The sequence below is a fragment of the Staurois parvus genome, unplaced genomic scaffold (assembly GCF_062004578.1).
Source record: "Staurois parvus isolate SC_StPar_1 unplaced genomic scaffold, SC_StPar_1.0 ptg000325l, whole genome shotgun sequence".
In the NCBI taxonomy this organism is placed as follows: domain Eukaryota; kingdom Metazoa; phylum Chordata; class Amphibia; order Anura; family Ranidae; genus Staurois; species Staurois parvus.
In genome coordinates, this window is record NW_028318121.1 from 129,870 (window position 1) to 197,214 (window position 67,345).

The 67,345-nt window shown below is 43.1% G+C and overlaps 1 protein-coding gene and 1 long non-coding RNA gene across 2 annotated transcripts; both read right to left on the reverse strand.

The window, feature by feature from the left end:
• Positions 1-11,090: 11,090 nt before the first annotated feature.
• Positions 11,091-12,932, reverse strand: LOC149457327 (E3 ubiquitin/ISG15 ligase TRIM25-like). Its single transcript, XM_089683858.1, has one exon. It carries the CDS (start codon positions 12,915-12,917, stop codon positions 11,340-11,342), a length of 1,578 nt encoding a protein of 525 aa, XP_089539984.1. The 5' UTR covers positions 12,918-12,932; the 3' UTR covers positions 11,091-11,339.
• Positions 12,933-25,216: 12,284 nt separating this feature from the next.
• Positions 25,217-29,365, reverse strand: LOC149457328 (uncharacterized). The gene is made up of 2 exons (XR_016313642.1): positions 29,139-29,365; positions 25,217-25,391 (listed from the first exon to the last, which is right to left on the reverse strand). It is a non-coding gene; the product is annotated as an uncharacterized LOC149457328 (long non-coding RNA).
• Between the last annotated feature and the right edge of the window lie 37,980 nt (positions 29,366-67,345).

Consider the following 67,345-nt stretch of genomic DNA (forward strand, 5'->3'; position numbering starts at 1 on the left):
GAGTCATAGAGGAAGGAGCGGAGTCCTCCAGCAGGGCAGAGTATTTCAGGAGAGGAGAGTTATAGAGGAAGGAGCCGAGTCCTCCAGCAGTGCAGAGTATTTCAGGAGAGGAGAGTTATAGAGGAAGGAGCGGAGTCCTCCAGCAGCGCAGAGTATTTCAGGAGAGGAGAGTTATAGAGGAAGGAGAGGAGTCCTACAGCAGAGCAGCGCAGAGTATTTCAGGAGAGGAGTTATAGAGGAAGGAGCGGAGTCCTCCAGCAGAGCAGAGTATTTCAGGAGAGGAGAGTCACAGAGGAAGGAGCGGAGTCCTCCAGCAGAGCAGAGTATTTCAGGAGAGGAGAGTTATAGAGGAAGGAGCGGAGTCCTCCAGCAGTGCAGAGTATTTCAGGAGAGGAGAGTTATAGAGGAAGGAGCCGAGTCCTCCAGCAGTGCAGAGTATTTCAGGAGAGGAGAGTTATAGAGGAAGGAGCGGAGTCCTCCAGCAGCGCAGAGTATTTCAGGAGAGGAGAGTTATAGAGGAAGGAGCGGAGTCCTCCAGCAGTGCAGAGTATTTCAGGAGAGGAGTTATAGAGGAAGGAGCAGAGTCCTCCAGCAGTGCAGAGGATGAGAGGAGAGTTATAGAGGAAGGAGCGGAGTCCTCCAGCAGCGCAGAGTATTTCAGGAGAGGAGAGTGAAATAGGAAGAAGCGGAGTCCTCCAGCAGCGCAGAGTATTTCAGGAGAGGAGAGTTATAGAGGAAGGAGCCGAGTCCTCCAGCAGTGCAGAGTATTTCAGGAGAGGAGAGTTATAGAGGAAGGAGCGGAGTCCTCCAGCAGCGCAGAGTATTTCAGGAGAGGAGAGTTATAGAGGAAGGAGCGGAGTCCTCCAGCAGTGCAGAGTATTTCAGGAGAGGAGTTATAGAGGAAGGAGCAGAGTCCTCCAGCAGTGCAGAGGATGAGAGGAGAGTTATAGAGGAAGGAGCGGAGTCCTCCAGCAGCGCAGAGTATTTCAGGAGAGGAGAGTGAAATAGGAAGAAGCGGAGTCCTCCAGCAGCGCAGAGTATTTCAGGAGAGGAGAGTTATAGAGGAACCAGCAGTTGACCTCTTCTCTTGAATGCTGTATGGCAGCTCTGAAACAGTCACATTTATAATGTGAGTGGTGAGTGGTGTCTCCATAGCTCAGGCCGGGTCGGTGAGAATCTGGTTTAACAAGTTGTAGTTCAAACAAAAGATTGTTTAGTTTTCAGATATCTCAGGAACGTCTTGCAATCTTTCTAACACAGCGGCCATTCACTAAAGCAGATCGCATGCTCTGTTTAGGTGATCTGACACATTTTTCACAATTGTCGCATGCGATGTTGAACGTGTCAATTCACGATCCCTTTATGAGGGATTTACCTCAAAAAACAAAAACACTCGGCAAATACTGCAAAAACAGCGCTAAAATCAATTCACTAAAGGAAATACATGCATGTGGTAAATAAGTAGGGGTCCAGGCGTGAGATAGTTAAGGAATGTATTTGATTTTAGCTGGTTGTTAAGGAGCCAGTAAATATGGTTTCTAAGGAGCTGGCGGCCGCCACTTCCTTGACAACCATGACTCATCTCCACACCTCCCCCATGAGAGCAGAATCTAAACAAAAGAATTGCTGACATTAATTTTTTTTTCTTTTTATAACAGTGTGGGGTCCCCCCCAATCTATACTAGGCCCTTCGGTTCTGGTATGGAGTTTGAGGGAAAGCCTACTCCAAAATGGAAAAAAAAATGGTGTGGGGTCCCCCAAAATCCATACCAGACCCTTAATCGAGCATCATTTTAAACACTCCACAGCGCAAATTAATTATATATAAAAAATTAAAATACTATAAATAAAAAGTCCCAAAAAAATATATATAAAGTCCACAATAAAATAAATTGTGCTCAATCCCCCCAAAAAAGTGCTACAAAATTCTTCAAACAAATGTGCTCCCCCCATCCGTGATAAATGCTCCTCCCCCCTCCCCGGATGGAATGGACTCTTTGCTGGCAAAAGAGTCAAACAAACGTAATGTGACCGGGCGTGTCCTCCCAGATCACTCTGTACTCAATATCCTCCAGAAACGACTCCCATGATTGGACGACAATGGAAAATAAAACAAAACACAACAAATAGTGCAATACTGTAAAAATCTTTAATTATTTAAAAAGTCTGCCTTCTGTGCACTCACATGTATAATATAGTATTCAGGCTTTCATAATAGGCACAAAGGATCATATTATCAGGCTAATTCATTTGTAGAATAGGACTGGCAAAGATAAATCGAAATCCCTTTCCAAAAAAAAAAATACAAAAAAAATGCAAAATAAAAAAAGTATTTTTTTGTATCAGTGGGAAATTTCATTCATAATTGGAATATTGAACCCCTTTATGCAGCCTCAGTGACGTGGACCATGTAATTGGTCGCTGTACAACCCACCCTTCTACTCTTTCTCCGCTTACACCGATTCCTTTTCTCCTTGCTAGAAGAGAAGATTGTAAACAAAAAAGGTATACAATAAATATATAGATGAATACAATAAAGATGAAATAGTTAGATCGGGGTTTGATCGAGGTTCATATCAGGGTCAGGATCAGAGTTCAGGATCAGGGTCAGTTTATTTTAGGTAGGATTAAACAACAAAATGTTCCCTATTGTTTCTGGGCCCTACTATGGGTGCAAACAACAAATCATATACACATACTGTATGTGGTATTACTACAATCATCGGGGGAGGGGAATGTGTTTTGGGTTGTTCTTTGGGGGTGGGCCATGGTAATTGCAAGTAATATACGGCTACATTTCAAAAACCCTATTTACCATTTTGGGCCAGTTTTCCTTTGCTAAAAAAAATCAGGAGAGGATGAATTTGTCCTTAAAAACAGGTTATAGTTCACTTGGATACACAAGTAGATGTGATGATATGTACAGTTTTACAAACAAATGCCAAAGCTGCAACACTGCATTGATGCGTAAAGATATGTTTTACCTCCCCCCATGAAGGGGTTACATAGAAACATGGTTTGTAAGGTTCCATAAAGATACCGGCCCTTCCAGTCCAACCTGTGTGTGTTTATGTCATGACCCCTTTCCATATTCCTGTATATTGCATTCACCAAGAAACACACCTAAAAATGTTCACAATTTATCTACACTCCCGGCTTACACCACCGACTCTGGCAGGGAGTTCCATATCCTTACCACTTCAACTGTAAAGAAACAGGGGCCACTGTTAGATATCATGGGGCCCCCTACAGACTACCTGATAGGGCCCCCAACCCTGCAACTAACCCCACCCCCTGAGGTAGGGGAGGGAGAAGGAAATGAGAAAGGGGGGAGATAAGAGAGGGGGGAGTGAGAGATGGGGGGAAGAGGGAAGAGAGAGGGGGGTGAGAGAGAGGGGGATTAGAGAGAGAGATGGCATGAGAGAGGGAGCTTGAGGGTTGGAGAGAGGAGGGGTGGGGAAAGAGAGGGGGTAAGAGAGAGTGGTGAGTGGAGGAGGTGAGAAAGAGGGGGTAAGAGAAAGAAGGGGGTGTGTGGGGTGAGAGAAAAGGGTGATAGGGGAGTGGGGGCAGGAGGTGAGAGAGAGGGGGTGAAAGAGAAAGAGGAGGGTGGTGGGAGAGTTGGGTTAGAGAGCAGAGTGAGAGAGAGAGGGTGTAGGGACATGAAAGAGAGAGAGGAGTAAAGGGGGTGGGATGAGATTAAAGAGAGAGGGGGTGAGACAAGTGGTGAAAGAGAGAGGAGGGTGAGAGAGGGAAGAGAGAGAGGAGGGGTGAGAGGGGCAGTGAGAGAAAGAGGGGGTGATAGAGGGGGCAGGTCAGGGAGAGAGAGGAGTGAGGTACCGGGGGTGAGAGGTGGTTTAGAAAAAGAGGGAGGTTCAGGTGAGAGAGAGGGGGTGAGAGAGAGGGTTGGAGAGGGGGGAGCTGAGAGAGAGGAGGAGGTGAGGGGGTGAGTGTGGAGGTCAGTATGTCTGCTACTCACAATTCTGGCCCTAGGCTGCTATATTGTAGGCTCAGGCAGCCAGGATCTAGAGCTGCTGCTGTGTGCTGCATATTAAAATGTGCCGCCTTCATAGCCCCTTTCACAAGAGTGTGTGAAGATCATCCTCCATCCACACACAGGATCATCTCTGGATCTTCCCAGCCGGGGACACAGCAGAATGAATGGGAGATCAGGGCTGCAGAGCCGGGCAGTGATCCTGGCAGCCGGTGAGTGGCCGGGCTGCAGAGTAAGGGCGGGGCTTGTCATGTATGGCTCTCCCGGAGGGGGTGTTCTGTGGCCGGACACCGGGCTCTCCGCTGGCTCTGTCCTGTCCTCATGTAAGGGGATGTGTGTCTGCGGGGAGGATGGGGGGACCGATCACATGTCACCGATCTAGGAAACGGGACTAATAGGAAATTGGACTGCTAAGGAGAACACCGCAAACAGAGACCGCTCTGCAGGCAAGTTTGATGGAGTATGATCGGTGCGCCACAACAAGTAGAGGTGCAGTGATGGAGCCTCTCATGGGACCCTCTACTGGCCCTGGGCCCTCAGGCAATCTGGAATGGTCAGTCCACCCCTGTATGGAACATGTCATTGAAACCTGAATCTGCCGGCTGGCCAGGCCCCCCTGTTAAGTGATGGCCCGGTGGTACCCCCTTATCAGCGCCCCTGAAAGAAACCCTCACACAGTTTAAGACTGAACCGCTTCTTATCCAACTTCATTGCTGGGCCATGTGAGTCCTATAGAGACCTGAGATTAAATAGGTTCCTCTCAATGCTGGAGTCCCCATGTAAAGATTTGTACATTGTTATCAGATCTCCTCGTAATTGTCTCTTCTCCAGGGTTTAATGCTTGTAGTTGTTCCTCATAACGGAGGTCCTCCAGCCCCCTTATTATCATTGTTGTCCTTCTCTGGACTCCCTCCAGTTCTAGCACATCCTACCTGAGGACTGGTGACCAGGACTGGACAGCATACTCCAGATGTGGATGAACCAGAGATTTATAAAGTGGTAGAAATTATATATTTTTGCAATTTCTTCATTTAATGATTTTTTTTTTCTCATTTTTTTTACAGATCCAGTCACACAAGAAGCAGAGAAGAACACGGGGCGATGGGGTTATAGAACAACATTTTACAATGGAGAAACAACAAAGTGGTGTCATAGCTGTAGTGATGCACATTAGGCGTGATGGTACTGTACATGAGAACATTCAAAGAATGGGGGATGTGGGTGTGGCCTGCAGCTGAATGGGAGGGTACACATGAAACTGGCTCTGCAGAGCAGGGAGAGAACCATGCACATAGCGGGGGTACAGACCACCCTCTACAGCAAGTCTACCCCACACATACTGTAGTGCAGCAGGTCTGGAACATGTCCAGGAAATGCAAGGAGTGGGAGAGACTGAGGAGGAGGACAGACTTCTTCCTCCCTCTGCTACGTCCCTTCAGCCAGGATGGTGCTGGCTCCTCCCACTGGGCCCCCTCCCAGACTCCTGCATCTCAGCCTTCCTCACATCTTCCACCAAAACTCTCTTGTTCCTGAGCAGACTCAGTCACACTTCAAGGCTTCCCTGGCCCCATGCTAAGCCTCCTGCTCAGGGATTGGTCAAAGTTCTTTAAGTGTGCAGGCCAGCCACTCCTCATTCTGCCCACTTCTTCTAGAATCTTCTCCAAGATTCTAGAGCAGGGGGAGGTATAAGAAAACTGACCTGCAGAGCCCTCATCCTGACCTAAACATGACCCCGTAACTCATGCCCAGACTGCTACTCAGCCCTCCTATCCTCCTAAACCTAGTCTAGCTCCCCCTAGCTAAACTTGAGAGATGCTACATCAATAGAACTTTCTGCTTCATTAGCCAACATTACCCAACCTTGGTTGGAGTCCAACAGGCTCAAGTCTACTGCCAATGGATGGATCCCTCCTTGGTATTAGGGATCAGTGGGTGAAACATACTCACTGTGATTATCATCCTCCTCCTGACCCTTGTGACAATGTCCACCATTGGGCTCTCCCAGATGGACATCGGAGGATGGACATGACAGCACCTGGACTGCTGACTGGGCCAGTGAGGTCACACGTCATATCTACATGAAAGAGGCTGAGCTGAGTGGAATAACACCTCAATGGGGCCACATTACATCTACTGAGGGCCACACCGACCTCATTCCAGAAGATAAGAGCACGTTGGCACCCTCATCTCTGTCCCCAGACCAGCTAGTGCTGGGCTGTCTTATCGGAAAGCCCAGAATTCTCTGTAACACGGTGTCATGGAGGAGCCGGGATTAAATGCTGATTTATAAAATGAATATTTCATACAATAAGTAATAAGAAAAGTGACAGAAAAGATCAATTTATTCATTTGTAAATCTTCCAGAAAATGAATAAAACCAACAAAAGACATTGTAGATTATCATTCAGCATTTTGTATTCGGGGAAAATGAAAACAAACGATGCGAGAAGAATGTCCCCGGCTGTGACATAAATGACACCTGTACTGAGGGGAATATGGAGGGGCCATTGCTGGATGTCTTCTGAAAATGCTCTTCTCCTGGCTGTCTGTGGACTCAGTATTCGGGGACACTGACCTGGAACAATCATGCCGATCAGGAAATCAGAGTTAAGTCAGAACTCCGAGTCTGAATACTTCTTCCAGGTGGTCTGACATAGAAAGTACAGAAGGCGTTGGATCAGAATGACAGCCAGGGAACTAGTATTCTAAGGTGGGAGCTCTATGCTGCTCTGTACAGACACACACCGGGTTATGCCGGTCCTCTTCCTCTGCCCCAAACCTGCTCTATGCTCACCCTTCCCCCCTCTGCAGAAAAGGCCGCTGACCCTCTCCCCTCCCCCTCTTGTTGTGTGATGGAGCCGATCTCCATGAGTCCTCCCAGTACAGACGGAGCTCATCACCCACCACCATCTACCAGACCTCACTTCTGTCCTTTCCTAGTCCCGTCCCCCCACATGGTGTCATGTGACCTCTCCTAGATGTAGGGGTGACCCCATCCTATCCCATCACAATGACGGCACTGCATCCTCTGTACTGATGGATCATCTCCATCCTCTGTGTGTGATCATGGATGCACATAGCGCCACCATGAGGAGGGGCAGAACATAGGGGGAGGGGCGGGGGAAGGGAAATTGCTGGTATTAGATGGTCACTTCCTGTTTAGAAAATTAAAGTAGAACTAAAGGCAAAACTTTTTTGTATTTTGGATGAAGCAAAAAAGGGTTCTACCCCCTGCCAGGCTTGTATTGCCATCTGTGTTCCATTGGGGAGATTTCTCCTCACTTCCTGTCCCATCGCCACAACAGGAAATGACAGACAATTGCTGCAAAGTGAGGGAATCCCCGCTGATCACCAGAACTAGTCTCCCCACTGGAAGATTTCCCCTCTATTCCTGTTCTGGTGACAACCCAACATTTGTTTCATTGTTACTTCTGGTGATAATGGTTACAAGGACAAATAGAGAGGCCGAATCTCCCCAATGGGGGCCCAGACAGCAATAAAAACCTGGCCGGGGTTCTAATCCCTCTCCACCCATCCAATACTAAAATACGTTTTGTCTTTAGTTATACTTTATAGAGATAGATAGACAGCAGGGGCGGACTGACAACTCATGGGGCCCCCGGGCAATAGGAGATCATGGGCCCCCTGTGTGCCCGCCCACACTCAAGCCACACCCACACAAAGCCCCACCTACATATTGCACTGCCCACATTCCATGCGTCTGTCACAGAATTTCTCTGTACTATGTTCAAGATATCAGTGTTATATACAGGGAATAGTCAGTGTACGGATATCAGTGTTATATATACAGGGAATAGTCGGTGTACGGATATCAGTGTTATATACAGGGAATAGTCAGTGTACGGATATCAGTGTTATATACAGGGAATAGTCAGTGTACGGATATCAGTGTTATATACAGGGAATAGTCAGTGTATGGATATCAGTGTTATATACAGGGAATAGTCAGTGTACGGATATCAGTGTTATATACAGGGAATAGTCAGTGTACGGATATCAGTGTTATATACAGGGAATAGTCAGTGTACGGATATCAGTGTTATATACAGGGAATAGTCAGTGTACAGATATCAGTGTTATATACAGGGAATAGTCAGTGTACGGATATCAGTGTTATATATACAGGGAATAGTCGGTGTACGGATATCAGTGTTATATACAGGGAATAGTCGGTGTACGGATATCAGTGTTATATACAGGGAATAGTCAGTGTACGGATATCAGTGTTATATACAGGGAATAGTCAGTGTACGGATATCAGTGTTATATACAGGGAATAGTCAGTGTACGGATATCAGTGTTATATATACAGGGAATAGTCAGTGTACAGATATCAGTGTTATATACAGGGAATAGTCAGTGTACGGATATCAGTGTTATATACAGGGAATAGTCAGTGTACGGATATCAGTGTTATATACAGGGAATAGTCAGTGTACGGATATCAGTGTTATATATACAGGGAATAGTCAGTGTACGGATATCAGTGTTATATACAGGGAATAGTCAGTGTACGGATATCAGTGTTATATACAGGGAATAGTCAGTGTACGGATATCAGTGTTATATACAGGGAATAGTCAGTGTACGGATATCAGTGTTATATACAGGGAATAGTCAGTGTACGGATATCAGTGTTATATACAGGGAATAGTCAGTGTACGGATATCAGTGTTATATACAGGGAATAGTCAGTGTACGGATATCAGTGTTATATATACAGGGAATAGTCAGTGTACGGATATCAGTGTTATATACAGGGAATAGTCAGTGTACGGATATCAGTGTTATATACAGGGGATAGTCAGTGTACGGAGATCAGTGTTATATATAGGGAATAGTCAGTGTACAGATATCAGTGTTATATACAGGGAATAGTCAGTGTACAGATATCAGTGTTATATACAGGGAATAGTCAGTGTACGGATATCAGTGTTATACAGGGGTGGACTGACAACTCATGGGGCCCCCGGGCAATAGGGTTCATGGGGCGCCTGTGTCCTGTGTCCCAAACTCAAAAAAAGCCTATAAAAAGGTACCAGGGGCATTTCATGGGGCCCCCTACTGACCCCGGGCCCTCGAGCAGTGCCCGAGTTATCAAATGGTCAGTCCGCCCCTGGTGTTATATATAGGGGACAGTCAGTGTACAGATATAACACTGATATCTGTACACTGACTATTCCCTGTATATAACACTGATATCTGTACACTGACTATTCCCTGTATATATATAACACTGATATCCGTACACTGACTATTCCCTGTATATAACACTGATATCTGTACACTGACTATTCCCTGTATATAACACTGATATCTGTACACTGACTATTCCCTGTATATAACACTGATATCCGTACACTGACTATTCCCCGTATATAACACTGATATCCATACACTGACTATTCCCTGTATATATAACACTGATATCTGTACACTGACTATTCCCTGTATATAACACTGATATCCGTACACTGACTATTCCCTGTATATAACACTGATATCCGTACACTGACTATTCCCTGTATATAACACTGATATCTGTACACTGACTATTCCCTGTATATATAACACTGATATCCGTACACTGACTATTCCCTGTATATAACACTGATATCCGTACACTGACTATTCCCTGTATATATAACACTGATATCCGTACACTGACTATTCCCTGTATATAACACTGATATCCATACACTGACTATTCCCTGTATATAACACTGATATCCGTACACTGACTATTCCCTGTATATATAACACTGATATCCGTACACTGACTATTCCCTATATATAACACTGATATCCATACACTGACTATTCCCTGTATATAACACTGATATCCGTACACTGACTATTCCCTGTATATAACACTGATATCCGTACACTGACTATTCCCTGTATATATAACACTGATATCCATACACTGACTATTCCCTGTATATAACACTGATATCCGTACACTGACTATTCCCTGTATATAACACTGATATCCGTACACTGACTATTCCCTGTATATAACACTGATATCTGTACACTGACTATTCCCTGTATATATAACACTGATATCCGTACACTGACTATTCCCTATATATAACACTGATATCTGTACACTGACTATTCCCTGTATATAACACTGATATCTGTACACTGACTATTCCCTGTATATAACACTGATATCTGTACACTGACTATTCCCTGTATATATAACACTGATATCCGTACACTGACTATTCCCTGTATATATAACACTGATATCCGTACACTGACTATTCCCTGTATATAACACTGATATCTGTACACTGACTATTCCCTGTATATAACACTGATATCCGTACACTGACTATTCCCTGTATATAACACTGATATCTGTACACTGACTATTCCCTGTATATAACACTGATATCTGTACACTGACTATTCCCTGTATATAACACTGATATCTGTACACTGACTATTCCCTGTATATAACACTGATATCCGTACACTGACTATTCCCTGTATATAACACTGATATCTGTACACTGACTATTCCCTATATATAACACTGATATCCGTACACTGACTATTCCCTGTATATAACACTGATATCTGTACACTGACTATTCCCTGTATATAACACTGATATCCGTACACTGACTATTCCCTGTATATAACACTGATATCCGTACACTGACTATTCCCTGTATATAACACTGATATCCGTACACTGACTATTCCCTATATATATATAACACTGATATCTGTACACTGACTATTCCCTGTATATAACACTGATATCTGTACACTGACTATTCCCTGTATATATAACACTGATATCTGTACACTGACTATTCCCTGTATATAACACTGATATCTGTACACTGACTATTCCCTGTATATAACACTGATATCTGTACACTGACTATTCCCTGTATATAACACTGATATCTGTACACTGACTATTCCCTGTATATAACACTGATATCCGTACACTGACTATTCCCTGTATATATAACACTGATATCCGTACACTGACTATTGCCTGTATATATAACACTGATATCTGTACACTGACTATTCTCTATATATAACACTGATATCTGTACACTGACTATTCCCTGTATATAACACTGATATCTGTACACAGACTATTCCCTGACCAATAGAGAAAAGCCTTCACTATAATTGGACAGTTCTTCCAGCCAATCATAGACATCTGTGAGGGAGAAATAGAGACGTCTCACAGTAATATATGGATCATAGAAAACACTGCAGGACTATTGGCTGAATGTTCCACCAATCCCGTCCCCCCTTCCCTGTGATGTCACCACTCTGGGCGGAGTTCTCACTTTCCCCGATTCCCCCCACAGATCTTTATACAACCTCCCCCTACCCATATCCCGGCATGGAGGGGCTCAGTGAAAGTGGTGGTGAAGGTGTGGAGGTGTTGGATCGGGTCACACAGATCATAAAAGGAGATCCGCCCGGCCTCATAATCCAGATCTATGCTGACTCTGGTACTGGGGGGATTGGGGGGTAAGGGGATCTCTTTCCTGTCATGTATCACCCCATACTGATCACCATCCCTGTACAAACCCCAGGACTTGTTATTCCTTCCAATCCCTGACTGCCCTCCTCCCCTGTCTATACTGGGGTAACACATCCCGACTCTCCATTCATCTGACCCCCCGACATCCACTTCCCAGTAATGTCTCCCTGAGGAGAAACTCCGACTGCTCAACACCTGAGGATAACCCTGAAATCTCTCTGGTGTTTCTGGACGATTCTGGTTTCTATCTGACCTGGATACAGTTTTCCTGTCATCTGATATATGGAGCTTATTATGAGCTGTGTTTCCATCCAGTAATATGTCCTCAGCTCCCTGTATATAGAAGGATACATTTCCCTCTGTTATTATATCAGATAATGTGTGTAATGTGTGTGATATCCCAGCCACATCCAGCCCCCCTCCATCATGGAGGAGTCCCTCATGTCTCTCTCTGTCCTCATTATCTCCATCCTCAGTATCACACAAGTCACCTGTGTCTGATTCCTGTAGGACAGTCAGTGGATCCGTCATGTTACACAGCTCCTCAATGTCACGCATCTTCCTGGACAGCTCCTCCTTCTTTATTTCCAGATCCCGGATGAAGATGGAGACCCGCTCTGCCCTCCCGGAGATTTCCCTCAGGACTCTCTTCTCCAGGTCTTCCAGACGTCTCCTGAGATCTCTAAACAGGGCAGTGAATCTCTTGGTGTCACCAGCTGCTCCTTCTTCTACTTTCCTCCTGTGTTCCTGCAGACTCTGGACTCTTTCCTCCATCTCCTCTCTCTTTGTCAGAAGTTTCTGCAGAACATTCCTCAGTGTCTCCTTCTTCTTCTCAGAAGCCTCATCCAGTGACTCCATCTCATGTCCTTTATGTCCTCCAATCATACAACAAGACACACAGATACAGGTGTCATCCTCAGTGCAGTAATACTCCAGGATCTTCTTATGGACGGAGCATTTCCTGCTCTCCATGGACAAGGTGGGGTCACATAAGATGTGTTCTGGGGACTTTTTGTGGACTTTCAGGTGTTTATCACACAGAGAAACCTCACAGAGCAGACAGGATCTAACAGCAGGTACAGGATAGTCCACACAGTAAGTACAGAAGACCCTGGACTCCTCCTGATCAGGCTGAGCAGACAGGAAATTCTCCACTATGTTACGCAGTGTTATGTTCCTGTGCACTGCAGGACGATCCGGAAACTTCTGTCTGCATTCAGGACAGGAATATCCTCCAGACCCCTCCTGTGTATCCAGAACACAATCAATACAGACCCGGCAGAAGTTGTGTCCACATCTCAGCATTACAGGATCTGTATAAATGTTCAGACAGACGGAACATTCCAGTTCGGCTCTCAGATTAGCAGACGCCATCGCTGACTGTAGGGGAAATGAAAGTCTCTGACACCGGGGAAGAATGCAGCTGGGAGGTGTCACTTCCTCCTACACAGGGCGAGGCTGGGCTGTGACTTGTACTTTGTTCATAGGATTCATTATATGGAGGGACACCAATATTGAAAGAATCTCCTGCAGAACAATGTGCCTGTCTCAGGAAAATATCGGACACTTAGGTGAAAATTAGGGCCGGGGTCAACAAACGTTCGTTCAGAACTGATTCTCTTTCCATACAAGTGAACAGGCATGCAAAAACAGATTGAAACTGTCACAGATTAAAGCAATAAAACTTCTACTAAGCTGCCCCTTGTAGTCCTACAGACCAGCAGACAAGCCGATACGTCCTCACTGGTAGTTGTACAACTCTAAGGCTGCATTCACACTGGAGGGTTTTGTAGCTTGAAGATCCAAGATCCAAAAACACTCAAACTTACAAAATCAATTGTTCTCTATGGCGCCTGTTCCAGTGATCAGGTGTGAAGAAGCCCCATAGAGAACAAGTCATTTTTAAGTTTGAGTGTTTTTGGATCTTCAATCTTCAAGCTACTAAACCCTCAAGTGTGAATGCAGCCTAGGGGGGCCACCTCACCCCTTTACACCCAACACATATTAGTTACACAGGTTCTGGGGCTGATGAAGGTGGGAATTCCACTCACTTGATGCCTTATCTGCATTCAATTAGCCCCAGAACCTGTGTCCTTCATATGTGTTCGGGTTTAACCCCTCGCCTACCGGGCACTTCTACCCCCTTCCTGCCCACCGGGCACTTCTACCCCCTTCCTGTCTACAGGACACTTCTACCCCCTTCCTGCCTACCGGGCACTTCTACCCCCTTCCTGCCCATTACAATTATCAGCTTTTGGTGGTATTTAATCACTGCTGGGTGTTTTATTTTTTGCACTATAAACAAAAAAAAGAGCAAATTTTTTTTTAAAAAATACGATGTCTTTGTTTCTATTATAACATTTTGCAAACAGGTAATTTTTCTCTTTCACTGATGTGCGTTGATGAGGCTTCACTGATAGGCAGCACTGATGGGCACTGATAAGCAGCACTGATGGACAGTGATAGGCAGCACTGATGGGCACTGATAGGCAGCACTAATAGGTGGCACTGATGGGCACTGAGAGGCAGCACTGATAGGCACTGATGATGCTGTACTGATATGCAAGATTGATGGGCACTGATAGGTGGCACTGATGGATGGCAGTGACTGACAGTACTGACTGGTAGCACTGCTGGGCACTGATGGGTGGCAATGTTGGGCAGCACTGATGGGGGGGGCACTGCTGGGCAGTGGAGGATGGCACCTCTGGGCACAGGTGGGAGGCACTACTAGACACTGATGGGCACAGGTGGGTGGCACTACTGGGCACTTGTGGGTGGCACTTCTGGGCACAGGTGGGTGGCACTGCTGGGCACCGATCATCAGGGCACCGGTCACCAGTGCCTTGATGATTGGTGCTGATCCGTCCTCTGACAATTGCAGGTTCTCGGCAGTACTTTCCTCATGCTGTAACATACTGCAACTGCATTTTACGGTGATCTGATGTGTCATTGGACACGGCTGATCACGTGGTAAAAGGTCGCTGTGATTAGCCTTTTACCACATCACGTGATCACTGTGTCCGTAGGGGGAGCCCTGGAGGGGGCGTTCTGGGAGAATATGACACCCTCCCTGGACTGGACAACCGCTCTGTACCCATCATTCGGCTATAGCATGGTTGGCAAGTGGTTAGAGGGATGAGGTGGCCACCCTAATGCAGCCTAACATGCAAAGCTGTTCTGTATCTTGTAGTCCCACCAGCAGGCGCCCTGTTCTGTCCTTGTTCCTGCACAGGACTATAGAGGACTATAGACGTCGGCCATCCTCACCTGATGAATGATATAATCAGCTGACGGCTAGTCCCTGCTAAGCTTGGCTACCTGTCCTGCCACAGCCAATCAGAGTGGCTGCATCCTCTCAGAGAGGCTCAGATCAGCAGATATCATGGCTGACAGCAGAAAGCAAAGTGACAGTGAAAGTCTCTGACACCGGGGATAGAATGCAGCCAAATGTTTAACCCTTTCACTGCCAGGTCCGTACCCTGGAAGCAGTCAGATGGCTCCTCTGCCGCTGATTGCATCCACAGCCCCCGGTTCCCGTGACCCCCCCGTGGGGTCGCTCCCGCCATGTAACCGGGAGAGACATGGTGGGGGCTAACGGGTGGAGAGGGGAGAGGAGTGTGGACGAACATTCGCTCCTCCCCCCTTCTCTGTGTGACCTAAAAGGTGACGTCCATGAAGTTACATCCGTATCACGGCTGTCCATTTCTTGGCTAGAATATCCGGGGAAAGATGTATTGCAATGTGGTTTGCATTGTAATACCTCTAATGAAGCCCAGAGGAGACATTGGGGGTCTTTTAGACCCTGCATGTCTCAATAAAGAGAACCTGTCACCAAAAAAATCATCACATAAGGGACTTTGTGTCCCCTATGACAAGTAAAAAAAAAGTTAAGCACATTTTTTTTGTTGTAAAAAAATTGTTACACCCAAGGATATAACACCCCCCCTGAAAAAATGTTGAGGCCCCCCCCACCCCCACATATACACATGTATGACCGTAAACACACATCAGGGTGCCTTTGTGTAAAAACATCGATTGTGATACACGTTACATATCACCGCACACGCCGGAGTGAGAGCAATAATTCTAGCACAAGACCTCCTCCATAACATGAAACTGATGACCTGTAGGGGCTTATGAAGTGTTGCCTATAGAATATATAGGGGACTGAAGTTTGTCACCATTTCATAGGTGCACAGAAATTTAAGGTTTGGCATGTTGGGTATCTATGTACTCGGCACAACCTCCTCTTTTATATTTTGATTTGAGTAATTGATTGCATTTGTTTGCTCTAAAATTCACTTTAGTGTGATTTTTACTGAAATTTTGTATTTCCAATATTATTGTGCGACATATAAAATTGGAACTACCCATATTTTATTCTCTAGGGTGTTTGCTTTCACAAAATATATAATATTTGGGGTTTTGTGTAATCTTTAGGCCTAAAATGATTTTTTAAACGTGTGAAAATAGGCAAAAATAGCTCTGGCAGCGAAAGGGTTCATATTTACCAATACAGGGCAAGGCTGACCTTTGACTCATGCTTGTAAAAGGGTGTAAGTGCAATTCAAAATTTGGCTACTGGGTGGTGTCCTCCTCATAGACTAATAGGGAGGGAGAAGGAGGAGTTTGTGTAGAGAGTCTGAGAGAAGAGGAGTGAGACTCTGGAGCTGGCCCCTATGGGACTTAGTGGGGCCCATTCTACAGAAATGTAGTGTTCCAGTGATTGGTATTCCCCAACTGGTAAAGTTATAGGTAAAGTTGATCCAGGGAATATCTGATTGCCTCTCTGGGGATCAGGAAGGAATTGTTTCTCCTGTAGGAGAAAATTGGATCGTGCTTTGCTGGGTTTTATGCCTTCCTCTGGATCAACAGTGGGTATAGAATTATAACTTTTCTTTATGGTTGAACTGGATGGACTGGATGTTTTTTTGGCCAGACTAACTATGTAACTATGTAACTGGGGTATACCCGGAGATGTCCTGGTGGCCTGGATAGGAGGGAGATAGGAACAGGACATACTGTAGATTGCTTAGGAAAGTACCAATGGAAGTTGAATGCCTTGAATTTGTAAAAGGAAAGCTTTGAAAAGTTATTGGCCTTACCACTTCTTACTACCATTGACCCTTCCATTGATCTGGTACCTGGCTCTGCCAGGGTGAAGTGTCGGGCATAGTATTGTACATGTGTTGGTGAATGTATGTCTTGTTTGCTCCCTCTGGGAGTGGGGACTCCCATTAATGTGGAATTAGGGGATGAGGCCTGTTAGGGGTACCCGGGAATGATACTTTATGCCCACGTTCTTAATGCCCGGCCTACATACTGTATTCATATTGTAGCCCTGTTTTGGGGGGGTTATGTGAAATGGCCCACACCAAACAAGCTATGACGCTAACCTGTATATGAGTAGGCAATCCTGAGCCTTCGCTATATGGAAGAGGGGGTTGTGATAATACAAATGGCAGTGCCTCCACCTAGAATAGGGATCCTGCAATTGAGGAGACTCACCCCTTTCTAGGAATGTAACAGGTAGACAACTTAAAGTAACTATACATAGCAGTATTAATGCACCCAGCTTATATTTCTAACATGAAACATGTCACCCACCTGTATGAGATTAATGCAAAGTTTATATAAAGCAGCCACATAAAACAGGATGCATAAGAATAACATTCAGGAATTACAATTTACCATAAATTGGGAGGTTGCAATTATACCCGGGTATATGTGCATGTGGTATACAGAATACCTCCAACCATGGGTTATAGCGCAATCCGGTTGCAGGGGCCCCTGGAGAGGTGAGAGTCAATAAGATGCACGCTTCCACTTCAGATGCTGCGATGGCGTCCAAGTAACACGTTCCATGCGGATGATTGCACTGCTTGTCTGAAGATCAGCGATGCATCACCTAAAAGGATAAAATGTCCTATCTCTCCTTACTCTTAGTCCCTATCCCTAAACTGGGCTGTCACTGCAACCGGGCCTCTATCTGTCTAAGTGGCCGTCGGATGCCTAACCTACCTCTAGCCTAATCTATCCAACGCTCCCTATGCTAATCCTAGCTAAAGGGAGATCCAGACCAATAAGGATGTTATGGCTTTAAGCAAAGAGGCTGCAAAGATACACTGCAATTAACAGAAAGTTCACCTGACAGTCTTATGCAGGTGAAAACACGGATCTCTATATATATATATATATATAGACAACTATAAGGATTCTGCAGTGTAAATAGAATAATGAACCACAAATCTCTCTCTTACAGAGATATTAGGGTTCCTATACAGAAGTTGAAATCTAACAGAGGCAGACCTAATCTGCTTCAGTAACAACTAGATAGATAGCAGCCTTGTTAATCTGGATCAATACTCACAGAATCACCATACAGTTCTCCCCAGATACACAGCACATGGCAGGCTGGCACCCTCTGCCTGATACTTCCTGGAAAAACAAACTATATAACATCCTGGGGTTTCTTGACCTCCTTGTAGGGGCAGGAAGCACACCTAGGGACTTGTCTGTAATGGGACCTCTATGGTAGTGGCTGTATATGAATGTAAACAAACCACAACTAGTGTATAAAATAACAGTTCCCTACAATATGATTAGTTATATGGAGGAACCCAGATCATAAAAAGGAGCTCATACAGAACAATATCTCTGCCTGGGGAAATAAAGGTCATTGTGGGAAATATATTCCCTGGATATGGAAGTGTGCTTTCTTCCCGTGAAATACTATTCACTAAAACACAAAAATGTCTCACCAAGTGGAGAGCCATCTGCTCATCATGCACCCTATTGTATTCCCTACAGGAAATGGTTAGGTGGCGCTGGATCGCGACAGTCGAACAGTGATTGGTGCTGTTGCGATCCAGTGCCACCTAACCATTTCCTTAATTTTCCTGGCCTTCTACCTAATCGACAAATATGGTTTTTATATGTCGGTGTGACCCACAGAGTGCCCCATAAGAGGGAAGTATTTTCATCTCTCTGCAACTAATATTTTAGCTTTTATGAGAGATTAAACATTTCCTTTGATGTATGTATTTCTTTTAAAGCTCCCCAGACAGATTGGAGACCCCCTGCTGTCATGAAGCAGAAATGTCTGCGTTTCTCTTTTCAGCTTCAGGAAGGCGGCCAAGTCTGGGTAAGTATAGGTGACAAAAACTTATTAGCACCCAGGCATCACTTCCAGCCTGAGGAAGCTGCTCTGTCTCTTTTCAGATGTTAATTGATGACCATCTGTCTGAGTACTTATGACTGAATATTTCTTTAATGACAAGGCATGCAACTACATCTACGATTACATTGTCATATTTTCTACAGGTCACATCTTATCTACTCAAATCTGTACAGTCATGTCACATTTCTGTCACAACAGCAATGACACTACCATGTCCTACAGTGTTCCTGATTACCCCCACACCAGTTGCAATGTCACCACAGCCAGTGCAGGCAGCAACAGTGTCCCTGATTGCCACTGCACCAATCCCAGTTTGATCCAACAACAGTGTTCCTGATCACCACCATGATAGTCCCAGTTTCCCAGTAGTCCCATGTAAGCAAGCAACTTTGTTTGTGATTGCCGCTGCACCAGTTCCAGTGCCACTAGACCAATGCAGCCCAGCAACAGTGTTCCTGATCACCACATAGGACCCAGTGCCATCAGACCAGTACAAGCCAACAGTGTTCCTGGTCACCACCATACCAGCAACAGTGTTCTGATCACCAGCACACCAGTGCCAGTGACCCAAACTAGTGCAACCAGCAACAGTGCTCTTGATCACTGCCACACCAGTCCCACTGTCACCAGACCAGGGCAGACAGCAACAATGTTCCTGATCACTGCCACACCAGTCACATTTAGTGATGGGCTGGATGTTCGAGTTGAAAGTATGTTCGACTTGAACATCGGCCATTTGTGTGTTTGGCGAACACACAAATGGTAAGGGCATTTGACGGGCTCTGCTCCCACCACACCGCACAATGCACTGCGCTCTCATAGTGCATTGTGATTGGCAAAGCAATGCTTTGGCCAATCACACCACAACTAAGCAAAGCTAGCAGTAGCATCACCACTAACTCCCCCCAATTGTTTACATTTGTCAGATTACGGCGAGTGTTCGGCCGATGCGGACAGGTTGGAGGGCATCGGGTTTTTTTTTTTATTTCGGCGAGTCAGCGTCGTCATGACAACATAGAAAAAAAGGACTTGTCAAAAACTGTTGTTTTGTTTTTTCAAAAGACTGGTCACTAAATTTAACCCTTTAGAGAATGGGTAAAGGTACACGTGCCCCTTACTCATTCACAAGGGGGGGGGGGGCGCAGCATCAGGGTGCCACTTATTTAAAGGGGTACCCTAATGCTAATATGCTCCCCTGCCCGAAGAGACCCACAACCACCGGGCATGGGTTGTGGGGAAGAGGCCCTTGTCTCCATCGGCATGTGGACACTGTCCCAATGTCGAGGGCACGTGGCCTGGTAAGCCGCATGGAGGGGGGGCACTCGTTCGTCCCTCCCCTTTTTTGCCCTGTCAGGGCTGTGCTCAAATCAAGGGTCTGGTAGGAATTTAGGGGGGACACCAAACTTTTTCTCAACCTTTTTTGGGGATGGGGTTTCCCTTAAAAGTTCTACCAGGCCTATAGAGCCTTGTATGGCTTTTAGAGGAAACCCTACTAACCTTTTCCTCCCACTTTTGGGCGGTGGGGTTCTTCCTAAAAGTCCGATAAGACAGCCCAGCACTAGCTGGTCTGGGGACAGAGATGAGAGTGCCAACCTGCTCTTATCTTCTGGAATGAGGTTGGTGGGGCCCTCAGTAGATGTAATGTGGCCCCAGTGAGGTCTTATTCCACTCAGCTCAGCCTCTTTCATGTAGATATGACATGTCTGACTTCACTGGCCCAGTCAGCAGTCCAGGTGCTGTCATGTCCATCCTCCGATGTCCATCTGGGAGAGCCCAATGGTGGACATTGTCACAAGGGTCAGGAGGATGATGATAATCACAGTGAGGATGTTTCACCCACTGATCCCTAATACCAAGGAGGGATCCATCCATTGGCAGTAGACTTGAGCCTGTTGGACTCCAACCAAGGTTGGGTAATGTTGGCTAATGAAGCAGAAAGTTCTATTGACATTTTCCTTCCATTACAAGATGAGAATTGATATAATAACAAGGAGCACACACTATTTATCTCCCACATTGTGGTCTCTAAGGGACAATTCACAAGTGATACATTGGATCCCTTATTGATATGAGCTTCCATTAGAGATGGATCCATGTATACCAACATAAAGAGTATCTGCTGTATATGGGGACTTTACTATACATCTACAGATCTCAGTATGACCTACAACTTGGTCTATGGGATGTTCATTGTTCATGGGAAAGATACAAAGTTATCGGAGTCGTTCTAAGGGAAGGATGTGGATGAGGACGGTGGAATATAGTGATTGGGATTATTACAGATGACATCCTTAAACCAAGAGAGATGATCTGGAGGTAAGTGTCCAAATAGAAGCTTTCTATTACAGCAAGAAAAAGATTTTTACAATTCTGATCTGTATGTGGACTTTTCATCGAACATTTCTCTTTTATGTACACACTCTCCAGCCACTTTACTAGGTGTGTTCAATTGCTTGGCAACACAAATTGCTAATCAGCCAATCACATGGCAGCAATTCAATGCATTTTGGCATCTAGTCATGAAGATGAATTGCTGAATCTCAAATGGAGCATCAGAATGAGGAAGAAAGGGGATTTAAGTGACTTTGAATGTGACATGGGTTGTCTGGTTTAAGGATCGCAACAGCATATCCTGCCAATAGCACATTTCCAGAAGCATAAAACAAAAATACTTGGAAACAATACTATACATTAACTTGTTGAAGAACATGTAATCGGCCATTGTATGCCAGAGGGGGAAAAGAAAAAATGAACAAGACATCCCATCTACTACATACTGGTCGTGACACCATCTTGTGTTCACAAAAGATATGGCAATTGCCAATTTAATAGACATAAAAACATCAAAATATTTTTAACATAAATAAAAAATAAATACAGAAGCACCATAAATAAACATCTCCAGTCGACCTCAAAAGATGTACCGTATTTTTCTCTCCAAAAGACACACCTAGGTTTTAGAGGAGAAAAACAAGAAAAAAAATATTCTGAACCAATGGACTGCAGACCTAGTGCAGGAGATGACCAGAGACTGCGGAAATAGTACAGGAGATGACCAGAGACTGCGGACATACTACAGGAGATGACCAGAGACTGCGGACACAGTACAGGGGATGACCAGAGACTGCGGACACAGTACATGGGATGACCAGAGACTGCGGACACAGTACAGGGGATGACCAGAGACTGCGGACACAGTACAGGGGATGACCAGAGACTGCGGACACAGTACAGGGGATGACCAGAGACTGCGGACACAGTACAGGGGATAACCAGAGACTGCGGACACAGTACAGGAGATGACCAGAGACTGCGGACACAGTACAGGGGATGACCAGAGACTGCGGACACAGTACAGGGGATGACCAGAGACTGCGGACATACTACAGGAGATGACCAGAGACTGCGGACATACTACAGGAGATGACCAGAGACTGCGGACACAGTACAGGGGATGACCAGAGACTGCGGACACAGTACAGGAGATGACCAGAGACTGCGGACACAGTACAGGAAATGACCAGAGACTGCAGACACAGTACAGGAAATGACCAGAGACTGCGGACACAGTACAGGAAATGACCAGAGACTGCGGACACAGTACAGGAGATGACCGGAGACTGCGGACACGGTGCAGGAGATGACCGGAGACTGCGGACACGGTACAGGGGATGACCGGAGACTGCGGACACAGTACAGGAGATGACCAGAGACTGCGGACACAGTACAGGAGATGACCAGAGACTGCGGACACAGTAAAGGAAATGACCAGAGACTGCGGACACAGTACAGGAGATGACCAGAGACTGCGGACACAGTACAGGGGATGACCAGAGACTGCGGACACAGTACAGGGGATGACCAGAGACTGCGGACACAGTACAGGAGATGACCAGAGACTGCGGACACAGTACAGAAAATGACCAGAGACTGCGGAGACAGTACAGGGGATGACCAGAGACTGCGGACAGCGCAGGGGATGACCAGAGACTGCAGACAGGTCCCAGAAGACGCCGGGCCATTCACAAAGTGCAGCACTTCTTGTGCATGCGCAATGGGCACCCGGATGTCACAGCCGGGTGCCCACACTAAAGATGCCGGCGCGGGAAGACTGTACAATGCTGGACCGGGGAACAGGTAAGGTCTTGCTGCAGAGAAGAGCTGAGCGGCCGGCCCGGTATTCTGACACGGTGTTAGCGAAGGAAATACCGGACCGGCTGCTCCATATTCGATCCATAAGATACACTGACATTTTCCCCCCTCTTTTGGGGGGAAAAAAGTGCGTCTTATGGAACAAAAAATACGGTAAATGGTCAAAAAGTAACCAGAAAAAGCTAACTATTATTGATGAATGATTGACGTCCCATTCAATATTGAGACCATATGGCGTATATGATTGTAAAGTGTAAGTCCACCATACTTCCAATGTAGAAACCTCCCGCTTGGTGTAACTGCCCCTCCAATTCTTGGAGAATTTGTCAATACCAATAAACAGAGTTCCCTCGGGGTTTTTCTCATGGTGAAGAGCATAATGCTTAGAAACACTATGGTTGGGAAAACCTCTCTTTATATTGGCAATATGCTCTTTTAGCCTAGTCTGTAGTGTCCTAACGGTGCGTCCTATATATTGACACCCACATGGACATTGGATTAAATAAACCACGTTTTTTGTGGTACAGGTGATACAATTATTAACCTTAAATGATTTATTAGTAATCATGGAATGAAAGGTCTCAATGTTTCTATTATTACATGTATTATGCTTACAGACTGTACACCTTCTACAGGGGAAATAACCCTTAATCTCATGAAACATAGAAGGTTTCTTAGGAGGAGCTATAACATTAGGGGCTACAAATAATCTCAATGGAGGTGCCCCTCTAAAGATAACAGGAGGGGCCTCCGGAAGGATGGGACCCAAAATGTTATCATTCCTCAATACTCCCCAAAGTTTCTTAAAGATATTTTTAATGTCATAATATTGAGTGGAGTATGTGGTGACTGTAAAATATCGTATTGTCTCGATATTTTATTAACTTGTATTGATGAGAAATGTTCAGATAGAAAGTCCTTCCACTTCTTGTATAAACTCAAAAAAAATGATTTAATAATAACGTTGCATAAAATTAGAAATAAAATATTGGCATACAGAATGTTTAAATAATGTCCAAAAAATATAGTTAAGTTCTTGATAATAAGATTGTATATATGTATATGTTTGTATGTGTGTGTGTGTCTCTCAAGGCTTCAAGCAATGTGTGCGCGAAACTCAAACCTTTGTTCTACTCTTAAAAGAGCAATCCAGCCCCCACCAACCTAAAAGTGGGTTGGTATTCTCTTGTAGTCCCACTAAGATAATTGACACCAACAGGAGGTATTAAAACAAAACCTCCAATCTACTTCTCTCAAAGTCTGAGTGTAACTTTATCTCTTACATAGATGGGGGAGGATGGGGGAAGGTATAGCTAATTTCTCTCATATGTGGCTTGAATGTAAAGGAAAAACCCAAGAAATATGTTCATATGTATATTCACAGACTCTGAAGTCTAATTCCTTACTTTTCCCAATCTAGAACAAATATAAATATAATAACTCAATTATTCTATTAAGATCCAACTCATTCATACTTGTTAGTACTGTTAATAAGAAGATATTAGATATTAGATTATGGAAAGCTTCTAACATTTCCCTCTCAAAATGATCGATTTTATCGAATCTTAATCATTTTCCTTATCTTAATCCATTTATACACATTCTCGTCACTTTCGTATCCATTCATGCGTTTTTGGATCTTAAGATAATTGATCTGCACATATCTTTAATTTGATTCTATAATGGGAAAACAAATTCTTTGATAAACCGTTTGTTATGTATCACATAAAAATATTTTTACCCTTATTATTTTCCTTTTACCAAATAATTCATCCCCTTAAAAAATGTATAACTGTAACATTATAGTACAATACTTTAAAATATGTCACTTAAAAAATAGATGTTTCATATTTTCCCTCCAAAATGTGTGTAGCACACAGTTCTATAATCCATACATTTTTCAAAATACCTTATCAACATTTAACCATAATATATGTTCTCTAACTTCAATCTATACATGTATATCAAATGATTTTTTTTTTTTAAAACATACATATAACAATGTAAAGCTTGCCTAAGTTTTTCTATATGTACCTTAGAAAAACTTATCTCTAGCTTAATTAACAACAGATGTTCTAACTAAGTAGAGTGACTCTGTTGTAACAAAAGTTTAACCCTTTCACTTCTGAAAATACATAGTGTGTGATTGCAAATGTTCATGTGAAAACTGATCTCATCTTGATATGGTAAACATATTATGTCAAAATAAAATGTACACACAAAAAAAACCAATATATCTGATGAATGAATTATTTCATCAGTAGTCAAAAGTCAATTGTTTTATAAGTTCTTCCTCTATGAGATGCCTTGAGATGTCTTGTCTTCTTCTAGCACTCTGTAAAGTTAAAATAACTTTATTGAACATAAAAAGAACAACAAAAACAATGATGAATGAAATTCTTGTTGCAAAGCTTCTTCCAGAATAAATTTCCTTCTTGGAAAATGTATTATCATCTGAAAGGTTTAGAAATATTTGAGTTTTCTTCCTTTAACAGTTACTCTTGGGTCATTTCCTGTAACAGAAATGCAGTATCATTATTTTGGCATTGATAACTTTACATTGATTAATCCTCTTACATTTATCTGTTAATATTACATATCATAATCACAAACATTTCTAGTCATGACATGGAAGACATATTTTGATTATAACACTTCTTATTGACTTGTAGTGTTCTATTTTAGAATGCGGGCACTTCCGCCTAACAATACTAGGGTTGCTGATGCAAATCCCAACCATGGCATCACCTGCCTGGAGTTTACATGTTCTCCCTGTGCTTGTGTGAGTTTCCTCCGGGTACTCCGGTTTCCTTCCACACTCCAAAGTCATGTTGGTAGGAGAATTGGCTCCTATCTAATTTGGCCCTAGTATGTATATGTATGACTGTGAATTAGGGACCTTAGATTGTACACCTCTTGAGGGTTAGGGACTTATGTGAATGTACTATATATGTAAAAAGCACTACATAAATTGACAACGCTATATAAGTACCTGAAATAAACAAAAATAAATATAACAGGACGCTACATCTCCATTATTGGTCATGAATCAAAACCTTGGTTTCAAAACCAAAGAAAGGTTTTGTATCAACCCAGAGATGACAAAGGATTATGCCTTTGATCTTATCTCTATAAAATTGGAAATATGCGTAACTGTTTTTTGTGTTGGCTCACTTCTTGTAGTGTAAGACTGATCTGCAGTAATACATACTGGTTTCAAACTTTTCTCAGTTCTTATGTTGAAAACATGAGGTACAAACTTCTCACCTACAGCTGTACAAACATGTGTTGGTATGTTTTCCTGAAAATGTCTTTTTGTTACATCTATCTGAATGTGTTTGGAAGACAGTGTTTTATACCATATAGGATAATTTTCACGATACTTTTCTGTTGAACCATCTTCCTTTAGGAGTTTCAGTGATGAATCAGGTGTCTGTAATATGATCTTACTTGACCTCACAATGTGTTCAGTTATTTTGACTGCAAAGAAAACACTTAACAATTTTTTCATATGTGCATCAAAGTTTTTCTCCATATTTGTCAAAGTTCTTGAGAAGAAACCTATTATTTTCTGATTACCTTCTTTTAATTGTGACAAAGTTGCTGAGATTGCATTATTGGAAACATTGGTTTCTAAAACAAAAGGAATTTTACTACAAAACTCAACAGTATTTAATGTAGTAGCATTCTGCAAATCCCATTTCAATAGTTCAAAAGCTTCTTTCTCAGTTTGATCCCATTGTTCCAATACACCATCTTTTTGTCTCAAACGATCAAATAATGATCTAGACTTCTCTGCAAAATTGGGTATAAAATCTTTACAATGATTTACTTCGCTCAAAAACTGATGCAAAGCCTTGCGATTTGTTGGAATTGGATAAGCAGAAATAGTTCTAACTTTTTCTTGCAACATCTGTCTCTGTCCATGACTAATTTGCATATGAAGGAATTCCACCTGTCTTTTCATCAACTGAACTTTCTCTGTATTCAATTTCAATCCTGCTGTTTGTAACAACGTAAATATTTCAGACAAAAGAGTGATATGTTCAGTTATATTTTGTGTAGACAAGAGAAGCTTGTCTACATGCTGGACAATACATTCTGGCCTAGAGAATTTAGATAATATTTTTCCCAAATACTCATGAACAATGCCATCACTTATATCCATGCCTGGGGCTAATCTTGTGAATGTATATGTTTCTTTGTTGAAGCTAAAAGCAAGTTTATATTGACAACTCTTAGCTAATGGTACTGACAAATGGCTATTGGCAATTTCAAGTACAGAGAATATTTTGGCCTTGGCATCCAGATGTGACATTATGTTACAATCAGGAACAATAGATTTGTTATTTGTGATGCATTTGTTCAATGTCCTGAAATCAACTGATAAAGAATATGAATTATCAGCTTTGATAGGCCAAATACAATTATTCACCACTGATTGTACTTTCTTTAAAATTCCTTGCTGTAAAAACTCATCTACAATGGAAGAAATTGGATTAATTGATTCTAATGGCAATTTGTATTGAGGTTGAGGCTTAGGGTCTCTACCTTCAATGTCAACTTCAAAATTTGTAAACAAACCTACATCATTTTTGCTTTGACTCCAAAGATCTGTATGTGATCTAACCAATTGTTCCAATTCAAGATTGGTTCCTGTATGTGGCCATTTATGATCTGAAGACATGTCAGCAGTTGCTGTACAAATACTTCCAACATTACAGTACATGGAAGAATCAATAAATGTTGATTTGGGCCTTCCACTTTCATCCAATAAAATTGGAGCAACATATTCCAACGGTAAGGAAGAAGAATCTCGATTTGATCCTGATTTAAATTTCGGCAATGGCAGTAAACCATTCCTATTAATGACAACAGCACTGTTTACCATATTGTTTAAGCTGTTGTTAACTCTCAGTGAACTGATCTTTTTAACTTCTGAGGCATAAGTCAACTCAGACAGACTATTGTTGGAACATGGAGGAGCAGATTGTTCAGAAATTATATTTTGGTCTTCTAATTCCAAAGCTTTTCTTTGTAAATCTAATTTATAATGAATACAATCTCTTTTCAAATGACCAAATCGTTTACAATAGAAACAAATAGTATTTCCTGTCTGCTCTGAGACTCTCGTCTTGCCTGTGACGTGTTCATCGTCATAACTGGGTGTGGCTAAGCACATGGTCTCTCTCTGTTCTCCATTTTGAACAATTAAACTTTCCTTCTTCTGATTGTTTAATTTAAGTTGCATTCTAACTGTATTTATAACTTTGGCTGCTTGATCTAAATCATTTTTTCCAGTAGCAATAATAAAAGATGCTGGATCAAGATACTTGAATTTTTTAACAAAAGCATTTACCATAGAAGGAGTCTCATTGTCTAAATTAAATATCATTTTGTATACTTTAGAAAATCTATTTTTCAAATCAAAAGGATCATCATTAATCGTAGCTCTTAAGGAGTCTAAGATTTCCAAAGAAGGAGTTTCCTCTCCAGTAGTAAATTTCAATAATTGACGTAGTCGGTCTGATGCATTGCTATGCATTTCCTCATCATCCTCAATATATGGTGTTTTGATTAATCTACATGCCATAACACTGGGGAGCCATAAACAGAATAGAAAATTTCTTTGCTCCTGATTTAAACAAAAATTATTACAAAAATTTTCATAAACCTCCATGTTATAGAAAGCATCGGCGTCCATATCATAGGCTGGCATATCCTTCAAAATTTTCATGAGCTGATCAAGGATTTTAAGATTAAGTTTTGCAGCTTTATCCCTTAATTTTCTCTTACACATTTCTTCCTGATCTATAGGGTCTCCTTCTATAGACTGGATCTCTGGTACAAAAGATTTTTGTTTCTCTACCTTAGTATTCACACAAATTCTTTTTACATCATTCTGCAGGTCAGATAACTGAATGTCTTTTGTTTGAATTGCGCTTTGCATATCATCTATTTGCTCAGTCAAAATCTGGCAATTAGCACATACACTGCTCTGATCTTGCTTCATTACACATGTAGCAGTCTTAGGAACATCAAAAATCATGGCGTTAAAAACATGAACTAACTTCATTACATTTCTAACTTGTTTGCTCAGTTTCTTAAAGGAAAACTTAGATTTTTCTATCTTAATATTAGCCTGTAAGCACTCATTATACATGTACCGCCAAAGTTCATCATCTTTAACAAATGTAGACAGATTCTTGAATTCTAACTTACTCTCTCTAGATAATTCATCAATAAAATCCATTACTTACCGATTAAGAAGGTCTTTCTTTACATAACGCGTCTTTTCTCTCTTGGCGGGAAATGACATCACCAAGGAACAGCGTTTCTTGCAATTGCGCAAAATTCTCACCAATTCTGCTTTTAGGTTCTCGATTATGCCGACGATTCATCTGTTGCAGACTTTTACTTCTCCTGAAAGCTTGATTTCATATTTTGCTGAGTTTGCAAATAACTTCCCTCTCATCAAGGTGAAAGAGAAAAAAGTCAAAAATAAGCGAGCATCGGAAACGAATCGAACTGGAGGCTCGCCACTGTAAAATATCGTATTGTCTCGATATTTTATTAACTTGTATTGATGAGAAATGTTCAGATAGAAAGTCCTTCCACTTCTTGCATAAACTCAAAAAGATGATTTAATTATAACGTTGCATAAAATTAGAAATAAAATATTGGCATACAGAATGTTTAAATAAAGTCCAAAAAAATATAGTTAAGTTCTTGATAATAAGATTGTATATATGTATATGTGTGTGTATGTGTGTGTGTATGTCTGTCGCATCAAGGCTGCTATAGAGTGAGTCAAACTCAAACCTTTGTTCTGCTCTTAAAAGAGCAATCCAGCCCCCGCCATCCTAAAAATGGGCTGGTATACTTGTAGTCCCACAAAGATAATTGGAAACAGATGTGTATATATTACAAACCTCCAGTCTACTTCTCCTAAAGTCTGAGCGTAACCTAAGAAGGCCTAGACATTCCATCAATCAGAGTAAATTAGATGTATTACACACACACATATATATATATATATATATATATATATATATATATATTATACTCCCAAAAATGATCTTAACAAGAGTTATCTCATATATAAATATCGTAATCAAGAAATATTACAGTATAAACCTAACATGTATGAAATAGATTTTTACAATACTCTAGTTAGTGAAACATAATCCCTTACATAGATGGGGGAGGATGGGGGAAGGTATAGCTAATTGCTCTCATATGTGGCTTGAATGTAAAGGAAAAACCCAAGATATATGTTCATATGTATATTCACAGACTATGAAGTCTAATTCCTTACTTTTCCCAATCTAGAACAAATATAAATATAATAACTCAATTATTCTATTAAGATCCAACTCATTCATACTTATGTTAGTACTGTTAATAAGAAGATATTAGATATTAGGTTATGGAAAGCTTCTAACAGTCTCTGATTGCTGGGAGCACCCGCTGGCCAGCCCTGGTACTGCAGCCCACAAGGGAGGTGAGTCCCACCACCTGTGGTGAATCCATTCCTGAGCTTGTTGTGGAAGGTGGTGTGCAGGCTGTGCTCTGAGCTTCCAGAGGCCTTTGTTGGAACCGGGGACTGGATTCCTCTCCCTGCCCAGGAAGGATGAGTGTTCCTGGGCAGGATCCTGGTGGCGGGGGCCCCCCCAAGGGCCCTAGTACCGGCCCCACAAAAACACCAGTGGAGGACCTGGGAATGGGCCCTAGGCCAGGGGAGAAATACAGTGCATACAGAGAGCGCACTGTGGCCCATATCAACCGCTTGAACAAGGAGGAGGAAAAGCTAAGTGGGTTGAGACTGGAGTTGAAGAAATTCAGAGCTTCGTATGACCGGGTCTGGTCCACCAAGCGCCATACCATGAAGCCTCAGTTGGAGATCTTGGAACAGCATGTCAGCGAGCAGGTCAAGATGGTTGCTGCACTAAAAGCGGCCAGTGGAATCCTGCGGGAAAGACATACTAATGATGACAGGTTTAGATCTGCAAGGAGCAAGCTTGTGGCAGAGGCCCGTGGTCATGCTGAGGAGGAGTCATCTCTGGAGGAGTTTTCTGATGCACCAGCAGGTGAGGGAGCCTGCCGGGTGGAGGCTGATCCGGCCAGCCCCCCCATGCATGCTGAGGAAGTATTACCTGCAGTAAAGGTTGTGGGGTCCGGCTCCATCCCCCCCAGCAGCAGCAGCAGCCCCTGGACTGGGGGTCTCAAGTGGAGGTGGCTGAGAGAGCTGGAACTATGCATTTTATTAAAGAAATGGAGTCCCCTTTACATGTAAAGCAGTTTGCTTTTACATCTGAGGAATCAGAGGATGAGGATGACAGGTGTAAGAAGCCAGCTAAGCCCAGAGAGAAAGAAAGAGCGGTGTTTGTCAGCTTGGAAAGGATCCCCAGCACGTTGGTGACGTCTGCAGCAGCAGGAGTGAAAGTGTCAGAGGTGTTGGGAGTGAACCCATCCAGCAGTGAAGTGGTGGCTGAATCCAGTGATCTAAGTCAAGGAGAGCGGGGTGTCCCTGCCCAGGGATGTCAGCATGCAGTCTGGAGGTGTGAAGGAGAGCGGGGTGTGCCTGCAAGTCAGCGTCCTCATGGCATGGAGGAAGACAAGGTGTTGCAGCCCAGAGGCGGGGGTGTGTCTGCAGCTCAGATTCCCTGTGGCTTAGAAGATCATGGAGTGTCCCCGCCCACTGGCAGTACAATGCTGGCTCTGGGTCTCTGTGATGCAGCACGGGGAGGACTGTCCCTGCCCAGTGGTGAGTCATGTTCTGGTCTTTGTGATGGGATGAAGAGTGGAGTGGCCCCGCCCAGAGGTGGAACTGAATCTGTGCTCAGAGACCAGCGTGTCTGTAACGCTGGAGGACTGGCTAAAGCCATGAGTCTGGTGGGGGGGAAGGAGGAGGAGATGATATGTGATGCACCAGGTGGGGAGAGTGTAAAGTCTGTGATCTCTGTTTCTGCTCTTACAGTTCCTGTCTCTTTTTTTTTTCCATGTGCTTCTCCCATCCCTGCTGCCTGTAAGGCAGTCTCTGCTTCTGTCATCCATGCTGGCTCTGGGCCAGTCCCTGCTCCCTCTGCTCATCCCATCCCTGCTGTTCAGGGGTCCATCCCCAGTCCCTCTGCTCATCCCATCCCTGCTCCCTCTGCTCATCCCATCCCTGCTGTTCAGGGGTCCATCCCCGCTCCCTCTGCTCATCCCATCCCTGCTCCCTCTGCTCATCCCATCCCTGCTGTTCAGGGGTCCATCCCCGCTCCCTCTGCTCATCCCATCCCTGCTGTTCAGGGGTCCATCTCTGCTCCCCCTGGATCCATCCCAGCTGCGGGCTCTGTCAGTTATTCTGCAGCGGTCAGGGGAGGCCAGGGGGTGAGAGGGGTGTTAGAGTCCCGGGTTGGGGGTTCCCCTTCTTCGGTGGCACGGCGTAACGTGGTCCAGTTACGGTGGACGGGTGAGGGCGCCTCCCCAAATAGGAGGGAGGTGATAGACAGAATTATAGAAATGGGCTTCAGGGCTAGTGAGATCTTTGCCTTTATTGCTCCTTTGGGTGCAGGTGAATACGATGTATCTTTTGTGAGGGCTGATGGCCTGGATTTATTCTGGCAAAGGTATGATGATAGGTGGCAGGGGTCTCCCAGGTGGGCGGGTTTAACCCCGAGGGTCATCTCTCGTCAGCCTTTGGTAAAAAATGTGACCATTCTGGTGAGGAATGAGTCCATCCCAGCAGCGGACATTATGGTTTGGCTAGGCTGCTATGGAGATGTGTTGAGCCCATTAAGGAAGATACTAGATGACAGGGGAATTTGGACAGGCGGCTGGACGGCTATGATGAGGTTGAAGGTCACTGATAATGTGATCAAACACCTCCCCTCCTCCGCTTTCCTTGGGAAAGACAGACTTATCATTTTTTATGCAGGCCAACCGAAGTTATGTCATCGGTGTGGGAGCAAGCAGCATTTTGCGTCAGGATGTGCAGTCCTGAAGTGCTCATTGTGCCAGGGGATTGGGCATCTGGCTAAGGACTGCAATGAAATCAGGTGCAACCTGTGCCTTAGGCTAGGCCACTCATATAGTCGTTGCCCTGAGGCACTCCATAACCAGCCGGAGCTAATAGACGAACTGTTGAGGTTGGAAGCGGAAGAGCTTAAAGAGGCCTCCAAGGCTCGGGACGATGCGGTGGCTGTAGCCGCTGCATCGGCGGAGGGATCATCTGTTGTTCCTGATGTTGCTTCCCCTGTGTCTGCCTCTTCCCCCAAGGTTGGGTCTGTTTCTGTGAGTGTGTCTTCCCCTGCCCAAGTGTTGTCTGTGTCTCCCTCTGTCCCTGTCCCTCCGGTTAGGAGGAAAAAAATTGGTGAGGCGGCTAAAGGTGCTGGGCTTGTTGGGCAGGGTGTGCCCCCCTCTCCGGTTCTTCTTCCGCAGCGGTGGAGAAAGGGGGGGGTGAAGAGTGGTCTGTAGTGGGAAAGGGTGGGAGAAATAGGACAGTAATTTCCCCTGCCACATCCCTTTCATCTCTGGAGGTGGATGATCTACCTTTAGAAAATAGGTTTGGGACTCTGTCTGGGGATGGGGAGGAGTTAGGGGACCCCCCTGCCCCGATGGAGGAGGAGGCTTCTGGTGTGTCCCTGAAAAGGACCAGGCCCTCAGCTAAGAAGGGGAAAAAGAAGGCTAAGAAACGCCTCTCTCAATTACCTTAATGGCAGTTCCCGCTCCGATAAATGTGGCAACCATTAATGTTGCCAGCATAAAGTCTGTGAGTGCTAGAAGTGCGGCCTTATTTTTGCTCAGTGGTGTTTGTGCTGACATTTTGTTTTTGCAGGAGACCCGGCTTGAGTGCCTTGCCGATATCCACCTGGCAAAGAGGGAGTGGAGGTGTGGTCCCTCCTTCTGGTCTCTTGCGGCCGAGCCTTACAGCGGAGTTGCGGTGCTTTTTTCCGGCATGGTAACGTGTCGGCGGGTCATTGAAGTGGAGGTCGGAAGATGCATGGTCATGGACGTCCTTGTGAAGGGGCAGGAGCTGAGGCTCATTAATGTTTATGGCCCGCAGTCAAAGTGGGGTAGGAAATGCCTCTTTACAAGGATTAAGCCTTTCCTTTTTACATCCCGGCAGGTTGTCTTTGGAGGTGATTTCAACACCGTTACTAGGCCCAAAGACAGGAAAGGCTCCAATGACAGGCTGGGATATGACAGCGTTTTTCTAAATGCGATAGTCAGGGAAGCAGGTCTGGAGGATGCCTTAATTAAGTGCAGCCCGGACAGCACGGGGTTCACATTTAGGCGAGGTAGAAGTGAGAGTAGAATAGACAGGTTTTTTTTAAAGGGGGACTCCGCTTTCTCGGCACCTGTGTGTCAGGCAGTGGAATTCTCTGACCACCTTTTGCTAACTGTGTCTTTGAATGTTGCAGATACTCCGCTGAAGGGGAGGGGTGTCTGGAGATTGAATTCGTCCCTGCTGGACGATGAGGAGGTGAGACGATCCTTCGAGGATTTTTTCCAGGCTCAGGAGACCATCCTGGATTTCTGTGACAATAAGTCAGAATGGTGGGAGCTTACCAAGGTGCGGATTGGCAGGTTTTTCAAGGCCCTAGGTAAGAGGAAACAATTTGATAAATATGTTACCTACCAACGGTTGAGGAGGAAACTCGATCGCCTTGTCTCTGAGGGTGGAGATTCTGGGGCAATCTCAGAGGTTAAACTTCTCCTCAGAAAATATCAATATGATCGGCATGCCTCCTTGGTTCTGGAGAGGGACTATGGGAAATACCATTCACCTGACCCTTACCAGAATTGCAAGCAAGGTATAGCGGTTAAGATGATCACTGGTCTGAGAGACAGTACAGGTTCCCTGACAAAATCCAGGGCGGGAATCCTGGAGGTCTCGAGGGCTTTTTTTAAGGATCTTTTGGAGGAGAAGCACCTCGACCAGGCAAGGATATTGAGTTTCTTGGAGTCTACGCCAGGTCTAGAAAATAATGTTCTGCCCGCGAATTTGACAGGTGAGATTACAGCTGCCGAGGTTGCCAAAGCCATAGATAGTCTGGCCATCAAGAAGACGCCTGGGCCGGATGGTTTGACAGCTGAATTTTTTAAGATCTTCAAGTCCAGCTTGGCACCCCGTCTCGCGGAGGTCTTTAATAGCTGTCTTGATGAGGGCTCACTCCCTCCCTCCATGAGAGTTTCGGCTGTAATCTTGTTGTCAAAGGGTAAGGACCCTTCGGCGATTGAGAATTGGCGCCCCATCAGCCTTCTCAACGTCGATAGAAAGATTTTGGCCAAGATTCTTTTCTGGCGCTTGTCGTCAGTGGCAGACGAGTTGCTTTCACAACATCAGCACTGTTCGGTCCAGGGCAGAAGTACGTTCTCAGCGGTGTTAGCTGTCCGGGAGGTTCTGGAGCGTTGCAGGGCTGATGGCAGTGGGAAGTATTTGCTGGCGCTGGATCAGGCTAAGGCGTTTGATCGGGTGGACCACGAGTACCTCTGGCGTCTCCTTGACCGGTATGGCCTGGAAGGGAGGTTCATTGGATGGCTAAAGACATTGTACAAAGGGGCAGAGAGCTTCATGCTGGTTAACGGTTGGGTTGGGCAGCCTTTCAGGGTAGGCTCAGGGGTGCGCCAGGGGTGTCCGCTGAGCCCCTTGCTTTATGCTTTTGCCATCGACCCCTTCATCAGGAGGCTAGATGGCGGGGTTTTGGCTGGGGTGCTGGTGGGCGCAACTGGTGAGCCACCTTTGAAGGTTGTAGCCTATGCTGATGATGTGTCTGTTTTTATCTCTGGGGCTGAGGAGGCGCAGGTGGTGGTTTCGGAGATGGAGCAGTATGCGGAGGCATCAGGCTCCAAGATTAATCGTGACAAGTGTGAAGTTTTCTGGATGGGTAGGGATGGTGAGAACTTCTCACTTCCGGAAGCCTTCCCAGTGCCCCAGTCGAAGATCAAAGTGTTAGGCATCACTTTTGGCCCTGTTGATTATGGTAAAGAAAACTGGGAATCCAGGTTGTCTGATGCCGAGGTCAAGGTGAGATGCTGGAAGGGGTGGCGACTCTCCTTAAGGGAAAGGGTCGACCTAATTAAGACTTACTTGATTCCGGTCTTTTTGTACGTCAGTTATGTCTGTCTCTTGTCAGAGTCTCTCTACACAAGGGTCTACAGCTGTTTTTTCCAGCTATTATGGGGAAACAGGCTGAACCTCGTGAAGCGGAATGTGACCTATCAACCCAGGCGGGAGGGTGGCTTAGGAATGGTCAACCCGATCGTTTTCTTCTCTGTAATGTTCATTAAACATAATTTTGGTAACATGCTGAAAGAGAGGCCGCCTGCATGGGTAGGTTTATTTCTGATGTGGTTTAGACCTTTTCTGAACTGTTGGGAGAGTGGCGGGCCAGTGAAAAGCCTGAGAGTCAAGCACGGTAAGCTCCCGGCTTATGTTGCCCCGAGCTTGAAAATTCTTAGGCGGTGGTGTGTGACAGCGGAGGAGGTCAGATCGCTTCCTGGGAGATCTCTCAGGGAGAGGGTCGTGGCCACCGTTTTTCATGCACCTCTGACCTTGAAGGATTGCCCAGGCCATAGTTTGCGGGAGGGTTTAAGATTGATAAACATGGAAAGGATTCCCTTGAAATTTAGGGACCAGGCCTGGCTTGCGTTCCATGGCAGGCTATATGTGAGGGGGAACTTGAAGTTCCGTTCTCTGGATGACCGCGGTTGTCCGAGGGCGGAGTGTGGGGGTGAAGTGGAATCTATGGACCATTTCTTGCTAAGTGCCCCTTCAATATAGAGGTGTACAAAGAGGTGGGGAGGGCTCTAGACATCCCGTTCCTGCACCGCATGTCTTATGCGGAGTGGGTATATGGGGCTTTTGAAAGACGTGTGGGGTTTGATTTTGACACTCTTTTTTTAGTTGGTCTAGTGGTCCGATATTTCACCTGGAACGCACGGTGTCAGGTCTCCCTTCGGCAGAAAGTCCTTCCTGTTTCGGTGGTGGTGTATGACATTCTTGGTGAGGTTGGGAAAATTCGGGGTCTTGAGAAAGACAGGCTGCGGCGAAGGGCCTGGATAGAGGCGTGGAGGAATATCAGGTCTGTAGCCGCTGTCTGTTGATCTCTGGGTGTGGATTCTGTTCTTTCTTTCTTCCTGTGTGTTTTACTCCCCTAGATTTGTGAAGAAGAATTTTTAAGAGAGGCTTTATGCATCCGAAGATCTATGTTTCTTAGCCTTGGATTTATGTATTGTTACTGTTATAGTGTTATAGGTAGCGCCTGAAAGGCGCCAATATAGCTATTTAGTATAAAGCCATAAAGGCCTTTTTTTTTGTTTTGAAATGTGTTTGCATTTCCTTTTATGATATGTTTTCTTTCATGGTGAAGTAACCTTGTGTAATTGTATTTAAGGCCGGATGTGTGGCCATGTGTTTATTTATTTGTACTTTTATAAGAAAATGTATGCTGGTTGCAAGATTTTTTACAATAAAAAATCTCCCACCATTACTGGCAAGTCCATTCCTAACAGTACCCCCCCCCTCAAGGAGTGGCCTCAGGATGCTCCAAACAGTCTTAGCTGGGCAAAATGTTCCACCGCCCGGGTCTGGTAACTGGCGGGATATCAAAGACTGGCACATCGGGCAGGACTCTGGGCAGCGGCACACCGGGCTGGACTCTGGGCAGTGGCACACCGGGCAGGGCTCCGGGCAGCGGCACACCGGGCAGCGGCACATCGAGCAGGACTCCGGGCAGCGGCACATCGGGCAGGACTCCGGGCAGCGGCACATCGGGCAGTGGCACATCGGGCAGGACTCCGGGCAGCGGCACATCGGGCAGCGGCACATCGGGCAGGACTCCGGGCAGCGGCACATCGGGCAGGACTCCGGGCAGCGGCACATCGGGCAGCGGCACATCGGGCAGCGGCACATCGGGCAGCGGCACATCGGGCAGCGGCACATTGGGCAGGACTCCGGGCAGCGGCACATCGGGCAGCGGCACATCGGGCAGCGGCACATCGGGCAGCGGCACATCGGGCAGCAGCACATCAGGCAGCGGCACATCGGGCAGGACTCCGGGCAGCGGGACATCGGATCACCAGGCGGAGCGGCAGGCACTGGGCCACCAGGCGGAGCGGCAGGCACTGGGCCACCAGGCGGAGCGGCAGGCACTGGGCCACCAGGCGGAGTGGCAGGCACTGGGCCACCAGGCGGAGCGGTGGGCGCCGGGCCCCCAGGCGGAGCGGTGGGCGCCGGGCCCCCAGGCGGAGCGGCGGGCGCCGGACCCCCAGGCGGAGCGACAGGTCTCGGGCCCCCAGGCGGAGCGGCGGGCGCCGGACCCCCAGGCAGAGCGACAGGTCTCGGGCCCCCAGGCGGAGCGGCGGGCGCCGGACCCCCAGGCGGAGCGACAGGTCTCGGGCCCCCAGGCGGAGCGGCGGGCGCCGGACCCCCAGGCGGAGCGACAGGTCTCGGGCCCCCAGGCGGAGCGACAGGCACGACAGTGGGCTCCGAGTCAACTGGCATGACCGCGGGCACTGGGTCAGACATTGGATCATCTGACTGGACAGCGGGCATCGGGTCACCAGGCATCAGGTCATTTGGCTCGACAGCGGGCACCGCGTCATCTGGCAAGACAGTGGGCACCAAGTTACCAGGCACGACAGTGGGCTCTGAGTCAATTGGCACGACAGCGGGCACCGGGTCATCAGGTACCGGATCGTCTGGCTCGACAGCAGGCACCGGGTCATCTGGCGCTGGATCGTCTGGCTCGACAGCGGGCATCGGATCACCAGGCATGACCGCGGGCACTGGGTCATCAGGCATTGGATTGTCTGGCTCGACAGCGGGCATCGGGTCACCAGGTATGACAGCGGGCACTGGGTCACCAGGCATCAGGTCATTTGGCTCGCCAGCGGGCACCGCGTCATCTGGCCAGGCAGTGGGCACCGAGTCACCAGGCACGACAGTGGGCTCTGAGTCAATTGGCACGACAACGGGCACCGGGTCATCAGGTACCGGATCGTCTGGCTCGACAGCAGGCACCGGGTCATCTGGCGCTGGATTGTCTGGCTCGACAGCGGGCATCGGATCACCAGGCATGACCGCGGGCACTGGGTCATCAGGCATTGGATTGTCTGGCTCGACAGCGGGCATCGGGTCACCAGGTATGACAGCGGGCACTGGGTCACCAGGCATCAGGTCATTTGGCTCGCCAGCGGGCACCGCGTCATCTGGCCAGGCAGTGGGCACCGAGTCACCAGGCACGACAGTGGGCTCTGAGTCAATTGGCACGACAACGGGCACCGGGTCATCAGGTACCGGATCGTCTGGCTCGATAGCAGGCACCGGGTCATCTGGCGCTGGATCGTCTGGCTCGACAGCGGGCATCGGATCACCAGGCATGACCGCGGGCACTGGGTCATCAGGCATTGGATTGTCTGGCTCGACAGCGGGCATCGGGTCACCAGGTATGACAGCGGGCACTGGGTCACCAGGCATCAGGTCATTTGGCTCGCCAGCGGGCACCGCGTCATCTGGCCAGGCAGTGGGCACCGAGTCACCAGGCACGACAGTGGGCTCTGAGTCAATTGGCACGACAACGGGCACCGGGTCATCAGGTACCGGATCGTCTGGCTCGATAGCAGGCACCGGGTCATCTGGCGCTGGATCGTCTGGCTCGACATTGGGCATCGGGTCACCAGGCATGACAGCGGGCACTGGGTCATCAGGCATTGGATCGTCTGGCTCGACAGCGGGCATCGGGTCACCAGGTATGACAGCGGGCACCGGGTCATCAGGTACCGGATCGTCTGGATCAACAGCGGGCATCGAGTCAACTGGCCTAATAGGATCATCAGGCTGGATCAGTTCATCAGGCTGGGTAGAAACATCATGCTGGGTAGAGGCATCAGGCCGGGTGGAGGCATCAGGCCGGGTGGAGGCATCAGGCCGGGTGGAGGCATCAGGCCGGGTGGAGGCATCAGGCCGGGTGGAGGCATCAGGCCGAATGGAGGCATCAGGCCGAATGGAGGCATCAGGCTGGGTAGAGGCATCAGGCCGGGTAGAGGCATCAGGCTGGATACAGACATCAGGCTGAAGTGCGGGTGCCGAGGCACCAGGCTGAACCACGGATGGCCGGTTCTCAGACGGCAGGCTGACCGGTTTGGATACTGGCAGGATGGTATTGGTTGGAAAGAATTTTCGCTTTTTTCTGGTTTTAACTACTGGAGCACTGCAAGAAAACGCAGGTCTGCAAACGAATGGAACAGCTGGAGACAGAGAAGAGCTGGAGTATGGAACAGGGGAGGGAACAGTTGCTACAGAGGACTTCTTTACAGGGTTAAAGGCAGGATAGGTGCAGCGAGTGGGAACAGGGTACTGACATGCGGTAGATAGCAGGGCAGGAGGAGCTGTTGGGAATGCAGGAATAGAGCTTTGAGGAAATAGATTAGAAGCAGGACTGGGTCTTTGTAAGCTGACTGAGGCTGGGTGCAACAAGTCTGTCCATGTCTGCAGTATGGGTTGAACAAAGCTCAGCTTACACAAAGCCTGTCTGACCAAAGACTGCACTGCGTTTATACAATCTCTTAGTACCTGTGGTGAACATGCAGAATAATGCTCCAGAAAGTAATCCACATCATCCTCTAATAACCACACCAGGGACCCTACCTGGTCGGCACTAAATGGCGGCAAAAATTCATCCCTGCATTCGGGGGTACCAGATGAAACCAACTCAGCACAAACCTGAATCAATGGCTGCACCTCAGAGAATTCTGTGCCCTGATCTACTAGAACATGAGCGAGCTGTATACATTCTAGCAGTTCATCCCGGGGATACTCCTTCAGAGTCTGATAAGCATACTCTCTGTCATCAAACACTAGCAGATATAAATACACAACCTCATCAAGATCCATCCTTCCCAGCAACAAACCAAGATGGCTTCCCTGTGCAGCCACTTCTGGTCAGGATTGGCCTTGGTGTAATGTCAGGGCTCCAGGGTATGACCAGAGGTATGTGACTGACGCAGGGAAACGCAGACTTCAGATAAGTTATAAACAATATAATTTATTAAAAAGAAATAAAGCGAGCGCTCATAATAATCAGCTGCTAGGACACTCAAGGAAATCACCAGATCTCATATCATAAGTATAGAAATATATAGTGCAGCGCTGTATTGGAAGTCTATAAACAAATGTATGAACAAAGAAGCAAAAAGTTCATAAATCCTCCATGAATGTGACAAGGGTTTTTTAAAAGAAAACTTGCAGTGAGAATCCTCTCTATGTCAAAAATAGGTGACTGGAACCATATGGATAAAATGCGCACTCACCGTCCGCACATTTAAAATGCGCATGTATGTGACCATCTGACAGGTGATCAGCCAGACCCACGGACCATCCCTCAAAGGTGGATCATCAGACTTGGGTGTAGTATTATGTGGCCAGGACCAAGGAACACTTAGAGCCAGTAAGTGAGGGCGGATGAGCTCCTTCTTCTGGATGCAAGGTGCACAAGGAACCAGCTGCTAATGATCTGAAGCCCTCGGAGAGAGGGTTGAAAACAGAGAGGGAGTGCCAATAGTGTAGTAGGTTTCAAATGGATTTATTAGGTCACAAGTAGGATAAACAGCCAGGGGTACATGTGTACATATATTGCCAATATGAAAGCAATAAAAAAGACATGCACTGACCTGGCACCATAAGAAACCACCGGACCTCCTCGTGGTCACGGCGGTGCAGGAAAATCACACGTGCTGTTGGCTCCTCCTGAGGCCTTTCGTGCTATGGCACATCATCAGAGGGGGAATGCCATCAGCAGTGTGACAGTGTTTCCCGAGGCGCGGAAAGAACTGCGCATGCGCGCCTTACTAGCCGCCATTTTGCTGTGGATTTCAAACAACGATCTGTGCATCTACACAGATGTTGAGAGGAAACTAATGATAGCAGGGCACATTGAATCCGTGCCAATTCCCAGGGGTGGTGGGATGCAGTATATGAAACAGCGATATTTGGGCACACCAATACCCCACTCCCACTGGACATGCTGAGAGCATTTGGGTGATATTAACCATACTGTACTTCTTTTTAGAAATACCAGGAGTACTTAACCCTTAACACTCCAAACAGGAATGAATGCTAGAATTTACGTCTACTAGTTCCTCCAGGGCATAAGGTGCATTTCAATTTTAAAAACCACATTAATACAGTAAAAAATTGGAATATATAAATGCAAGAAAATATAACTATATAAAAATATAAACATAAAAAATTATTATATAGTGCCCATCGACATCTAACATAGAAATGAAAAATCGTATAATAAAGGACAACAAAATTAAAAATATGTATTTTAAAACATTTGTACTAACCGTGTTTTAAAGGCATAAGTACACAATATGTTGCCCTTAATAATACAAACGAAAGAAAAAAGGTACAGCATAATCTCATAATAAGATGATCACAGCATCTGTGGTGTCATCCATAACATAAAGTGCTCACATATATTAAGAAGTAATAAAAAATCATCCTATAATACTTAAGAAAATATGAAGAAAAAATAATGAGATAAAAAACATGAGAACTTTTCACCACAAAAACTAGAAGTCACCTACTTGCCAATCAAAGCCACATAAGTGAATTTGTTAAACAGGCACTAAATGGCGTGCATCAAAATGTATATGAATAATTCGCACTCTAGCTATTCGCTATAAAACAATTGATGTCGACTTCTATGTTATGACCGTGGGGGTGTAAGGTGTCTAATTCGTAAACCCAACGGGTCTCTGCCTGAGATACGGCTCTGGTTTTATGGAGCCCTCTCCAATGTGGGGATATCACCTCAATACCCACAAAGGTTAGGGTGGTGGGGTCCTTGTTGTGGAAGAGCCTATAATGGTTGGAGAGGGAATGTTCCCGATACCCTTTCTTTATATTTGCCACATGCTCACGCAGGCGATCGCGTAGGCGTCTGGTGGTTCGTCCTACGTATTGTTTATTGCAAGGGCATCCAAGGAGGTAAACTACGAACCTACTATGGCAAGATATAAATTGTTTGATGGTGTAAGATCTACCACCAGATCGCGTAGGCGTCTGGTGGTTCGTCCTACGTATTGTTTATTGCAAGGGCATCCAAGGAGGTAAACTACGAACCTACTATGGCAAGATATAAATTGTTTGATGGTGTAAGATCTACCCGTTATCGATGAGTCAAAAGTGTCTACTCTGCGCTTGCGAGTGTTATTGCACCTGCACATAATACACTTATTACATGGGTGGAATCCTTTCAGTTCATTGAAAAAAGTAGGCCTAGTGGGAGGATCAACCACATTAGGTGCTATACGGTTCCTAATAGCGGAAGCTTTCCGAAAGATGATCTCTGGCTTGTCAGGTAGTATTTGGGATAGGGCGGGGTCCATTTTGAGAATATCCCAGTTTTTCTTGATCATTCTTCCCACTTGCCTATATTGCACCGAAAAGGTGGTAACAAATGGGCACACTTTCGTGTACACTGGTTTGGGCTTATATGAAAGCATTTCATTTCTGTCTAAACCCGCCACATTGGATAAGGTGTTGTCGAGGTCGGTGTCATTATAACCCTTTTCAAGAAACCTGTTTTGACTCATCGATAACGGGTAGATCTTACACCATCAAACAATTTATATCTTGCCATAGTAGGTTCGTAGTTTACCTCCTTGGATGCCCTTGCAATAAACAATACGTAGGACGAACCACCAGACGCCTACGCGATCGCCTGCGTGAGCATGTGGCAAATATAAAGAAAGGGTATCGGGAACATTCCCTCTCCAACCATTATAGGCTCTTCCACAACAAGGACCCCACCACCCTAACCTTTGTGGGTATTGAGGTGATATCCCCACATTGGAGAGGGCTCCATAAAACCAGAGCCGTATCTCAGGCAGAGACCCGTTGGGTTTACGAATTAGACACCTTACACCCCCACGGTCATAACATAGAAGTCGACATCAATTGTTTTATAGCGAATAGCTAGAGTGCGAATTATTCATATACATTTTGATGCACGCCATTTAGTGCCTGTTTAACAAATTCACTTATGTGGCTTTGATTGGCAAGTAGGTGACTTCTAGTTTTTGTGGTGAAAAGTTCTCATGTTTTTTATCTCATTATTTTTTCTTCATATTTTCTTAAGTATTATAGGATGATTTTTTATTACTTCTTAATATATGTGAGCACTTTATGTTATGGATGACACCACAGATGCTGTGATCATCTTATTATGAGATTATGCTGTACCTTTTTTCTTTCGTTTGTATTATTAAGGGCAACATATTGTGTACTTATGCCTTTAAAACACGGTTAGAACAAATGTTTTAAAATACATATTTTTAATTTTGTTGTCCTTTATTATATGATTTTTCATTTCTATGTTAGATGTTGATGGGCACTATATAATAATTTTTTATGTTTATATTTTTATATAGTTATATTTTCTTGCATTTATATATTCCAATTTTTTACTGTATTAAAGTGGTTTTTAAAATTGAAATGCACCTTATGCCCTGGAGGAACTAGTAGACGTAAATTCTAGCATTCATTCCTGTTTGGAGTGTTAAGGGTTAAGTACTCCTGGTATTTCTAAAAAGAAGTACAGTATGGTTAATATCACCCAAATGCTCTCAGCATGTCCAGTGGGAGTGGGGTATTGGTGTGCCCAAATATCGCTGTTTCATATACTGCATCCCACCACCCCTGGGAATTGGCACGGATTCAATGTGCCCTGCTATCATTAGTTTCCTCTCAACATCTGTGTAGATGCACAGATCGTTGTTTGAAATCCACAGCAAAATGGCGGCTAGTAAGGCGCGCATGCGCAGTTCTTTCCGCGCCTCGGGAAACACTGTCACACTGCTGATGGCATTCCCCCTCTGATGATGTGCCATAGCACGAAAGGCCTCAGGAGGAGCCAACAGCACGTGTGATTTTCCTGCACCGCCGTGACCACGAGGAGGTCCGGCGGTTTCTTATGGTGCCAGGTCAGTGCATGTCTTTTTTATTGCTTTCATATTGGCAATATATGTACACATGTACCCCTGGCTGTTTATCCTACTTGTGACCTAATAAATCCATTTGAAACCTACTACACTATTGGCACTCCCTCTCTGTTTTCAACCCTCTCTCCGAGGGCTTCAGATCATTAGCAGCTGGTTCCTTGTGCACCTTGCATCCAGAAGAAGGAGCTCATCCGCCCTCACTTACTGGCTCTAAGTGTTCCTTGGTCCTGGCCACATAACACTACACCCAAGTCTGATGATCCACCTTTGAGGGATGGTCCGTGGGTCTGGCTGATCACCTGTCAGATGGTCACATACATGCGCATTTTAAATGTGCGGTCGGTGAGTGCGCATTTTATCCATATGGTTCCAGTCACCTATTTTTAATATAATTTATTAACACTAACAATACAAACATAAACGCAGTGCAATACTAAAACATAACACAGTGCAAACGAACCAAACCACCCACAGATAATACATACAATGCAAGCGTCGTCAGGCAGGCCGGGTCAATAACAATCGGGCAGGTAGGTACAGGGGGAGCAAGCGGAGAATGGTCGGGGTCACAAGCCAGGTTCAGCAGGTAGCGGGCAGCGTGGTACAGAGGGTCAGGCCAGAGGATGGTCAGGAACGAGCCGGGGTCAGAGCAGGAGAGGGTCAGCGTAATCAGAACAGGCAGAGTTTGGCAACAAGGAAACGTACTAGCAGGAACACAGGAACAGGAACAAGAATGCAGGATTACAAGATACAGGGCCCAGGAAAAACACACACACCAAGGCAAAGACTGCAGGTCTGGCCATCATCTTAAATACACCTGCCTAAGCAGTTTCAGGTGTTTGGCTGGCTGCAGGGTTGAGTCTTTGATTGCTGGGAGCACCCACTGGCCAGCCCTGGTACTGCAGCCCACAAGGCAGGTGAGTCCCACCATTACTGGCAAGTCCATTCCTAACAGACAGCTTGATCTCCAGCATTTCACACAGGGCCCTCCAGAATTTCGACGTGATTGAACTCCCCAATCTGATACTTTGTTCCTAGGAACGCCAGGAAGCCTTATTACTTCTTTGATGAAGAGTTGAGCGGTCTCGGGAGCCGAGGGTGTGTTCCTGAGCGGCAAAAAGTGAGCCATCTTGGATAAGCGGACAACCACCATGAATATTGTGGTGTGGCTTTGAGAAGGTGGCAGTTCCACAATAAAATCTATAGACACCATACTCCATGGTCTGTTGGGTACCGGTAAGGGTCGTAGTAGCCCCCAGGCTTTACTCCGTGTAGGCTTACTCCTGTTACAGATGGCACAGGTTTTTGACATAAATTTCACAGTCCTTCACCATACTTGGCCACCAAAATGTGCACTGGGTCAGCTCTAATGTTTGCCTATTCCAATGTGCCCTGCCAATGGATGGTCATGACAGTAGTCCCACCATTACTGGCAAGTCCATTCCTAACAGGCCGGCCCAGCCCTGTCCATGGAAGCCCCACAGACCTTGGAATGTACAAGGGGAAGGGAGGGGTGGAGGGATATGGCGGGGGATGGGAGAGGCACTGGCTGTCCATGACACTTTGTCAGAGGGTCTTCAGAACAAGGAACTTATGATCTGTCAGGTAAACAACAAACTAGAACATGCAGTTAAAACTCTTCCGGATCTTTCTGATGGGAAAGGAAAAAACGAACGTGAATGTCTTAGTAAGTTTCCAGAAGATGGATAACGACATGGACTGCAGCTGACCGACCTTCAGGCTGGTGACAGAATTTCAGTCTATACGCCAATCTGTATTGGCCAAAGCAGAACGATATTTCATTTGGAGGCTTTCCTCGTTCTCCTCAGATATTGTACAATCTTTCCATATATTGAACAGCGTGTCTTGGCCAGACAAAGCGCACATCCTCAACTTTGGATTGACTGACAGAATTGCAAAACATGTTTATGATAATCAGTTTGGCAGACAAAATTGAGCTGTTAGAAGCAGAGTGGGCTGACCTCAAACTCTCCATTCCAAATGGACTCTCCTTTAATGAGACTCTGAAAAGATTGAAGATCAGCAGAAAGATTCAGCAACATACTCCCTCTGGTCAACTTCTGTGCCGTACTTCCCCAACAACCGCCTCATGTGACCTGGATTTAGCTACCAAAACAGAATAAGAAGGTCTATGGTTCATCACTGACACTGGAGACTTTGGACGATCTTTTGATGATTGCTGTTAATGGACCACCACTAAAAGATTACAATCCAAACAGCCATTGAAGTGGTATTTTTCATCAGAAAGGGGACGTTACACAAGTCTTGGCCCTGCTGTACAACAAAAACCATAGCAAATCTTGATGTGAAACTGGCTTCCTACTGCTTTTTGGCATCCAAAAAAATCATTTTTTGGTGTTTTTTTTCTTAATTGAATAGAATGCAATCCACACACAGCCATTGAAGTGGTATTTTGCATCAGAAAAAGGGTATTACACAAGTCTTGGTCCTGCTGTAGAACGAAAACCATTGCAAATCTTGATGTGAAACTGGCTTCCTGTTGCTTTTTGGCATCCAAAAAATTATTATTTTATAATTTTATATAAAATTATTAAAAAGGGTATTACACAAGTCTTGGTCCTGCTGTACAACACAAACCATGGCTGCTCTATTAGCACATCTTTGGTAAAATGTTTACTATTTCTATGTCATGTTTTTTGGCATCTAAATAAGCGCTTTTGTGTTTTTTCTTAATGCACTACTTCTCTAAGATCTCGTATAATAAGATGCTGGAGATAAAACATGCAAAATGTTTACTGTTATTTATTTTATGGAATGTTTTTTGGCCATCAAAAGAGACACTTTTTTCTTTTTTCTTAACCACTTCCTGTCTGGACACTTTCCCCCCCCTTCCTGACCAGGGCAATTTTCAGCTTTTAGCGCTATCACACTTTGAATGACAATTGCGCGGTCATGCAACACTGTACCCAAATGAATTTTTACCATTTTTTGAGACAGATAAAGCTTTATTTTGGTGGTATTTATTCACCACTGGGATTTGTATTTTTTTGCTATGTAAATGAAATGTCCAAAAATTTTGAAAAAAAGTGTTTTTTTATAAAATTTTGCAAATAAATAATATTTCATCATAAATCTTAGCCAAAATTTATTCCGTTATCTTTTTAGTAAAAAAAAAAAATCCAAATTAGTTTATAAGCAAAATTTATAATTTTTAAACATTTTTTTTACATTTTATTTTATTTTTTTATATTATTATTTTTTATTTTTATTTTTTTTTTTACATACTGTCACCCTAGCAGTACAGTGTCACCATGGTGACACTGTACTACTTGTGGGGGGTGATGAAGATTTTTTTTTTTTTTTTTTTACACTGATTGCTTTTACACCCATATAGGATGTAAAAGCGATCATTTTTCTTTCTCTCTGTGTGCATTCCTGCACTCATTGAGAAGTACTGAGTGAGCTGTGATTGGTCTCAGCTTGTCACATGGTACAAGGCTTTTAGTGAATAGCCTTGTACCATGTGACATCTGTGATCATTCACAGATTTCACACGTAGTAAGCAATGATGTCACAAGTGACATCTTGCTTACTACTTTGCATGTGATCACTGATTGGCCAATCAGTGATCACATGATCGGGACCTCGTACAGGGGTCCCGTCCGACGATCGGTGTTTCACTGTGTCCGGAGGACACAGCGGGCACCGGATCGCGGTGCTGTGCGCTCCCAGGGAGCGCGCACAAGCAGGGTGCGGGGAGGCCGTTTATAGACATCCACCCACCCTGCACTGCCACCATCCGGCCGTTTATATACAACGGCCGGTCGGGAAGTGGTTAATGCCGCACTTCTCTAAGGTCTCTGCTGGAGATAAATAATACAACATGTTTACAGGAACTATTATTCCATATTTTTTGGCATCAAAATAAGCGCTTTTTCTTATGTTATACTTCTGTAAACTAAACTTACATCTTTTAACCCCTCGCCTACCGGGCACTTCTACCCCCTTCCTGCCCCTTGCCTACCGGGCACTTCTACCCCCTTCCTGCCCCTTGCCTACCGGGCACTTCTACCCCCTTCCTGCCCCTCGCCTACCGGGCACTTCTACCCCCTTCCTGCCCCTCGCCTACCGGGCACTTCTACCCCCTTCCTGCCCCTCGCCTACCGGGCACTTCTACCCCCTTCCTGCCTTTCGCCTACCGGGCACTTCTACCCCCTTCCTGCCCCTCGCCTTCTGGGCACTTCTACCCCCTTCCTGCCCCTCGCCTACCGGGCACCTCTACCCCCTTCCTGCCCCTCGCCTACCGGACACCTCTACCCCCTTCCTGCCCCTTGCCTACCGGGCACTTCTACCCCCTTCCTGCCCCTCGCCTACCGGGCACTTCTACCCCCTTCCTGCCCCTCGCCTACCGGGCACTTCTACCCCCTTCCTGCCCCTCGCCTACCGGGCACTTCTACCCCCTTCCTGCCCCTCGCCTACCGGGCACTTCTACCCCCTTCCTGCCCCTCGCCTACCGGGCACTTCTACCCCCTTCCTGCCCCTCGCCTACCGGGCACTTCTACCCCCTTCCTGCCCCTCGCCTACCGGGCACATCTACCCCCTTCCTTACCAATATTCAGCTTTCAGCGCTATCGCACTTTGATTGACAATTGCGCGGTCATGCAACACTGTACCCATATGAAATTTTTATCATTTTTTTCTCACAAATAGAGGTTTCTTTTGGTGGTATTTACTTGCCGCTGGGCACTTTACTTTTTGTGCTATAAACAAAAAAATGAAAAAAATTTAAAAAAAAAAAAAGTTTCTTTGTTTCTATTATAAAATTTTTCAAACTGGTAATTTCTATCCTTCACTGATGTGTGTTGATGAGGCTGCACTGATAGGCAGCACTGATGGACATTAATAGGCAGCACTGATGGGCACTGATAGGCAGCACTGAAGGGCACGGATAGGTGGCACTGATAGGCAGCATTAATGAGGTGTCACAGATAGGCGGCACTGATATGCGGCACTAATAGGTGACACTGATGATGGGTACTGATAAACAGCACTGTTAGGTGGCACTGACTGGCATCACTGCTGGGCACTGACTGGTGGCACTGCTGGGCTGCACTGATGGGCACTGGTGGGTGGCACTGGTGGGTGGCACTGGTGGGCACAGGTGTGTGGCACTGCTGGGTGGCACAGGTGGGGGCACTGGTGGGCACAGGTGGGCGGAGCTAGTGGGCGCACTGCTGGGCACAGGTGGGCGGAGTTAGTGGGCACAATGCTGGGCACAGGTGGGTGGAACTTGTGGGTGGCACTGCTGGGCACCGATCAGAGCACTGATCATCAGTGCCCTGATGATCGGTGCCGATCCCCGCTCTAACAACTGCCATTTCTCGGCAGTACTTTCCTCACGATCTGACAGCGTGAGGAAAGTGCAGCCGAGAACTGGCAATTGCATTTCCCGGTGATCAGCGTGTCATTGGACACGGCTGATCACGTGGTAAAAGGCTGCTGTGATTGGCCGTTTGCCACAGATCGCCGGGTTCGCACCCCCAGGGGCGCGCAGGAGAGCGTGTTCTGGGAGGACCTCATATGACGCCCACCCAGAACTGGCCGGCCGCAGTGTAGCCGGCATTCGGCCTTCTGCAGTCAGCAACTAGTTAAAAGAGACTTTAGTTACTAAAATCTCTTGTTAAAGATTCAGGAGATAAACAAAAACATACAAAATGTTGACTGCAGGTTTAAAGCTGTAAAACTTGATATTCTGATTGCACCGTATTGCTATTAGGCTGTTGCTGTTATGTTTACATTGACATAATAAAGTTTTGTTATAATTGCAGTTTTTTTATGTTTTGGACTCTATTCTAAAGAAAAATGTAATTTCATAAGCTTTAAGGGGGAGTGGTTGGGGGCGGGGCTGGGGAAGGGCCAGGGGTGGGGTTGGAGGCAAGGTTGGGTGGGACAACTGGTGGAGAGTAAGGTTTGTGGCTGGCTAGTAGGTCTGGACTGGAAATTTTAAGCCCTACAATACAGTAGCATATAAAAGGATGCATCCACTATAACCCCCAACCTATCACACGTATCATGGGCTACTATGGGATGGCAATTCTGGGTGACATTGGATGGATTCATGGACAATGCTCTGCAACATCACATGTTCTCCAGTCTCCCCATCGGTGACTTGATCAGGTCACAGACACGAGGTGGAGTTCATTGTTGCTTATATACAGAAATTGTCAGTAAAATCCAAGCAATCGCTCCCCACACATCCATTAACATTTCAGGACTATACAAGGGAGTATGACATTTATTCAGTGTATTATTCATTTACAATGTCTCCCATCAATCTTTACTTTAATTCTACTTACTTTCCCTGCTGACAAAACAAAGTTACAGATCTCCTATTTACTAACGTTTAGCACATGGCAAAGTGTGATTGTCACTTAGATTAGTACATTCCTGGCAAGCTGCCAAGGTCTCCGTATCAGCACAACCAGTCTCCTGGCTTCCACCCGGCAATGATCCGGCTCCGCCCAGCAATGATCCGGCTCCGCCCAGCAATGAACCAGCTCCGCCCAGCAATGATCCGGCTCCGCCCAACGGAAGACACTTGGCTTTGCGGTTAGCTTGTTTTAACACTTAAGGAAACAGAGTTAGGACAATATAGATGACAGATAGGAATACAGAAAGGGACAGAGACGGTTAGCTTGTTTTAACACTTAACCTCCCTAGCGGTCTGATTATGTCTATATTTCTGTGCTCAAAGTGGTACATTTTTTTGCATGGAAATATGTAGTTTTTTATTGTAGGCTGTAATTTTTAGGAATAACTCACTGAAATCTGTCCAAACAAGAGTCTAGTAAACATCCCGGGTATGAGAAAATTTGAAACACGAAATCATAAATTATAATTTAATAAATAATCATAAAAAATAATAATATAATAATAATAAATTTAATTCAATAATATAATCAAACCAAAAACACTGAAATGTGAAATATAGCGCCAAGTTCGCACATCGCTGAGCTCAGTCGCAGAATCGTTTTCAGTGTCTGATGAATTTCCCCCACCAATCATTATCACTCAATTCTGCAAGTGGTTCTGATTTACTATCGCTGTTCTCTAGCCGGTCTAAAACCACTTTTGACCTAAAGGGACGCTTTTTGGACGCCATGGACGTTTCTCAGTTTCCAGGCAGAAAGAACAATAAAAATGCAGGCAGGGCGCCGGACAAAGCACTCGGGACAAAATGTATGTGAAATGGTTTGAAACAGCAATGTTTTACTATAGAAAATTATTTTTGAAAAAAATGAAATTTTTTTAAATTTTCAAATTTCCCGCCGCCGGCGCCGCTCGTTTTTCCCGACATTACAGGGACAGGAACACAGAAGCCGGATGCCGGCATCGGCCGGAGGAGATGGCTGGGGACGCTGCAGGGGACACATCGCTGGAGCGAAGGACAAGGTAAGCTCTGCAGGGACTCCCTATGCAACGCCGCATGGTAAGCCCGAGTGTAGCTCGGGGGGGGGGGGGGGGGGGGTTACCGCTTTTGGTACTGAAACTTTGCCCCAAGCTACACTCAGGAATACCGCCAGGGGGGTTAAGGAAACAAAGTTAAGAGAATATAGATGACAGATAGGAATACAGAAAGGGACAGAGACGGTCTAGGATCCTAAGCAGGCTTCGGTCCCCCCGCCATACACTGACTATGTTTTATTGGCGTCCCTCCCCAGTGGTGCTTGGCACTTTCCTAATCTTACAGAGGATTAATGAATGGATGGCGGGGGGCTCACTGAGGTGGTTCGCTACAACTGAGAACATCAAAGTACACAACTTTGTGCTCAGTAACACCTTCTGTTTCCTGTGAAATTTAACCCGATGTGACTCAGGTCAGAAGGTGTCACAAGTCAGTGTAGAAATGAAGATGGAACTTGACAGTAAAGGCTGAGACAGTAATTTAGGCCATAGACTTGGAGAAAACCGGTCGTTTTTTTTTTTTTAGAAAATTGAAAAATCGGTCATTCAGTCGGCCGACATTACTACCATTGGAAAAAAAAGTCGGCTGATGTTCGTCCCGTCTACGGCCGGCAATTAATATAATAGCGGTGTCCCTGCAGAGAGCTCCACTATTATATTTGACATTTAAAAGAAGAAGAAATAGAATTTGAAAAAGAAAAAGAAGAGATAGAATATGAAGAAGAAATAGAAGAAAAAGAATATGCAGAAGAAGAAGAAATAGAATATGAATAATAATAATAATAAGAAAAAGTTGCAACATTGTATCTATTTGTATCCATTTTGGATACAGATGTTTCTATTCAGATACAAATAGATACAATGTTGCTATACTTTTAAAGGTCAAATATAATATTCTTCTTCATATTCAGTGTCTTCTTCTTCATATTCTATTTCTTCTTTTCTTCATATTCTATTTCTTTTTTCTTCTTTTCTTCTTCTTATTCATATTCTTTTTCTTCTTCATATTCTATTTCTTCTTTTTCTTCTTTACCTTCTTGCTGGTCACTGCTCGTGTGCATTTTTTAAAATTGGCAAAATTATCGGTCGACTTGTCCATCATTGCCGTGAACGACAAAATTGGGCGATTGTTTTCCTATACGGCCGATTTTTAAAAAGTCTCAAAATCATGATTGTATGATTTTTCACATTTTATATTTATATATATTTTCTTGTTTTTTTTTTTTTTAAATTAGTGCAACCTGTTTTTTTAATATTTCCATATGTTCTCTCGTCTGGGTTCTTTCATCATGCGTTTATCACCTGGATCCCCTGCCTCCTCTCCATTCCCCAAGCACAGACAAGTTTTCTATGTGACAAATCCGCTCACTTGTCAGGCCTTGCTTGTCTGTAGTTGGGGTGTGTGTAGGCTGCAGTGATCCTGGCTTCAGCGATGATCCGGGTCAAAGGCACCAATCAATGTTTAGGGATTTCACGGCTTTACACCTGAAATAAATAACCTTCCAGACCAGAGATCCAAATCATATATTTATTAGTGAGAATACAGCTGTATGAGAGCACCCATGCCCCGCCCATCACATGTCTGATTACATGGATTACACTTCTCATTTCTATAGGGTTCCCTTATTACATGTCACACCCTTCATTGCTTATCAGTGTACAACACGTATGATGTACAGCGGACCAGTCTGCACATATGATCAGTATCAATGGTGCGTTCATACTTCACACACCCAATAGTGAGTGGACCCGCATGTGCTCAATGTAGCTTAACCACTTCCAGACCGGACACTTTTACCCCCTTCCTGTCCAGGGCAATTTTCAGCTTTCAGCGCTATCACACTTTGAATGACAATTGCGCGGTCATGCAACACTGTACCCATATGAATTTTTTATCATTTTTTTTGAGACAGATAAAGCTTTATTTTGGTGGTATTTATTCACCACTGGGATTTGTATTTTTTTTTGCTATGTAAATGAAATGTCCAAAAATTTGGAAAAAAAGTGTTTTTTTTATAAAATTTTGCAAATAAATAATATTTCATCATAAATCTTAGCCAAAATTTATTCCGTTATCTTTTTAGTAAAAAAAAAAAAATCCAAATTAGTTTATAAGCAAAAATTATAATTTTTAAACATTTTTTTTTACATTTTTATTTTATTTTCTTATATTACACTGTTCAACAGGTAAAAAGTTTGGGGCATAAAATTAGCTAATCTTACATAATTTTGGGGTGCTGAAAACGAAAATGACCCTAAAAAATGTTGATTGGCTCTAGTTTCCATGATATATTCACCCATTTAATGACGTAAGCCATTCAAAATTATGATGCAACTTCAGCTGCATATTGCGCAATTGATACTGGTGACCAATAGAAAATGTCATGTATACTGAGATGATGCAATATTAGCCTTTAATTGCATCACTTCACTGCATAAAAGCTGCAGTATCTGTAGCTGATTGGAGTTCGTCTTTACATTTCGTTTTATGCTTATATAGGCTACTCAGTAATGCCTCCAACTTGTGTGAATAAAGCAGATAATTTCTGCTATATCTGCGGTGAAATAACTTTTATCTCACAAAAAAGGAGGATAACAGGAATGATTAAGAAAGCCTACAACTTGTATTTTGGCTGCAAGATAGGAGACCAGGACAAGATCTGGGCACCACATATATGCTGCAATTCTTGTGGGACGGCACTGGAGCAATGGTTGAATGGAAAAAAGGCATCTATGCCTTTCGCTGTGCCAATGATTTGGAGAGAGCCAACAGATCATGTTAGTAATTGTTACTTTTGTATGGTGCCTCCAATTGTAAAAGGGCTAAATAAGAAGAAAGAGTTATCTGTGCACTATCCAAATATTCCATCGGCAATACGTCCAGTTCCTCATGGAGAGGGGCTACCAATTCCTAAAGCACCAGAATCCTTCGTGGTTGAGTCAAGTGAGGAAGAACCTGAAGCGTGTAGTCACGTGCAGTTGTAAGAGATAGCCCTTTCCTCGAATACAAGAGAAAAGCCAAGAGAAGCAAAACCGACACAAACTGAAGACAAAACTAGTGAGAATCCTAAGTATTAAAATGATTCAACTTAGCTTATGGCTATAATTTGTCTTGGTAATCCTATGAAATATATTCTGCCATTTAGGCTGTTATGTAGTCAATATCACTTGCTTTATATTTGTGGAAAGACATCTATCTATATAATTATTGTGCATTATGTAGTCATTACGCCTATAGTAGAAAACTTTCCGTTTACAGAAAAACTAGAGCCAATTGACAAATTTCATTGTTATATTTGAACTCAGAATGTGAAATTCATTAAGAAATGGATCCTTTTGTTTCCAAAACTGGCAAAAAATAAAAATTTGTTGAACAGTGTTATTATTATTATATTTTTTTTTTTTACATACTGTCACCCTAGCAGTACACTGTCACCATGGTGACACTGTACTACTTGTGGGGGGTGATGAAGATTTTTTTTTTCTTTTTTACACTGATTGCTTTTACACCCATATAGGATGTAAAAGCAATCATTTCTCTTTCTCTCTGTGTGCATTCTTGCAGTCATTGAGAAGTACTGAGTGAGCTGTGATTGGTCACAGCTTGTCACATGGTACAAGGCTTTTGTGAATAGCCCTGTACCATGTGACCTCTGTGATCATTCACAGATTTCACACGTAGTAAGCAATGATGTCAGAAGTGACATCTTGCTTACTACTTTGCATGTGATCACTGATTGGCCAATCAGTGATCACATGATCGGGACCTCGTACAGAGGTCCCGTCCGACGATCGGTGTTTCACTGTGTACTGAGGACACAGCGGGCACCGGATCGCGGTGCTGCGCGCTCCCAGGGAGCGCGCACAAGCAGGGTGCGGAGAGGCCGTTTATAGATGGCCACCCGACCCTGCAGTGCCACCGTCCGGCCGTTTATATACAACAGCCGGATGGGAAGTGGTTAATACACAAAAACAACGGAATATATAGATTTTAAAATAAAAGTGCATATTTCTATAGATGCCTTATAATAGCCATTTCTAAAGCAATAAACCTCGCTGTAAAGCACTGATATATATATATTGATGTAACGGAACCCTCTTATTACTGCTATTTCATTCTATATATTGTTATGATGTAGGATATAGTAAGGGTCACCGTTATCCCTATTCAGGTCTAAATTGAGGAATGTAATGAAAGATTGTTTTTTTACATTTTTTTAGCATGCTGATTGGGGGGAGGAACTCAGGTAGGCAAAATATATGCAGATAAAACCTAAAGACCTCACCTATATGTCCCATTGAGGAGTGCAAACCTGTTCTTCCATTATTAGCACTTTCCTAACCCACTGGAATTTGTTCTGAACATGAAAGTGCTCGTTGGGTGTGTTTGCCCCCCATGACAAAGGTGACCCTGTTCCTCCCTGGTACAGAACTAAGCCGTGACTTCACTGATAACATGTATGTATGAACCCAACTGGCCGCTGATACAAGGCAGGATGGATCCATGCTTTCATGTTGTTTACGCCAAATTCTGACCCCACCATCTGAATGTCTCAGCTGAGATCCAGACTCATCAGACCAGGCAACGTCTTTCCAGTCTTCCATTGTCCAACTTTAGTGAGCCTGTGTGAATTGTAGCCTCCGTTTCCTTTTCTGAGCTGACAGGAGTGGCGCCCGGTGTGGTCTTCTGCTGCTGTAGCCCATCTGCTTCAAGGTTGGACGTGTTGTGTATTCAGAGATGGCATTCTGCATACCTTGGTTGTAACGAGGGGTTATTTTAGTTACTGTTGCCTTCTATAATCTCAAACCAGTCTGCCCATTCTCCTCTGACCTCTGACACCAACAAGGCATTTTCCTCCACACAACTTCTCCTCATTGGATATTTTCTCTTTTTTGGACCATTCTCTGTAAACTCTAGATATGGATATGCATGAAAATACCAGCAGATCAGCAATTTTTGAAATACTCAAACCAGCCCGCTTGGTACCAACAACCACGCCACATACAAAGTCACTTAAATCCCCTTTCTTCCCCATTCTGATGCTCGAATTGAACTTTATCAAGTAGTCTTCACCACATCTAGGTGGCTAAATGAATTGAGTTGCTGCCATGTGATTGGCTGATTAGCAATTAGTGTTTCCAAGCAATTGAATAGTTGTACCTAATAAAGTGGCCGGTGAGTGCATACGTAAAAGAGAAATAAAAAATAAAATAATATATGTGTTGCGCTCCTCAAAATATTATTACATAATATATATAATAATGTGTATTTGAAATAAATTAAATAAATAAATAAAATAAATGTAATCTCATAATAATATAATGTGAGTAAAGTGAAAAACGTGCCCAGTGCTGTGATTAATATAAAGATAACTAAAAAATGATGTGTATAATATTAAAAAAATATAATCTATTGTGCCATAAATCAAATAAATAAAGAAAAACCTCTTTGATTAATAATAAATGAGTGCAAAAAATTATGCATGTGCAAAAATTGCAAATATTGCCCTAAACACTGAGAAATATATATATATATATATGATAAAAAACACATATATATAACACCCAATTAATTATATGAAAAATGATAAATAATAATAAATAGTACTAAAAATTATGCAGATCATATATAGTTATCACTCCACTTGTACCGCTTGAGACGGTAATTAGGATTACATGCTCTTAATGCTTATTTAGGCTGAAATGTGAACGTCCCAATCTATGTGGATATATGGAAAGTCTAAAGATGTGGTAGACTGTAATGTTGCTTTCCTTCCACTAGATGGCCTCCCAGTTTCTTCCAAGTATGACGGATGAGTGGATAGATATAGGTATCTCCCCTCGTGTGATTTTGGGTCTGTCTCCTCTTCCTCCCCTTTGCTCCTCCGAATTAGGCCATGAAAAAGAAGAGAAATCCCCACATGGTGCTTATATCCTTTAAAAAGATTTTAATGTGTCTCCTGACAATTGCACACTCACATTGCCAAAAATCAATACAAAGCGTTTTTTAAAATTTTGTGCCCGCGCACAAGGACAGTACTCGCCGTTCCTACGATGTTGGCGTCGTGACGTCAGAGCCCCTCCCCTACGCGTTACGCCACAGGGTCACGTGGCTTCCTCAGGGGGATGTAATACGACGCCATGACGCTGTCGCCCTTATATAGGCAATTACAGCGCCATTTTCCCGGAGTCCGCACGGAGGCGGCCATCACTATGGGGCCAAATGCTTATTATTAGTCCTGCGATATATAGATATCCAGGACATATTTCTTATATTAATATATCAATATTTAACACCCTTTTACTCTGACTTAATGTCACTAGTGCTGTGATCGGGCCGGGCACCATCAAATACAATAACTATATAAACAGAATCCTTTAATTAAACATGTAAATAATCATGGCACTTGTAGTGCCTCCATTTAAATTTAAAAAAGTTTTTATTTAATAATTTTAAAATAATATAACTGCAAGAAGGAACTAATTAAATGGTTTATAGGGGAAAATTGATAATGTGAATAGTTATGTGTGAATGTTTTCATTTAAAAATTGGCTATAGAAATAAAGATGAAATGAGAATAAAAAATAAATAATAAAATTAAAATTAAAAATAAAAAGAAAGAAAATAAAATTAACATAAAAATAAATATAAGATTAAAATAAAAAAAATATAATAATGGAAATAAAATGAAATAAAATAAAATAAAAATAAAAATAAGAATAAAAATAAAAATAAAAATAAATATAAATAAAAATAAAAACAAAAATAAAAATAAAAATAAAAATAAAAATAAATGTAAAAATAAAAATAAAAATAGAAATAAAAATAAATATGAATAAAAATAATAATAATAAAAATAAAAATAATAAATATAAATAAAAAAAATAGTGATAATAAAAATGAAACTAAAATGAAATGAAATAAAATAATGAAATAAAATAATATAATTATATAAGATGAAAAATAATAAAATAAAATAAAATAAAAATAAAAATAAATATAAAATTAAAATAAATATGATTTGATCCCCTTACTATTAGATTATACGGTCCTATCACAATACATATGTAGATGTTATACTATATTTTTGATTTAATTATATTTCACTCTACATGTGAAAAACATGAGATGTCAAAAATTGTTTCTATATTTCAAGTTAATTTAAAGAGAGCCATTAACATCAATTGCACCACTCTTAGCTAAAGTTACTACCACAATAACGTTGTGATTATGTGTACATGCCCACCCACATAGAAATCAATATGTGCGTGGACCTAAACACTAAGCCGTATTGGCATACTATTGATATTGTATGTCTATCTCAATCTCCTGAGGTGGTGTACTCTTCATTAGTAATTACTGATGAAACAGGATAAGTCAAATTCCTTATTGAGGCCTTTTGGATCCAAACAATCCATTTCATATATCCATTTGGACTCCTTCTTACTAATCTCTCTAATTATATTGTCCCCTCTCCAATGTTTAATGTGCCTTTCAATTCCCCAGAATTGTAAATGGGAGGCATCTGAGTTGTGAAATAAGCGGAAATGTTGTGATACGTGATGGTACTTGTAACCTCTATTTATGTTGTATACATGTTCTTTAATCCTTTCTTTCAAAGCCCTTTTGGTTCTGCCTATATATATAAGGTTACAAGGGCATCTAAGAGCGTAAATGACTCCTCTCGTATCGCACGAAATGAATTGTTTGATCTTATATTCTTTGTTGTTATTGGTATTACTAAATATGAATCTTCGCCTGGGGTTATTACGAACCCTACTGCAGCTGTAGCAACGTCCACATGTGTAAAAACCTACACCCTGAAATAAACTGATGGTCTTAGAATGGGGAGGTTCCAAAATATTTTTTACTAGTCTGTCTCTCAGATTTGGTGCTTTCTTGTATATATATTTCGGTTTATCGGGTATTGTGTCTTTTAGATATTTGTCTAGCTTTAGAACTTTCCAGTGTTTGGAGATGATTTTTTGTACCGCTTTATATTGTTTATTGTAACTCAAGACTACTGGTACCTCAATATTTTTTGCACTTATCTTGGGTTTATCCTTTATCATCATGTCTCTATCCATGTGACCTACTATATTTCTTTCAGTTTCTATTTTGTCTGGTGCATATCCTTTATCTATAAATCTTTGTTTTAGTACTTCACTTTGTGCTCTATAGTCAATTTCTTTAGTGCAATTTCTTTTGAGCCTTATAAATTGACCCTTGGGCATATTGTTAATCCAGGGACGATAATGACAGCTTGTGGTTGGTATATAAGAATTGCGGTCTGTTTGTTTAAAGGATTTTTTTGTATATATCATGTTTCCTTCTTTTACCATTAGTATGTCCAAAAAATTTTCAGCCACTTCGTCTATGTTCCAACTTAGGGTTATGTTATTTTCATTTTTGTTGAGGTTCTCATAAAAATCCTCTAGGTCTTCCTTTTTGCCATCCCATATTAGAACAATGTCGTCAATGTACCTACTGTATATTTGTATTTCTTTTTTTATGTTCCTATATATGTATTCCTCCTCCCATTTCGCCATGTATAGGTTGGCAATGCTAGGGGCGTACTTAGCGCCCATAGCAACTCCTCTTATTTGCAAAAAATATTCATCATCATACCAGAAGTAGTTATGGCATAAACAAAATTTGAGACATTTGATGAGGAACCTTCTATGCCTATTAGAGGTTGCAGAGTCATCTTTCAATGCCCATTTGGCCGCCTCTATTGCTCCTTCATGGTTTATATTGGTGTATAAAGATGAAACATCTGCTGTGCTTAGTATTGTGTTTTCTTTTGCCTTCATATTTTGAGTCAACTGAATGATGTGTCTTGTATCTTTGAGGTATGCTGTGGTTTTTTCAACTAATGGCTGTAAGTGAATATCAATGTATTCACCTAACCTAGATGTCATTGAATCTATCCCATTAATAATTGGTCGTCCTGGGGGGTTTTTGCTATCTTTATGTATTTTTGGTACTGCATATATGATGGGTAATTTACATACTGATGGTATCAGGTATTTCTCTTCTCTTTTGTTCAATATTCCCTTCATACTTCCATATTGTATTAGTTTAACCAATTCTTTCTTATATGCCTTTGTTGGGTCACTATTCAGTTTTTTGTATGTTGATGTATCACTTAATATATCTGACATGGTATTTACATATTGATCCTTAGACATGACCACTATTCCCCCTCCCTTATCCGCGGGTCTGATCACTATATTTTTCTTCTTTTCCAAACTTTTGACACCTTTTTGTAAAACCTTATCTTCTCTATATGTTTTTATTTGTAAAGCTTCCAAATCCTCAACCACTAGTTTTTTGAAAACATCTATATATTTATTGTCAGTAATTTTAGGATTGAAAGTCGATTTATTCCTAAGAGTGGTGTGATGTATTTTTTCCTGTTCTCCCGTGTGATTTTTGGTGATAGGGTTTTGAGCATAATATTTTTTGAGGTTTAAATTCCTTATCAGCTTGTGTATGCTCACATATGTATCGAATTTGTTAAGGCCTCGAATGGGTGCAAATTTGAGGCCTTTATCTAAAGCGTGTATTTCTTCCTTCTCTAAGGGGATACCACTAATATTAAAAATTCCTTCTCCCCTTAATCTCTCCTTCTTTTTTTGTTTGTTCCTTCTTCCTCCTCTACACCCTCTCCTGTTGGCCGTCCTTTTGTTTCCCCTCGTTCCGTTTGGGGGTATTGACTCCATCCTAAAAAAGGGTTAGGTATGGACATATCAGGAGCTGGTGATGCCAATGGCGAATAACTGTTATATTGAGGTAAATTGTAGGGTTTATGTTCTGGTCTATTATAATATTGGGGTCTTTGTGGTTTAGGTGGGTGTTGTTCATATCCATAATTCCCATAATTGGCTGTGTTGTAATCTCCTTGTCTCTGATTATAGTATGGTCCTCTGGGTTGGTAGCCCCTATTATAGTTCTGATTATAGTAGGGTCTACCCCCTTGTGGTGGATACTGCGGTGGTCCTCTTTATTGATTATAATTCTGTTTCCAATGATTATTTGGCCCCCTGTATTGATGTGGCGTGTAATTGTGGTAATTCTGTTGTTTAGGTTCCCTTTGCTCTCCTTTTGGGATATTTTTTACTGGTGTTTTAAAGTCTAATTCTTTTTTCTTTTTAGGAGGTATATCTGCTGTTTTCTCTGGTGTGGTCTCTGTGGATCTTATTTCATTTGGAATTAGCATCGTTTGCCATTTAAAAACTCTCTTTTGTTGGTAATCTTGATATACTTTTTGGAATTTTTTCCCTTTCTTAGTTTGGTTCTCTAGATCTTTTTTCTGAACATTTTTATTTAATTCATTCATGAGTTTATCAAAGTTAGGGCTCCCTTTAAGTGTTTCAATCTTATCTTTATGCTCCTGAATAGTTGTTTCAATCTTCCTCATTTTCCTCTGCTTTCTTTTAATGAGAAAGTGTAGGACTTCCATCCCCTTCTCATTAAAGAAATCATACCACTCCTTAATATCATCTTCTTCTGTTAATCCATCAGCTATCGGTAGTTCCCACCTTAATTTTCTAGGGACCATTTTTTCTTGAATATATTTTTGCATGGTCATAATGTCCCACCATGTATTTATTTTTTTATCCATAATGTGTCCAATCTTTCTAAACAGCATATTAATATTATTATCTGGGCTTTCTTCTCCCTTAAAAATATTTTCCATATTGATGTTTTTACTTTCCAAGTATGTGAATACCTCCATAGTTTCTCTGAACAAGTAGAATGAGTTTATGCAATAATAATAATATAAAAGGTGTATACTTGTGAGCTACTATGATTTAAAAAAGGTGTTTACAATTAATTATTTAAATAAAATGGTGCATCAACACATAAACCACATACTCAAATCATTATGTGAAAAATAGACAAAAAATAAAATAATATATGTGTTGCGCTCCTCAAAATATTATTACATAATATATATAATAATGTGTATTTGAAATAAATTAAATAAATAAATAAAATAAATGTAATCTCATAATAATATAATGTGAGTAAAGTGAAAAACGTGCCCAGTGCTGTGATTAATATAAAGATAACTAAAAAATGATGTGTATAATATTAAAAAAATATAATCTATTGTGCCATAAATCAAATAAATAAAGAAAAACCTCTTTGATTAATAATAAATGAGTGCAAAAAATTATGCATGTGCAAAAATTGCAAATATTGCCCTAAACACTGAGAAATATATATACATATATATGATAAAAAATATATATATATAACACCCAATTAATTATATGAAAAATGATAAATAATAATAAATAGTACTAAAAATTATGCAGATCATATATAGTTATCACTCCACTTGTACCGCTTGAGACGGTAATTAGGATTACATGCTCTTAATGCTTATTTAGGCTGAAATGTGAACGTCCCAATCTATGTGGATATATGGAAAGTCTAAAGATGTGGTAGACTGTAATGTTGCTTTCCTTCCACTAGATGGCCTCCCAGTTTCTTCCAAGTATGACGGATGAGTGGATAGATATAGGTATCTCCCCTCGTGTGATTTTGGGTCTGTCTCCTCTTCCTCCCCTTTGCTCCTCCGAATTAGGCCATGAAAAAGAAGAGAAATCCCCACATGGTGCTTATATCCTTTAAAAAGATTTTAATGTGTCTCCTGACAATTGCACACTCACATTGCCAAAAATCAATACAAAGCGTTTTTTAAAATTTTGTGCCCGCGCACAAGGACAGTACTCGCCGTTCCTACGATGTTGGCGTCGTGACGTCAGAGCCCCTCCCCTACGCGTTACGCCACAGGGTCACGTGGCTTCCTCAGGGGGATGTAATACGACGCCATGACGCTGTCGCCCTTATATAGGCAATTACAGCGCCATTTTCCCGGAGTCCGCACGGAGGCGGCCATCACTATGGGGCCAAATGCTTATTATTAGTCCTGCGATATATAGATATCCAGGACATATTTCTTATATTAATATATCAATATTTAACACCCTTTTACTCTGACTTAATGTCACTAGTGCTGTGATCGGGCCGGGCACCATCAAATACAATAACTATATAAACAGAATCCTTTAATTAAACATGTAAATAATCATGGCACTTGTAGTGCCTCCATTTAAATTTAAAAAAGTTTTTATTTAATAATTTTAAAATGATATAACTGCAAGAAGGAACTAATTAAATGGTTTATAGGGGAAAATTGATAATGTGAATAGTTATGTGTGAATGTTTTCATTAAAAAATTGGCTATAGAAATAAAGATGAAATGAGAATAAAAAATAAAATTAAAATTAAAAATAAAAAGAAAGAAAATAAAATTAACATAAAAATAAATATAAGATTAAAATAAAAAAATATAATAATGGAAATAAAATAAAATAAAAATAAAAATAAGAATAAGAATAAAAATAAAAATAAAATAAAAATAAATATAAATAAAAATAAAAATAAAAACAAAAATTTTATTTTATTATTTTTCATCTTATATAATTATATTATTTTATTTCATTATTTTATTTCATTTCATTTTAGTTTCATTTTTATTATCACCATTATTTTTATTTTTATTTATATTTATTATTTTTATTTTTATTTTTATTTATATTTATTTTTATTTCTATTTTTATTTTTATTTTTACATTTATTTTTATTTTTATTTTTGTTTTTATTTTTATTTTTATTTTTGTTTTTATTTTTATTTTTATTTATATTTATTTTTATTTTTATTTTTATTCTTATTTTTATTTTTATTTTATTTTATTTCATTTTATTTCCATTATTATATTTTTTTATTTTAATCTTATATTTATTTTTATGTTAATTTTATTTTCTTTCTTTTTATTTTTAATTTTAATTTTATTTTTTATTCTCATTTCATCTTTATTTCTATAGCCAATTTTTTAATGAAAACATTCACACATAACTATTCACATTATCAATTTTCCCCTATAAACCATTTAATTAGTTCCTTCTTGCAGTTATATCATTTTAAAATTATTAAATAAAAACTTTTTTAAATTTAAATGGAGGCACTACAAGTGCCATGATTATTTACATGTTTAATTAAAGGATTCTGTTTATATAGTTATTGTATTTGATGGTGCCCGGCCCGATCACAGCACTAGTGACATTAAGTCAGAGTAAAAGGGTGTTAAATATTGATATATTAATATAAGAAATATGTCCTGGATATCTATATATCGCAGGACTAATAATAAGCATTTGGCCCCATAGTGATGGCCGCCTCCGTGCGGACTCCGGGAAAATGGCGCTGTAATTGCCTATATAAGGGCGACAGCGTCATGGCGTCGTATTACATCCCCCTGAGGAAGCCACGTGACCCTGTGGCGTAACGCGTAGGGGAGGGGCTCTGACGTCACGACGCCAACATCGTAGGAACGGCGAGTACTGTCCTTGTGCGCGGGCACAAAATTTTAAAAAACGCTTTGTATTGATTTTTGGCAATGTGAGTGTGCAATTGTCAGGAGACACATTAAAATCTTTTTAAAGGATATAAGCACCATGTGGGGATTTCTCTTCTTTTTCATGGCCTAATTCGGAGGAGCAAAGGGGAGGAAGAGGAGACAGACCCAAAATCACACGAGGGGAGATACCTATATCTATCCACTCATCCATCATACTTGGAAGAAACTGGGAGGCCATCTAGTGGAAGGAAAGCAACATTACAGTCTACCACATCTTTAGACTTTCCATATATCCACATAGATTGGGACGTTCACATTTCAGCCTAAATAAGCATTAAGAGCATGTAATCCTAATTACCGTCTCAAGCGGTACAAGTGGAGTGATAACTATATATGATCTGCATAATTTTTAGTACTATTTATTATTATTTATCATTTTTCATATAATTAATTGGGTGTTATATATATATATTTTTTATCATATATATGTATATATATTTCTCAGTGTTTAGGGCAATATTTGCAATTTTTGCACATGCATAATTTTTTGCACTCATTTATTATTAATCAAAGAGGTTTTTCTTTATTTATTTGATTTATGGCACAATAGATTATATTTTTTTAATATTATACACATCATTTTTTAGTTATCTTTATATTAATCACAGCACTGGGCACGTTTTTCACTTTACTCACATTATATTATTATGAGATTACATTTATTTTATTTATTTATTTAATTTATTTCAAATACACATTATTATATATATTATGTAATAATATTTTGAGGAGCGCAACACATATATTATTTTATTATTTAATGCTTGTAGTTGTTCCTCATAACGGAGGTCCTCCAGCCCCCTTATTATCATTGTTGTCCTTCTCTGGACTCTCTCCAGTTCTAGAACATCCTACCTGAGGACTGGTGACCAGGACTGGACAGCATACTCCAGATGTGGATGAACCAGAGATTTATAAAGTGGTAGAAATATATATTTGTTTGAAATTTCTTCATTTAAGGATTTTTTTCTCATTTTTTTTTAACAGAACCAGTCACACAAGAAGCAGAGAAGAACACGGGGCGATGGGGTTATAGAACAACATTTTACAATGGAGAAACAACAAAGTGGTGTCATAGCTGTAGTGATGCACATTAGGCGTGATGGTACTGTACATGAGAACATTCAAAGAATGGGGGATGTGGGTGTGGCCTGCAGCTGAATGGGAGGGTACACATGAAACTGGCTCTGCAGAGCAGGGAGAGAACCGTGCACATAGCGGGGGTACAGACCACCCTCTACAGCAAGTCTACCCCACACATACTGTAGTGCAGCAGGTCTGGAACATGTCCAGGAAATGCAAGGAGCGGGAGAGACTGAGGAGGAGGACAGACTTCTTCCTCCCTCTGCTAGGTCCCTTCAGCCAAGATGGTGCTGACTCCTCCCACTGGGCCCCCTCCCAGGCTCCTGCATCTCAGCCTTCCTCACATCTTCCACCAAAACTCTCCTGTTCCTGAGCAGGCTCAGTCACACTTAAAGGCTGCCCTGGCCCCATGCTAAGCCTCCTACTTAGCTATCATTACCCA

Excerpts from the sequence above, each read along its gene's own strand:
- LOC149457327 (XM_089683858.1), bottom strand. The coding sequence starts at position 12,917 with ATGGCGTCTGCTAATCTGAGAGCCGAACTGGAATGTTCCGTCTGTCTG.